This window comes from Leptosomus discolor, chromosome 4 (assembly GCF_034619465.1).
Source record: "Leptosomus discolor isolate bLepDis1 chromosome 4, bLepDis1.hap2, whole genome shotgun sequence".
NCBI classification, from domain to species: domain Eukaryota; kingdom Metazoa; phylum Chordata; class Aves; order Leptosomiformes; family Leptosomidae; genus Leptosomus; species Leptosomus discolor.
Genome location: NC_141394.1, coordinates 49,681,610 through 49,752,550, shown reverse-complemented (window position 1 = coordinate 49,752,550; position 70,941 = coordinate 49,681,610). Strand labels below are relative to the sequence as shown.

The 70,941-nt window shown below is 39.2% G+C and overlaps 2 protein-coding genes across 6 annotated transcripts; one reads left to right on the top strand and one right to left on the bottom strand.

The window, feature by feature from the left end:
- Positions 1-12,437: 12,437 nt before the first annotated feature.
- Positions 12,438-54,541, top strand: PCM1 (pericentriolar material 1). Of its 4 annotated transcripts, XM_086464512.1 has the most exons (39): positions 12,438-12,533; positions 13,128-13,373; positions 14,494-14,766; positions 15,311-15,481; positions 15,657-15,773; positions 19,498-19,675; positions 22,013-22,122; positions 22,540-22,756; positions 23,971-24,169; positions 24,468-24,644; positions 25,408-25,565; positions 25,766-25,977; positions 27,631-27,785; positions 27,867-27,996; positions 28,699-28,833; positions 30,266-30,456; positions 31,000-31,197; positions 32,101-32,323; positions 32,484-32,629; positions 33,893-34,083; positions 34,504-34,690; positions 35,363-35,718; positions 38,560-38,718; positions 39,508-39,564; positions 40,723-40,895; positions 40,980-41,108; positions 41,659-41,779; positions 42,085-42,222; positions 42,460-42,593; positions 43,709-43,843; positions 44,388-44,585; positions 46,890-46,949; positions 49,148-49,286; positions 50,024-50,172; positions 51,119-51,194; positions 52,186-52,436; positions 52,655-52,747; positions 52,866-52,989; positions 54,211-54,541. In XM_086464512.1, the coding sequence occupies exons 1-39, from the start codon at positions 12,438-12,440 to the stop codon at positions 54,234-54,236; spliced, it is 6,228 nt and encodes a 2,075-aa protein (XP_086320638.1). In that variant the 3' UTR covers positions 54,237-54,541. The 4 variants fall into 4 exon arrangements, with proteins under 4 accessions (XP_086320638.1, XP_086320639.1, XP_086320640.1 ...); XM_086464513.1 differs by lacking the exon at positions 15,657-15,773; XM_086464514.1 differs by lacking the exon at positions 15,657-15,773 and having other exon boundaries at positions 52,186-52,440; positions 52,659-52,747.
- Positions 54,542-57,050: 2,509 nt separating this feature from the next.
- LOC104347303 (general transcription factor IIE subunit 1) lies at positions 57,051-60,526 on the bottom strand. Of its 2 annotated transcripts, none has more exons than XM_009952287.1 (4): positions 60,079-60,526; positions 58,550-58,751; positions 57,826-58,052; positions 57,051-57,433 (listed from the first exon to the last, which is right to left on the bottom strand). In XM_009952287.1, the coding sequence occupies exons 1-4, from the start codon at positions 60,524-60,526 to the stop codon at positions 57,051-57,053; spliced, it is 1,260 nt and encodes a 419-aa protein (XP_009950589.1). The 2 variants fall into 2 exon arrangements, with proteins under 2 accessions (XP_009950589.1, XP_086320579.1); XM_086464453.1 differs by having other exon boundaries at positions 57,051-57,430.
- Between the last annotated feature and the right edge of the window lie 10,415 nt (positions 60,527-70,941).

Sequence of the window (70,941 nt, the reverse complement as noted above, 5' to 3'; positions counted from 1 at the left end):
TTTACCAATTACATTACATCAACTACTTAAGTTCCTATTCAGAATGTCAAATATTTAATCGCAATAAATTTCTCATGAGTAGCCTACACTAAGAATCATTCAAAAAAATCAGAATCATTCAGCAACTCATTTTTACTGGGAATCTTACCATGGCTAATGACTTTTGCAAGGAGATACCTGTTCATAATGGAGATACCTGTTCATAGCGTGACTCTTAACCTACCTTTACTCAGTGGGTGGGCTCTGAATTTAGAAAATGGAAAAAAGGCATGGCATTTTAAACTCAGATTTATTAACCATTTAAACAACACTTATTGAGGGCTACATGTAGACTCTCCATCACTTGAAGTCTTTAAACAAAGACGAGATGGCTAAAATGTATGGCTGTGGTTCAGTTAAACAAGAATTATATACAGCGTCAAGTCACAGATTTGAATTGTTCAAGAAGTCTATAGGCTACCCATCATCAGAATGACTTTGCAAGAACAAACACACTAAATAGAAGACTCTCAAACAGTGTACAAATGGAAGTCATATAAGCACAAAAGGAAGGGAGAAAGGTCTTAGACTTGTTGGGTACATCCAATACTGAAAACTGGCAAATATCGTAGACCTTAATATGGCCAATAAAGATCTGGCTGTTCACACAAGCCTTATTTAGATTTGCTGCTCTTGGGAGAGTTTTGCACAGAACTGAAGCAAAATACGTTCAAGGATCATTGATTACTCTTTTCTCAGTTTTTTGGCAAAAGTATGTATAAAGGATAAAATGCTATTCCTCACTCCACTAAATCAAGATGTTTATTACTTCCTATAAGCAAGGTAAAAACAGTCAGTTGTATTCATCCATCTTATATCTTTTGCGTATGTTTAAAAGAAATAGCTAGCACAAGAAATCAGTGGTCTTTGTTCACACTATATTAACACTTTCAGCTGAGTACCTCCCCAGGTATTTTACCTGACAGAAGTTTAACAGCTTTGAGAAATCCCAGACATGGATACAGGCTGGGCAATGAGTGGATTGAGAGCAGAGCTGCAGAGAAAGACCTGGTGGATGAAAAACTAAATACAAGGCAGCAATGTGCGCTCGCAGCCCAGTAAAGCAATTGTATCCTGGGCCATAAAGGAGTGAAACCAGCAGGTCAAGGGAGGTGATTCTCCACCTCTACTCCACTCTCGTGAGACCCCACTTGGAGTACTGTGAGCAGCTCTGGGGCCCCAAGCATAAAAAAGACATGGACCTGCTTGAGTGTGTCCAGAGGAGGGCCCTGAAGATGGAGCACCTTCCTCACAAGGACAGGGTGAGAGAGTTGGGGTTGTTCAGTCTGGAGAAGAGAAGGCTCCAGGGAGACCCTCGAGCAGCCTTCCAGTACTTCAAGGGGGCCTACAGGAAAGGTGGGGAGGGACTCTTTACCAAGGAGTGTAGTGATAGGACAAGGGGTAATGGTTTCAAAATGAAAGAGGGTAGATTTAGACTAGATATTAGGATGAAATTCTTCACTGTGAGGGTGGTGAGACACTGGAACAGGTTGCCCAGAGCAGCTGTGGCTGCCCCCTCCCTGGCAGTGTTCAAGGCCAGGTTGGATGGGGCTCTGAGCAACCTGGTGTAGTGGAAGGTGTCCCTGCCCATGGCAGGGGGGTTGGAACTAGGTGGTCTTTAAGTTCCCTTCCAACCCAAACTGTTCTATGATTCTAAAACCAGCAAACACAAGAGAATGTGTTCATAATATCATCTGTTCATCACACAGAATCAAAAGAAGTTGCAAGCACACAAGAAGCTTTCATAATACAAGGAAACACCATTTTTTTTCCTGCTAAGCACCATTTATAAAATATAAAGCTTTATTTTTTCACATGTATATGATTTTTATCCAGGAAAAGTGTCAGGTAGAAATATGGAAGGGTCAAAGATTGTACAACGTAATTCTGTGTTTGTCAAAATGTACTTTCATTGTATCAGTTGCAAATTAATTTGTTTACACTCTTCTCTGCATTGTTTCAGTTTGTGTAACGCTAAGGATAAAGTTGAAAATACGTAATGGACACCATCCTAGGATTGGCTAAAATCATGTTTGAAAATGCACATTCAGCATTGCATATCCAACAAGATGACAATTAAATGATCTTTCACATATGGTAAACAGTAACAATAATAAATTGAAAATACTTTTAAATGGAATAATTCACTGCTTGGTTTTGTAACTTAGACATGAGGCTTTTTTCTGAGGAGGGAAAAAAACCAACCAAAAAATCACCCTAAAACCCAGCCTAACTAACTCCATCAAAATTATGATGTCTGAGTAAATTTAACTTTGGTGGGTTTTATTGTTTAACATGTAAATTAGTAGCAATGTATTATTTCCATAATAATATTTTGTTACTGAAACAGAACAGAGTTGAAATCAAAGATAAGCCAAACTCAGCTTTATGACTAAAAATGTCTGTATGTCCACGTTTTTAATGGTAGCCTCCTTTCCAACAGTACGTGTATATTGTTTACAGACTGACTTAAGAATTCATGGTATGTTTACAAGAAAATCTAATTAAGTAGTTATTGTAACTGACAATGTGCCAGTTACCAGAATACTGTTATACCTTCCCATTGTAAGTGTATTTTACAAATAAAAGCATTGCATAAGATCTTCACACACACAATGCGTGGGTGCTTGCATAGCTGACATGTTAAATGGCTCCCAGCATTCCAGAGCAGCCTACTGATGAAAGCAAGTACAACTCTATGTGCTTGAGTGGAGTTACTTTAGATCATTCAACAGTTCACTTCATATTTACATAAGAAGCGGACCACATATTCAAGAGAATAAAATGATCAAAAAGTTACACTGAATTTAGTCAACAGTTTGTACTGCTGTAAAAAATTGTATTATTTGCTTATGCGTGACAGTTGGCCATCTCTCTCATACAATTTATTAGTAATATTTTACTTTTCCAATGTCAGATGAGTTCGAGTACTATAAGCCAATACTTTGCTCACTTTTGGACAAATAAGAAACTTCAGAATATTTTAAAGCTCTTGATTCTTTTAACATGCTGTCTTCAAAATGCTCGCTACAATCCTAACAAAAGCAGTGGTAGAAATAAATCACACCAAAAATACAGAAGTCCATCTATAAACTTATGAAGATTTCACCTACTATATAAATGCATTGCACAGAGCGACCAGGGCCTGTGACTGCAACTGAAGTGTATGAATAACAGATCTCTAAAACTTGCATAATCGCATGATGAATTTGAAATGTTAGTGCAATAAGTGTAATTCCCTGATGAGGTCAAGAGATAAGCAGGGAAGAACTTCTTATATATTCTGAAATGACAGAATGAATGCACCTTATTTTTTGGTGTATGGATATAATATGCAACAATAAAATCCAGTTTTTAAATAATCCACCTCATTTTTGTGTATTCTAAGAAACAGGTGCATAATTTAGTCACTTCAGTCATTTCATAATCTGTCATTTCAGATATATGACACAGGAATCAGCAACACACCTTCATTATCATGGATAAGATCAGCCAGTTCAATATATTTAGACATAATTTTATGACATTCTAAATATGGCAAAACCATCACAATTCTTACTAGAAATATCAAATGAGCAGTGCCTCCCATCTTTTTCAATAGACTGTAGCAAAGACAGTATTACTAGCAGAATTGGAACACATCACGGAAGTTAAAGATATACAAAAACTATCCAAAATATTATGAATTAAAGGTCATTCCTACTCACTTTCCTGAGGAATCTGCAGACGTGCCTGTTTAAGTCCAACCTGTCATTTCAGAACAACTGAATTGTTTCTTGGATTGTTTTTGTTAGCCAAGGAATAAACTGAAGATGTTACTGGACTGGAAATAGAAAAAAATTAAACAGATGAGACTACTGTAATAAAGAGTACAGGATATCAAATATAATGTTGAACTGAACAACAAACAAAGAGTGACATCCAGATTAAGCACCGTGTTTGTAGGCTGGTTGTGAAAATGGATCTTAATTCCTCAAGACTGAAACAGTACTTACGACCTTGCTTAATGGAGCCTGACTTCAAAGGGGACAATGAGAAAAATGTAGTCCTAAGGCTTCTAGGCAGGGCAACAGTGGTGCTCCTGATGTGTTTTGGTTGTGTGAAATAAGCATGCTCAATAAAAGAAAACTGGTTATGCCTCATGGCTCCATCCCATCACTTTTTAGCACTATGATATCAGTCACTAATACTTTACTAGAACGTAACACCTCAAGTGCGTATAGCAGCAAATACTACAGACTGGTGAGATAACAGCAATATCAAGAGGGTTACTTTCCCCACCTCTGTGGATGTGGGGAAGGTTTACAACAGGAATCCTGTCCATTCTTCAGCTGAGATTCAGGTGCTTTTCTGGGGTCTGACCAGGCTAGCTAATACCTATCTCCCAATTACTACTCTTTTCGTTATTGCTTCTGACGGCTATTATGCTTGAGTGGGTCATCCAAAATTTCTTTATTCTTCACTGGTAGTGAATTGGCTAATCCTTGACCAGCCTAATATCTGGCTTTGGGGCCTTAAATGCCTGTGCCTCTGCCTTGCACCTGCCTAATTTATTATCAGATCCCACAGGGATAAGTGTACACCTTATCTTCCAACTCAAAACTCTTTGTTAATGCCTTAAAAGATCTTTCCAATCTAATGTTATGCAAAGAAAACAAACCTACCATTAGTATAGTAGCTTAACAGTCACTGCGTAGCCATATTATGGTAGACTAATAATTTTTGGCTAGTTTCATTTTTGCAGCAAAAACCTTGTTGTCACAAAATCAGCAAAAAAGTGGACAATTACTATTTGAACCAAATGCCCTATTAATTAATGCCTTTGTTTCAGGGCCTTGAAAAATCTCTCTCCCCAACTACTCCTCGGATCTCCTCTGTCTCAGCAAAACTTCACTTCTTCTTGTCTCTAGTCCTCACATGCCTGTATTTTGTTTGCTTTCTTTCCTTTCACTCTGGAATAATAAAGTAAAATTAACAAGATATAGTCAGCAGATGTACAAGGAAAAAATCATCACATCTCTGACATACCTTTCAATCCTAATTAAATTGAGCTATCTCAAAGATAATCCGTTCAGTTTCTGTGAGGGCACATTCATTAGCATGTCTGCTGATGGAAGCACTTACAACAGAGGTCTTTGTAGGAGGAATTAGTTACTGTCAATCTAGAGGCTCATTAGCATTGATATCGGACTTCCCCCAAAAGACATTTTTATGGTTTTTGTTTTGTTTTGTTTTGTTTTAATTAAGACATTCTTTTAGCCATATTAGTTTGGTTCACAGTCATTCTCAAATACCGAGATGTTATTTTACAACAGTAGTGGAGAACCACCTACTGGAAATAATGCTTCTTGCAGTGCAATCCATGATTTCTTAATGCTTATTTTATCTTTTTTCAGTCCTTGTTCCTGGTGAAAAATGGCTCTGAGGAGCTGGTACTGTTGTATTTCTTTGCAGCACTTTTTGAAAAAAACAAAAACCAAAAACCCAAACAAGTTTGCAGACAATTCTAAAAGAGGGATAGAAAATCAGAAGAGAAAAATCATCTTGCAAATGTCAATCAGAAATCAGGGTAATGATGCTGTATGCTCCTATGAGAGACATACTACCAATATATGACATCCTGTGCTAAGGAAAATATGCAGTTATGACATATATGACATATAGGGGACTACAGTAAAGCCATTGTTGCTAAAACATATTAAAATCTACTCAATGTATTGTTTTTCCTTAACAATGTATTATATTTTTACGTAAGATTTTTTTTTTTTCCTGCAGGAAACAATGGGAATGAGTGAGCTGTATTTTAAGAATAAACCACAGCAACAAAAAGGATGATAGTCAATGCACTAAGGCACTCTTTTCTCTCAGATTCTGCCTCCACCTGCCGGGCAGTGGGAAGTATGCCACTGTGACAGTTCAGTGTCTTGCCAAACAGCAACATCGCCAATATTGCGCTGAGCATCCAGACATGGTACCTGAGGCCAGGATAAAAGGATATTAGTTAAAAGTATAATGAAAAAAGAGATGATAAATTAACTTCTTTATTAGCTGCAGAATTGTAATACGGATTAATAATATATATTCACTACATAGAGAGCTTCCATCCAGTTTTCGCAGATTCTTTTAAAGCGATTTCAGTTATGGATACACATGTAGCCCATGGCAGAAATGGGAGAAAAATGCTGCTATAACAGGCGGTCGTATGCTCACCTCTTTCACGCCCTACGTTTTGTCCAGAACTATTCCTTTGATTAGGGGCATCTGATGCAGAAAACAATGGTATTTTTATCGAAATGTTTTTATTTCACAGGTTTTCCAATCATTTATTTCCTTTTCTAAATAACAGATCGATGAATGTGTCATTGAAAAGGATTCATGTGCAATTTTTTTTTTGGAGGAGCAAAATACATAGATATAAGTACTAATACGGGAGAGACAGGGGGTTAACTACGTTTCCATGTAGTTACAGTAGAATGTTTCTTGCCCAAGGTGAATTGTGAGGCTTATGTAGATATTTAATGCATCTACTTTAGAAACTCAGTGTCATGGAAATGCAGAAAACGGTAACTCTTTTTCCCATTCTGGTAAAGAGGGACAATCCCCTCAAATTAAACAAATATAAATGGCATCTGCTTTACTGAAACAGAAATCAAAAATCCTGAGTGTATTATGGAAGTCCAGTCCTCTGAGGACTAACAAGAACTTCTGCTAAATACTGAGTTTATTTGCCTGGAACAACCGGGTGATAAGAGTGCAACAGTAAAGCACAGCACGACTATTACCCACAACTATTTTCTTAACTGCCAAATCCTCTTTTTTTCTTTTCCTTTTTCTTTTCTCCAAAGTAAAGTTTAAAGAACTATCCTGTTTTGGCTGTGATAGAATTATAGGCCAGCCATGCTGGGCAGGCTCAAGCCAGCCAGGGCAGCTGACCTGAGTTAGCTACAGGTGTAGCCCATCCAATAATGTCATGGTCATTATAAAGGGGGAAGGTTTACTAAGGAAGGGGAGCTCCTGTGAGCTTTCTTCTGTTTCCCTCTCTGGTTTCTCTACTGTTTAGGCCTACACCATTGGCTCCGTTATGCCAGCATCGGAGCAGCCAGGTAACAAGCAACTCTCCCTCGTGCCGGCCATAATCCTTGCAGATATCTTTCATTTTGCCCAAAGATAGGGAATGTGTTGTCATGAGCTACTGGAGAGCAGTTCTCATGAGAAGCCAGAGAGGGAGAGATATCTGCAAGGGTTATGGCCGGCACGAGGGAGAGTTGCTTGTTACCTGGCTGCTCCGATGCTGGCATAACGGAGCCAATGGTGTAGGCCTGAGTGGTAGAGAAGAAGCCACATCTGTAAACTGCGAGCCCTAAAGCAAGTAACAAACCACAAATAATGGCATTGCAGAAAAAGGGGAAAAGGTACAGCGTACTGCAATGGCTTCCACTTTCTCACTGCTGCGTTTTTAGCTGTGACTTCTCACGGAAGGCGAAATGCAGACAGGAATGGCCTCTGTAACTTGATACTGCTCCGAATGAGGACAGGATCTGACCCTCGTCCGCGCTTAGGTCTTTTACGTGATTTTACTAGCCTTCCAGTAAGGCAAAGTCATTTATAGAGTTCATCGTCGGCTTTGGTATTTCATTTTACGAGCAAAGAGAGCCCATGACCCCGCCGCCCTCCTCAGGCCGCCGCTGGACGAGCGCTGTGCCTGCTACGGGGCGGGGCGGCGCCCTCACTGGAAAACTACCAGTCCCAGGAGGCACGGTGCTCCGCTCGGGCCGGTGCGAACCCGCCCCCCGCGCAGTGCACGCTGGGATTTGGAGTCCGATCGGCGCCGACTGCCGCGGCGGTGCGGAGGGCTGCTCTGCTAGCGCGCGCCTCGCAGCGCGGGAAGGGCTGCCCGCGCCGCCCTGTGGCTCGGGGCGGGCGGCGCTTGCGCAGCGCGGAAGGGCAGCTCTGGGCGGAGGTTACTAGGTAACGGTGCGCATCCGCCTGCTGAGGGCCGCCTCCCGCACCTCTCGCGGAGCGGCGGCTAAAATGGCGGCGGTGGCTGTCGAGGCAGGGTTGTGAGTCTCTGTCCGGCGGCGCTGTTCCGCGGCGTTGAGCGAAGCGAGGCCGCTGTTCATCGCTGCCGGAAGGCGAAAGCTCGCCCGGGCAGCCCGGGCCCTGCGGGTAGTGGACGGCGGTGGAGGAGAAGCCAGGCCTGGGTGACCTGCCCTCCGTCACGGGGTGAGCCGCCCTCTCCTCCTCCTTGCGCGGCGGGCTGCCCCGTCCCTCGCTGGCAGCGGAGCGCGGGGAGAGGCGGCGGCCGCCGCTGGTGGGGTGGGGCCTCCCGGCCCGGCCTTTGCGCCCCTGCGGGCCCTCGTGGGTGGGCACCCGGCTGGCGAGGAGAGGGGATTCGGCTCGCCGCCCGGCGCGGAGGGGAGGAGGGGTCTGGAGCGACGGGGGAGCCGGGCCCGGCAGGCCCAGGGGAGCCTCCCCATGCTGGCAGGCTGGGCAAGTCGCTCCCCTCTGCCGCGGGTAAGGGTGCGTTACTCGGCTCTCCAAGGAGACGCCGGCGGGGCCGTGGCAACGGCCGCTTTTTTGCCTGAGGCGCTTTGAGCAGAGCCCGCCTACCCCCACTCCTCCTCCCCCCGATGGTGCCCCGGGTTTTGGCGCCGTGAAGGAGCGGGCTTTTCGCGCGCCTCCCGCCGCGGGCAGCGCCTCGCCTGCCTCACGCAGCAGCAGCTCGGCCGGCGGAGCCTCACTCGAGCTGCCGGCCCCGTTGGCGGCGACGAGACCCGCCGGGCCTGGGCTCGGTGCTTCGCCGGGAAGTGGACCAGGTGGGGACGGCAGCCGACGGGGCGCCGGGAAGGGCCGAGGTCCGCGGCTCGGCCCGGACTCTGCAAGGTGGTAGTGCCGAGCTATAGACCTCTGTTGGTCCGGGTATGTGAGTTTGCAGTTCTCCGGATGCGTTGCTCGTATGAGGGCAGTCCGGTGCTCCCTTGTTTGCACTTATTTTATGATAATGTATGGGTGACAATACTCTGTTGGCATTTAATGAGTTAATGCTAAATTAATGCTCAGTGAGGGGTGCGTGTCCTAAAAAGCTAAACTTAAAAGAAATGTTTTATCCCATTTTCAGTCTTGGTGGCTCTATGATGGCTTTTTGTAACTTTGTTTTCCATTTAATTTTTAATTTACGAAAGTCGTGCAGGATTAAGTACTCTTCAGAGCTCTTGCAGTTCATCTGAATACTATAGGAAAAATATGTCAAAAAACAACTCGGCTGTAGAAAAAAGTCTTTAAAAATGTGTCTTTGGTTTGTTAACATGTTTTGTAGTGATACTTTTGAGCAATTTCCATATTGCTGTTAAATGTACAAAATATGTTTTGACTACAGTCTTACGTATTATCTTGTTATTTCTGTAGAAAGTAATTTTGAAAGTCTTTTTTTTCTAAGTCCCTAGTAAATGTTGTAAGGCAGTATGCACACGCTCAAATAGAGCTTTTATACAGATTCTATAATGTGCAAGAAGCTGAGACTGGTAATGGGTTGCTAAATGCAGAAATAGTCTAATGGGAGGATACCAAAGCTTTTATAAGAGGATTTCTTCGGGAAATAGCTGGTAAAATGAAAAGTAGGAAAAAAAATACAAGTTAGTGAAGTGTTGTGTGGAGGTGAAAAACAGGGCTTCATAAAGGAAAGTTTCATCTCTAAGAAAAAAGGTGGCTGAACCTCTTTGTGTTTTTTAACTGGGTTGAAGCAATAAATATCAGCATAACTGTGTGATGTTAAGCTCACTTGAACATAACTTATTTGGAAATATCAAAGGCTATAATATGAATATTTAGAAGCTTGCTGTGGGAAGGGCACAGTTCTGTTAGGACACTTGAAAATCCACTTGCTAGAAGTAATCAGGATATTGTTACTTTTGAGCTGTATTTATTAGGGTGTATTGGTGTATGCCTAGTGACCTTGTTTGAGAATATTATTCTGAATAGTCTGTCTGTGACAGTGAATTTACTTCAGAAGTAATCAGAGACTCTACAGCAAAGATACTTGAAGATAGCTTTTTTGAAAGTTTTAAATGGAATAAATGTGAGTGGTTACTTGTGTTATGTAAGTAAAGATGAATGCTGCCACTTCTTGCTTTTACAGTGAAAGGTAGGGAAAAACTTATTTTGGTACAGTTTTAGTAGAATTATATAACATGATGATGAGGAAACGGCTTACTGAGTTGAACTGTAAACCCAGATGGCCTCTAATCTTGTCAAGACTAACTTATTATGCTTACTGGCATAGGTCAGGATAGAGTGCCAGTTGAAATGTTGGGTCGGGCACAACTGCAAAGCTGAACAGTTTATCTGTAACTGAAGAAAGTTCTTACAAAACATACCTGTTTATTAAAATAAGCTGAACTGATAACTATGCATTTGTTCTGAATGCTTGTCAAATTTACCTTGAGTTGGCAGGAGATCTTCCCTATCAACTTTCCACAGGATGCTTGTGCTTCTACATGAAAACAAAGAAAATGTGAAAGGGCATTGTGTTCCTACTTTCTAAATAAATCTGACAGTTCACCTGGATGAAAGTTGCACAGAAGGTGTGATTATACAGCTGATCTGTCTGGGTTTCCCTCCTCCTGATGACAGGGCTTTTATTTGCCTGCCTTGAGCCTACAGATAGTTCTTACATAGTCATAAGGTTAGCCAGCTCAGGGAGCTTATCCAGTTGAGAACTCATCTGGGTTTTTTTAAATTTCAGTTTTGTTTGTTGGCTGGCTGGTTTATAGATGGTACCTCTTAATTGCATGGCCTAGTGGACACTTCTGTTGGGATGAAGAAGGGGGTATGAATGAATATGCAAGGACAGTAGGGCACAGATCTGCCAGTTCCCAAAGTAGCAGGCACTTAATTATACCTGTGTTGCGATTCTGATTGTGAGATGCAGAAGCTGAATTACTCCTGTGTTAGTGTGACTTAGGTTGATATGCTGCTGAGTGGAGATGTGGCTGCGGTATAACGAGCTGACTGGCTAGATCCCATTTCCTTAATGGTGCGGTAATAGGCTGTGTTTGCATGAAAACACTGCTTTGTGCAAGTGCACCTACTGAGGGCTGTACTGTGCGATTTTGATTGAATACTATGCCTAAGCTAGATAGGTGTACTAGTGCAGTTTTTTAAACTTAGTTCAGGATTAATAGTTTTTTGTCTGGAACTGGTTATAAAAAAACCCCACAACTTCTTAGATACGTATTAATTATGATTTTTAGGTGATTTCTTCACCTGCACTGTGTGAAATCTTGGTGTAAAAATTAATAGTAGATGGGTTGCGCTAGTTTGGAAATAAATGAGGGTTGGTTTGGTTTTTTTTTTTTTTTTCAGTTAAAGCTGGGGTCATGTCCTAACATAGCAGTTAAAACTAGCTGGAAAAAGTCATTCTCTGCAAGGCTGTTTTGCTTCTACATCTGTAATGGAACTTCATAGCTGTTATAAAGAAAAAGCTTGTAGCTTTGTGCAGTGGCACAGCGCTAGCAGCGCTTAGGCTACAGTTGTTATTGCAGCCTGACAGTATATAGTTGTGTATTCTTTGCCTTTTTGAACTGGCTATCTAATTTTACTGCTATAAAGGAAAACTTTGTTTCTGATCTTTCAGCTTTAACAACTTTTTATTACTCATATCAAAACTACAAGTGAAAATGAAAACATTTAACATATAGACTGCTTTATACTGCGCAGGATGACACTATGAGAGAGCAGCAAAGCTCTAGGAAACCCAGATTATTTTGTTTCTTTTTGCTAGAAACTATAGTGTGAGTGTCACGGTGTTCACTGCTTAAATTAACCTGTCGTAAAGAAAGTAAAAATCCTTTTCTTGATGTCTATTTTCCATGTATTGTATCAAGTTTCCCCTTCAGTGCTCTGTTGCCAATGTCTTAATATTGAAATAAATGCAGAAGTTTGACGTACTAGATCTCTAAAGTCACTTATTGTGTCGAATCGATATCACCCTGGACCTGAGAGTGCAGGCTCTATGAATCACAAAGCACTCTTTCCAAGCACTGTATAGTGTGTGTTAAAGTGAGGAAAATTGAGAGACTCAAAACAAACAAAAAATTCTTTTGAAGAGCAGAGATTTTTTTTTTTAAAATAAGGTAAAAAAAAAAAACCCAAACCCACAACTACTTCTTGTTTAATTTTTAATGCCAGTATCTGTGTTCTTGTCACTGTTACATTTTTAGTAACATGGTTTAGTAAACATGGGTTTTAGTTTCTTAAGCCAGCCTTGTGTTTGTATTTTATAATAATATGTGTATGTCATTTTAGGTTATGAGTCTTTAAAATATTCTACAATAACTGATTTTAATACAGCACACTTCTTTCAGCTATTTCTTTTAGATTCTTTTTATTGATTGCTTGTCATGGCAACAGGAGGTGGTCCCTTTGAAGAAAGCATGAATGATCAGGACTTGCCTGGCTGGAGCAATGAGAGCCTTGATGACCGGCTGAACAATACGGTATAGTTAATATTATCTTTCAGTTGCTGTTTTATGCTGTACGTTGAAATTACCAGGTAGATTCTGTTCATGGCAGGTGACAATGCAAAACCCGAAGCCTTGTCAGTACAGGTAGGTATCTGCAAAACCAATAAAAATAATTGAGGTAGATGTAAGCAAGCAGTGAGTGTAATGCTGAGGTTGTGAAGTCTGTAGATGTATTTATGGGAAGTGTTTCGGGTCAGTGAAGTAGCTAGATACAAAAGCGTTGTAGGTGTCATGAAAGTGAACACTCTAATTTTAAAAGTTCTAAACTGCTGAAGAGTCTTCATCAAAGAAGAAAAATACAATTTTAGATTCATTTGAAATTAATTTAATGTATTGTAGGATGAAATAGGTTTAAAATTTGCTGACAAGCTATTTTTAATTTATGCAGTGGAGAAAATTATATTTTGTAATGTGGTGTTTGTTCTGGAAAACTTAGTGCCTATTTTGATATCGCTTTTTATTTTTACTTCGAAAATGGAAATAAACTCTTTCACTGAGTTAAAACATTTAATTTTTGTCTACGTGGATAACACACACAACTTTTTTGTTTCTTTCCTCCCACTTAAGGACTGGGGAAGTCAACAGAAGAAAGCAAACAGATCTTCAGAAAAAAACAAGAAAAAGCTTGGTGGGGAAGGTGAAACGAGGCTTACTAACGACATATCTCCAGAATCCTCACCTGGAATGGGACGACGGAAGACCAGAACTCCTCATAGTTTTCCTCATGCTCGATACATGACCCAGATGTCTGTTCCAGAGCAGGCTGAACTAGAAAGGCTTAAACAAAGAATCAACTTCAGTGATCTGGATCAGGTTTGTGAGAATGCTAGCTCCCACTGTAAATGTGACTACAAAATTTATTCAGCTATTTCTTGATATTTGACAGATGAATAAAGAAAGCTTTCATAAGTGATTAAGGTAAAAAAAAAAAAGCTTGTACGCACAATGAGAGCCAAATCAAAATTCTGGTTTTGAACTTGAGGAAATTATGTAAAGTTCAGGACTGTGCCTTTTCTATGCTTGAGAGTATGCTAGCTGTCTTCACTTCCTTCCTCTCAACTGTTAACAAATTACTGTGTCCTTAAATCAGTATCTCTTATCATACTTGTCTGCCACTCAAAAATGTCTATTACCTTATTTTGGATGTCTGTTCTTGAAGTGCCAGTTTTTGATTCTGAACATTGTTATCCTTATGCATTAAGCGGAAGAGCAGCATTAAAAAGTGCTTCTCAGCAGAGTGTAGAGAAATATCTGGCTTGAGTTCTTGAGCCATAACTGCTTCTTGGGGAATATGGCATACGCAATCCAAACCAATTAAAAGTATGAGGGATTAATTCTTTGCTAACAAGGCATAAATTTGTGTTAACAGTTTCAGAATAGAGGCTCGTTAACCTTTACAACGTTTGTTGTTACCTTGTTTGGGTTGTGTGGATTCTTTCAAGTGCAATTCATTGCTTTGATTTAGAATGTAAAGACTGGGCATAACTTCCTCCCCGCATGTTCGTTACAGCAACAAGTTACTATTCAGAAGGTTCTAAAGAAAAGCTGGAGTGATGAGGTGATATATGCTACAAGTGAATATATTTTATTATTGTTATTCTCTCAAGCGTACCTGGAGAAGTAGGATGCCTTTCACTATAGTAAAGGTGGAGGCCACAGCAAGGATGAGGAGCTAAGCTCTGAGGAACTGCAGAACGCTTTTGCTTCTCAGCTATTTTGAGAGGGTGGGCTTGCTTTCTGAAAACTATATGGCAAAAATCACTGGCACTGTCTTGAACTAACTTTTGACTAGTCAGTGACTAATATGATAACTCTAAAATCAGTCTAGTAATACTGGAGAACTGGTAATCCAAGCAATGAAACTAATTAAAGTTGAGAATACATTGGAGGAAAAAAATAAAGCAATTCTGTTTGTTTGTTTGTTTGTTTATAGAGAAGCATTGGAAGTGATTCTCAAGGCAGGGCAACGGCTGCTAACAACAAACGTCAACTTAATGAAAACAAAAAACCATTCAACTTCCTGTCACTGCAGATAAACACTAACAAAAGCAAAGATCCTGCCTCAGGTTCCCAAAAAAAGGAGAGTGGGGTATCAGTACAATGTAAAGAGTTGTTTGGAGCTGCTCTAAGCAAGGATTTCTTGCAGAATTGTCAAGTCTCTGCTCAAGAAGATGGAGGGGGAGAACCAGCTATGGATAGTAGCCAGGTATTTACAGAGCCTATAAAGTGTACAGAATATTGACTCTTAGAAAGGTTTTAATTACCTTGTTACTTTTCAGTGCATCTTTCTAAATTTCCAGAAGTATAACTGTTAAGTCTTATTGGAAATATTTACCTTCCCGCTGTTATAAAAGATGACTTGAGGAAAATGTGAAACCAAACTTAATCATGTATTGTTCTTTAGAAATCTGCACAAGCAGTGTTCATTTTCATCTTAGAGGCTGGTTCTCTTATGCATTTCAACAAAATACTCTCAGTTTAATATTTTCTTATGTTAATGAGCTCAGTTCTGTTTTAGCCCGTGTTGACAAGAAGCCCCATGCTTCAGCCTTGCAACTTCGTGTGTGCATAGAGCTGTCCTTAGAAAAGCTGATGACTTTTAACCACTTGCAGAAGTATGCTTATAAGATTGAAAGAACTAGTATGTCACCTCTTTAATTACTACTTTGCTGTTGCTATCACCATGTCTTGTGCATTAAATACATTAAAGCTGTAGCTGAATGCATTCAGTAACTTCAGTGTCTTTACAGATTGTGAGCAGACTAGTTCAAATTCGCCACTATATTGCTAAGGCCAGCTCCCTCCGGGATGATCTTGTAGAGAAAAATGAAAGATCGGCCAATGTTGAGCGTTTATCACACCTTATAGATCATCTTAAAGAGCAGGAGAAATCCTGTCTGAAATTTTTGCAAGAGATGCTTGTAAGTTTGAGAACATAATGTATTTGTTTCTGCACTGTAAGCTTTTTTTAGGAGTTGACCATTGATGTTTTGATGGTGCTACTGGGGGTGTTGGTTTTGATATGTAGTACCTTCCATAATTCATTTTTACTGCCCCCTTATATAGCTTTTGATTTATGCCAATGGAATATTTCAGGCTAGAGAAAATGAGGAGGATGATGTTCGGACTATAGATTCAGCTGTGGGATCTGGTTCTCTAGGTGAGAGCACATCGCTAAACATTGATGTGCAGTCTGAGGCTTCAGATACCATGGTAAGCTGCCTTTCCGTAATTAAGGTGCTAGAAATGAAGACTTTTGTTTTGGTTTTGTCGTGATTGTTATGATAGTGTCATAATCTACAGTTCAATTAAAAAATAGTAAATCCCCAAACACTCTGTTAAAGAGGTGTTCCTGCATGTTTTTTATATGGGGAAAAAAATGAGTGATTCTGTCACAACTATGTCTTGATTAGTTTTTTTAAAATCTTTAGTCTTCAGTGTAGGATGAAGGGTTCAATGTTTACTTTGGCAGAGCATGCACTGGGTTGACGTTTTCCATAGAATTTTTCGTGTTTCCTATTACATAGGAATAGTTTTCTATAGGATTTTTCATCTGTAAATTTGTTGCTGTTAGTGAGGAAAACTTGCTGGTGTTGGGTGATGAGAGGGTTAGAAATGAGTCATTAGGGGGCTATTGTCCAAGGATCTTTCTAGTGATAGAATTATTGACCTAACACAGAAGTTTCTCTCCTTTTTTGGAGAGATGAGCACCTTCTAGAAGATGTGTTCTGAATTTAGTTCTGAGGTACACAGACAGTCTTCTTTCTATTTATAAAAGCTTTTCTGTTAATGTAGTAAACAATTCTCATAATAGATACAAAGCTAAAAATAATTAGAAAAACTTCTTAATGTTTTAACTGCTGTGTTACTTCCAAGCACGTAAATTCTCCTCGTCTGTAGAACTTTCAGTGTACTAACCAGCTTTCTAGTACTTTTCCTCAGTATAGTAGTATTGGAATACGTAAACTGTAAGTTTAGTATTGGAATACGTAAACTGTAAGTTTAGTATTGGAATACGTAAACTGTAAGTTTAGTATTGGAATACGTAAACTGTAAGTTTAGTATTGGAATACGTAAACTGTAAGTTATTTAAATGCTTTTGTAAGAACTTTTTATATCCCTATAAAGAAATAAAATGATAGACATAGAAGATGTACTTTTAACTTAAAAAAAATACTGAAAAATGCAGAAAAAGACTAGTACAGTTTTTAAGAGGTACATGTGTAAACTTGGGTTGTTCTTAATTTCTTTAGTTTTATGTTTGGCTCTTCATTTTGCGTCTAATTTCTCTTTACACACAGCTTGAAATATTACATGCAGAATGAATAGTTCTGGTCTTAGAAGCTTGATTGCTATATGGAGCTTTATTATGAAAATTCCAAGAATGACTAACAATGTGTTTGCTCTTTAGTAGACTTTATTTAATACTAGTTTTTGACAAGATACAAGTGGGTAGGTTTGTAACTTAAAAATGCATTGTAAGTTGGAGCACATGTTCAAAATCTAACTAAACTATTTAATAAAGGAGGTATCTTTTAGTTTGAGCGATCGGCCCCGCATTGAGGACAAACTAGGGAATTCAGCTTCACAAGAACAGGTTACAGACATTGAAGTTACAGCAAGCCTTAAAGGGAAAAGTGACAGAGCTGCTCTGAATCACAGGGCAATCTGGCCTTGTAGGATTAATAGCCAAGAACATGGATTGCCTTCAAAGGTACACTTCAAAATATTAAAATATTATTTTAGCCTCAAATAGGGTTTATATATGCTGATTTTTTTTTTCCCTCATTAACTGCTTCAAATGTATCCTTAGAGATGTTTGACAACTTTCTTTTCTGAAGTGTCATCATTGACAGAGAAAGTACTGCATGTAACTTTGTACAGCAGGTGTTCAGATTTTATGTGGATGATCCTTCCAATTTTGCTGTTCTTTTTGGGAAAACATTGTAAATGTGACTTTCAGACACTTGTCATGTTTACACCAATAGTCTGCCAATGCAAATTTAAGCTAATACCATATAGAGAAAATAGGTTGGAGAATAGCAGCCTTAACTTGTTCCAAAGATGTTTTTGTATAGCTGTTTATATAAATACTTGGTTGGAAGTGGGAAGACTAAAGGGCTTGAAGTCTAAAACTTCTTTTCTTATGTTACCTTTTCTATGGCTTTGTCTCTTACTCTGATTTTAAAAAAAAAAATAAGTCTAAGTTAGATTTTTTTTTTCCATAAAATAAAAGGCCTACATGTTTTGTCAAGCTTATTAGTCCAAATGTAGAATTAAGTTTGAAAAATTTATTACGTGGTTTTAATAAACTAAAGTAGATCTGGTACTTTAGATAAAGCTTGGATTATTTAATAGGTGAGTGAAACTGAGACACATCCCCTTTTTCCCTTTCCTCCCCTCATTCCTTTCTGTGTTGATTTCATTGTGTACTCTTATTTTGCCTCTACTCTGCCTTTTATGTGTAAGATCAAAGTTTAACAGGAAAAGAGAAGGCTCTGGAGAGACCTCATAGGGACCTTCCAGTACCTGAAGGGGGCCTACAAGAAGGCTGGGGAGGGACTTTTTACAAGGGCTTGTAGTACTAGGACGAGGGGTAGTGGTTGGAAGCTGGGAGAGGGCAGATTTAGACAAGATGTTAGGAAAAAATTCTTCACCCTGAGGGTGGTGAGACACTGGAACAGGTTGCCTGAGGAAGTTGTGGATGCTCCATCCCTGGCAGTGTTCAAGACCAGGTTGGATGGGGCTTTGAGCAACCTGGTCTAGTGGGAGGTGTCCCTGCCATGGCAGGGGGGCTGGAACCAGATGATCTTTGAGATCTCTTCCAACCCAAACCATTCTGTGATTCTGTGAATGATCAGTGCAAGTTGCAGTGCATGTTTTAGTGACACTTGGAGAAGTTTAGAATTCTGGATGTGTTCCTCCTTTCTCTACTGGAAAGTTGAGCATTCCCTGGTACCCAGAACTAGTTAATAAGATGCCTGCTTCTATTCTGACATTTGGTGCAGAATTTTTGGACTGAGAGAATTTTGTACTTCAGGAACTCAGCACTATGTGGAGAGATGATGATGCTTTTAAGTTAGTAATGTTCTTTTTAAATACTTGTCAACTCCTAGCAAAAAGGGGGCAAATTTTTCCATGGTTTCATCTGCATAATATGATAATCCAATTTCAAACAGGATCAGGATCTTAACTGTGAATGTCTCATTAAAATACTTAATTTGCTGACAATCCTTGAATAAAAGCTTTCAGGCAAGTCTCCAGCTTTTAATTAGGATAGGATGGGGAAGATAACTTAGTTTTAATAGATTTGAACGGCTCGACATGCTTTCATTACTTCAGATCTATTTCCATGTATTCGAAAATACAGTATAGAGGGGATTCTGTGTCTGGTTTTGTTTTGAAATTCGTTTACCTAAATCTGGTCTATTCTAGTATCTGTGGCATGAATACAGCATATAAAACTATAAATGCACTATAGGTTAGAGAAGAGTAACTGCCCAAAACATTCTGCTGAAAATCTAGAGATTTTAGGCTGGTAAATCAATCTAGATCTTGTGTTCTATGTAGCTCCATGATACTAAGCTTTATCTTAGCTTTACCAGTCTTACAGCTTAATGTCCTCTTTTATGATTCAAGAGAGGGATGCTTGGGTTAGTCTTTGGGACACATTAGGGTGACTGACTGGATTTCTAGAGAAAACTTAACCCCCAGGAGTGATAAGCATCTCTTGGTGGTACAGGCTTATCTCTATTGGGTGTCTAAAATTTTTAGACTGAAAAGGTCCACCAGAAAGGTGAAGCTGTTTCATGTTCACCTTTTTACACTAACCAGGCTGTTTGATTCTATTAAAGTCCTGCTTGTTCTGACACTTCTGTCACTAGTACTCAGCAAATAAATTGTAATGATTATGGTAATGTTCTTCCATATCTTGCAGGCCAGAGATCCTCAACAGGAAGCTAAAGAGGAGTTGGAGAACTTGAAGAAGCAGCATGATTTATTGAAAAGGATGCTACAACAGCAGGAGCAATTGAAGGCTCTCCAAGGAAGACAGGCAGCTCTTCTTGCTTTGCAGCATAAAGCAGAGCAAGCAATTGCTGTCATGGATGATTCTGGTACGTGGAATATGGTGTCTTTCATAGCATGTTAGCGTGCTGATTGAATTATTAAAGCTGCAATTGTGGAACACACATTTAAAAGTCTTTTTTCTTTTTTTAATGATGCACTTTTAAAGAATTTTACTACAAGACTTCTATTTCTGAAAATAGTTGACAGTGTAATGTTGTAAAATGGTGTGTCAGTTAAAAACCACACAGCTGATTTAATTTACTTGTAAAATTCTAAAAGTGTCGTTTTTTCTCCCAAGAATCGGTCTGCTGTGTCAGGTTAGGAGTCTGCCTCTCATCTCCATCATTGAGATTCTCCAAAGAATCCTTCGAAGCGAGGCATACAGTGTGTTCTTTCACTTCCTGCATCCTTCTGGCTATAGGCAGTTGATGGTTTCAAGTTTTGGTTTGCCTTTTTCATGGGATTGTTGTTTTTTTTTTGGTGGCTGGTTGCTTGGTGGTTAATAGCCATTGATAGACTAATGGTTTATCTAATAAAAGAAAGAAGTTGCTAAAGCGGTTATGTCAGTAAATATGGAACTAGAACTCTGAAATTCTATGGCATGTAAGTTGGGCATATGGTTCTGGTAATAGAGCACCACCATTATGTTATAAACTTCAGTGTAAAAGCGTTCTTCAAATTTGTTTTCATATATTCCCAACTTTACAAAAATTACCTTTCGGACAGAGGTGTCTCTTTGATATCTGCTTAAAGGTTGTCAGCAGAGTAGTTTTCCCAAGAGTTCTGTCTTAAGAGGGAGACAGTTGTCCTTGATTGGTGCACTGTTGACATGTGAATTATCTTTTGTTTGTTGGAAACTCGTCCTGCCCACCACCCCTCCCTAAATCCTGTTCAGTTTCCTTTGGAAATGGAGTACAGTTATGCTTGCAGTTCTAGGGGACAACACTTTTTCACTGAGCAAGTTCAGATTTGGTCTGGGTTACTATTCTATGACTCTTCCCCATAAGAGTTGCCACTAGGCTTGATTAGAAGTTGTGTGGGATAGCAGTTCTTACTACAGTTAGTTTTTGTATTTAAAACAGTTTCATTTTAGAAATAGAAGTATTGGTTTTTACCCTTTGCAAAAAGTCTCTTTAAAGTTCCTTGCTGTGTTGAGCTTCTTTTTCTGCTTTTTCTCCTGTCTTTGATTTGATAGACTATAGGAAAAAAAGGTGGAACTGGTTAAGAAAACACCAAGTTTTAGTGTAGGAAGAGAAACAGAGAAGTTGGTAGGTAGAGAGCTTTTAGAAAACTACCACTGGAGTAAGAGAAGCAAGTGCCTTGAAAAGGTGTTTCCTCGTTCCTTAAGTGGTTTTCAGTAATTGCTTTTCTCCTGTCTGCTCTGCAGCAGTAGACCTGTGATAGAATCTGCTTTTTCTTCTTTCCTCAAACATACAAAACTCTTGATGAGGAGTAAGTAGATGAAGTGAGTAGAAAATAGGATTACTTACGATAAATTAGAATGTCTCGCTTTTTTTTTTTAATTCTTTGGTGGTGTTTTTATTTGCGTCACATTTCCGCTTATGTCACTCTTAATGACAGTTTCTTACTGCTGTTTGTGCTGACTGACTTAAAGATGTGGTATGTGCCAGAACTGTAAAGTAGGAAATGTAAAGATTCAATTTCAACATAGGACAAAATAATGTTTGTAAATTTGAGTATAGTTAAACTTTATTGTGCAGGTAATGAAGTTGTGATCTATGGGGAAATTAATATTTGTGCTTGATTTTTCTTATGAAGTGTTGATTCGTATTTGGGGAAAGAGTTATCTGGATGTCTCAACTGCCAGTTCTGTATCTTAGTACTGTTTGAATCTGAGCTTTCAGGGAGGGGAAGAAAGCTTGCTTTTTAATGTATTCCTCTCATAAAGCTTTTTGAAGGACAAACCTCCAAGACTCTGTTTGCAGCTGAGAAGATTACAGCTTATACCAAAATGAAAGTTTGGTGTCCTGTTAATTTGTTATTTTGAGGAAGTAAAATTACGTGCACTGTTCTTAGTTTGTAGTAACAATTTTGTTTCTTACCAGCAAAATGTTTCCATGAACCCTAGAGCAGGTGGTTTTCATTTTGCTCTGACCTTGTTAGTGAAACACAGAACAGACTTCTGAAGTCCTTTTATGTGGTTCTTCATGAAGGAGCTGAGTTGGCTCGTTAGTATTTTTGTAATGGAAGTAATCTTTCAAGAGTAAAGCTGGTGGGAAGGATACAACATTAAAAATAATTGCTGTGTTTTAAGAGGTGCAGTATATTGAATGTCCTTGTTAAACCAAACATTTTCATCAAAGAGCCTTTATTTCATCGCTGTGGAAAAGTATTTACATTTTTTCCTCCTTCTGTATGCCCAGTTATAACAGAAACTACGGGTAGCGTTTCAGGAGTAAGCCTTACATCAGAACTAAATGAAGAGTTGAATGACTTAATTCAGCGCTTTCACAACCAACTTCATGATTCTCAGGTCAGTCCTTGGATTGCGCTGTGTAGGTTTTGCCATTGTCCATTTTTTCTCATTCTTTTGAACAGTGCAGTTAAGTCTTTGTCTTGCTTGTTTGCTTGTGTTTGCAAGTGGAGTAGTTAAGGTTCCCCCAAACTTGAAAGCTCAGCATCTTTGTGTTCTTAAGAGTTACTGACTGACCTATGCTTTCTGTCTCGCAGTTTTCCATGAAAGTCCAAAGAAGTAGTTTCTAAATTGCAGTATAATTATATAGTTACTCAATATATAATTAGGATATTATGAGAGTGGTTTTGGTATCAGTTTCCCTTTATAATGTTCTTTGTTCTGATGTTGAGCCTACAAGCCTATAAGAGGGCTTTTTGTTTCTTACGTTTTGTTTGTCGTTTTTCACTGTGAATAAAATGAAATTACTCTTTTTAGACACAATCTGTGCCAGACAATAGAAGGCAAGCAGAAAGTCTTTCACTTACCAGAGAGATTTCACAAAGCAGAAACTCTTCAGTGTCTGAACACCTGTCAGATGAGAAGGCGCAGCTGTTTAACAAGATGCGAATGTTGCAGGGTAAAAAGCAAAAAATGGATAAACTATTAGGAGAACTTCATACGCTTCGTGACCAACATCTAAATAACTCCTCCTGTAAGTAACTATGGGCAGAATTGTATCTTTTCAAGAATACAGCTTTTTTAATGTGCATGTTTGTAACATGATCTTTCAACTTGCAACTGGTTAATGAAATGCAGTTGATAAAGCTGTGCTGGGGCACTATTGTGTAAATGTTTTTTAATGCTGTGTAAGTTTTTGGCTTAATGGAGAACTCTACAAGTAATGATGATGAGTGTCTTTGCTAGTAGTACTTTGGTTTATAACATTATCAAAGTTGACTAATGTGAGGATATGATTGGCTTGTCTGTGATGCCTGACTTATGGAGTGTATCGTATGAACCTGAACTTTCTGTGTTCTTATCATAGTACGCCTCTCTTTACGTGGTCAGCACTTCAGATGTTAGTAGCTCTATGGCATTATGGGGTTTGCTTACCCACTGTCAGAAGACTGTCTGATGCACTAGTTGCAGGGACTTGAGTCATAAGCCATACCAGAGGAACTTAACTGTCTGAATGGCCTAGAGTTTTGGCCGGTTCCTTAGGTGGCTTTTCTTTCTTAAAGTCTTGATGTGGGCCTACTCACTGCTCTTGCTTTCTGTTTCTAGAAATACATTCATACTAGTGAGGTTTGTCCTGCAGCTGGAAACTTCTGAGTGGTGATCACACTGTATTCTGCTTAACATTAAGAAATGAGACACTTGAAGATACTCCTGGAGAAGGGCAGACTGATTTTTATAGTTACTTGAGTATGCCTCTGTCTTTCTACATGTAGTTAATGTGTATAGTATGAACATACTTGGATATGATTTCATGTAGCTGGAAAAAGCAAACATCAAATCTATGTTCTACAGCATATGGACAAAAGAGTTTAGCAGAGGAAAAAAATTGATGGGATTTTTCTTTTTGTCACATTGAAATGTTAAATTTTAAAAAAAGGTAAGTCAGCCCTAAATAGGCCCTTAAAAGAATTCTTTGGGCAGTTTCACAGCATGAAAGCTTCTGCTTCTGAAGTTCGATAAAGCTAAAAGGAACTGACTGAAGTCTTGTTTACAAAAGCTACTTACTACTCTCTGCCTATTGGCATTGCACGCCATGCAACTTAAGACAAAAGCTTTTGTTCTTCGAAGAAGTTATTAACTGCTGTTTTGTACGTTGGTAATACTTTCTGTAGTTACAATTTAATATAATTCAGTTAAGTGGGTTCCTTTTTGCAAGTTGTTCTTATGAGCTATATTTCTTTTCTGTAGTTTTTCCTGCTTCAGGTTCTCCTCAAAGGAGTGTTGATCAAAGAAGTACAACTTCAACTGCTTCTGGTCCTGTAGGTGTAGTAACTGTTGTCAATGGCGAACCAAATAGCCTGGCACCTGCTCCCTACCCTCCTGATGCCCTGGTTTCTCAGAATGAGAGTGAAGAGGATGACAATCTAAATCCAACAGAAAAGCTTCAGTAAAAGTTCTATTTTTTTTCATAATGTGCTTTAGTGATTTTGAGTGTTACTTTTTTTAATAAGGTCTGTGTTAAGAAACCACTTTATATTTTAATCTACTTAATTTAGTATTATAGACCATTTAGTAAATGGTCCAAGACAGTTAAATGAGTGCAGAGCTTCAAGCAGAAGGTTTTTACAGCTAGTAAAATGGCAGTAAACCTTTAAGAACTATAAATCGTGTGTATATACTTTTCAACTCTACGTAGATTTGATTCATATGACAAAATATAGAGCATAATTTTTTTTTCTTCTCAGGAAGCTAAATGAAGTTCGTAAGAGGCTGAATGAGTTACGGGAGTTGGTTCACTACTATGAGCAAACATCTGATATGATGACAGATGCTGTGAACGAAAACACTAAGGAAGAGGAGGAAACAGAAGAATCGGAAAGTGATTCTGAACATGAGGATCCACAGCCTGTAACAAATATTAGGTAGTCATATTTTTTGTAATCCTAAATCTGTGTAGCTAAGTTGTTGCAAGTATCCTGAAGCAATACATTGTTTCAGTCAACCAGAAGAAACTTAAATCTGTGATTACGTTACCTTTCCAAATTTTTAAGTTGAAGTAGCTTTCTTAAACGATTAATAATAATCTTGTCCTTAGTAACTTATTTCTGTAGCAAATGTAAATGAGATTGGACATTCAGAAAATCACCATAAGAGACTTGAAAACTGTAATTCCTTTGGGTTTAAGCACTGAATTGTGTGTATGGAATCCGTTGAAATCTTAACAGACCTAAACTGAGGAATTGGAATAAAAACAAACTTCCGTTTAGAGAGGCATTTAGAGCTATAGTCTTAACAGAGCAACTGTGTGCATCAAGGATCTTCGCTGTGCAGAAGGGAATACTAATTTAGTTATTAATCATAAAAAGGTTTTATATTACAGACATATATCTTGAAAGCCTCTGGTATTGTTGTAGATCTAGCAGGGGATAATTCATGGCTGCTTCTGATTACTTAAAAAAATAAAATAAATATATTGGAGAGATGGATATTGAGAAAATCCAAATGTCTGGACTGATTTTTATATGTGGTTGGTTTTGTTGGGGTTTTTTTGTGTGTGTGTTTTGTTTTTTTTTTTTTAAGGGTCAGGACACATCCCTATAAAAGCCAGTTAATAAAATGGCTGAAGTAAGATTCCATCAATATCAGTTCTTAAAAAGTTAACATGAGTAATGTATTTTACCCTAGGAACCCTCAAGGAATCAGTAGTTGGAGTGAAATAAATAGCAACTCAAATGTGCAGTGTGGAACTAATAACAGAGATGGAAGGCATCTTAATACAGACTGTGAAATAAATAACCGATCTGCTGCTAATATGAGGACTCTAAAAATGTCTTCTACTCTAGGTATGTTCTAAAATCTTCTCATATTTTTAACTTATTGCAAATAATCTTGATAGCTGCACACATTGTTGGAGAACCTTGTTTGATGAGCAAAATGTTTGAGAATCTAATCATTAAGCTGATATTTTTCTAATGTCCAGTAATTACAGTTGACTTCAGAAGTTCATTAATACTGTTTTGTTTCCTCCTCTCCCCACCTCCAGACTGTCATAACAGGGAGGATGACAAAGACATTGACCTACCCCAAGAAGATGATGAAGTGGAAGAAGATAGAGTTAGTGAAGATTCTGTATCTAGTCACAGAAGCAGCTTGGGTGATGCTGCTGGAGATGCTGAGTTTGAGCAGAAAATCAATAGGCTTATAGCTGCAAAACAGAAACTTAGACAGCTACAAAACCTTGCTGCTATGGTGCAGGTAATTTATAAATATAAATCTGTGCACAAAAATGTGGCATTCATTATTTCATGTAATGTATAACTTTTAATAGGGAAAAACACTGTGTAGTGTAACATTTAAAATGATCATTTTTAGGCTGGGAAAGAGACACAGATTTTTTCTGAAGTCAGTGGTGATACTTATGAAGTGCAAATCTGGAATTTTCTTGGGGTATGCTAAAGTAACAGAAGAATGGCCTTAATATTTAACTTTAGCACTGGGTTTACAAAATAGGAACCATGTAGTCTAATATTTTCTTTTTTAAATATTGATCTAAATTGTTAAGCTTATAATGAATATTCATCAGTTTTAGTTTTGAATCCTAGGTTTTGCAACATGGCTCAATCAATGAGGGGAAAAAAAAGAAAAATATTAAAATCTTTGGATGTTGCAACACCTTCAAGTTAGGGTATTTGGGTTTAGGGATGGTGTTTCTTGGTTTTTTGTGGTTGATTTTGTTGTGATTTTTGGTTGTTTGGGTTTTTTTAGAATCTTGAGGGCCAGCTATGAATTGAAAGTGTTTTTAATTTGGAATATCATGCTGATTTAGTGTTGTTTATTAAAAGCACATTTTCATATATCTAGTGTTCCTACAGAATACTCCCATGTAGGCGCCATCTGATGTAATGTCTGCATACTGAATACACGTAGGTGCATCAGAAATGTAGTCCTTATGTGAGAACTCTAAAATCAATCTTAGTTAGGACGTATGTTTTACAGTAGCAACAGTATAAACATTGTATTGTTATTTCAAGATTATACTGTTAGCAGGAATTTCTCAGCATCTGAAGTTGTAGGTTTTATCACTGTAGAGACGTTAACTGTACAGTGGTGTAAATCAGAATTAGAGACGATACAGCAGCTTCCTTAATTATTAACCTAATTAATGGTGTGTCTTCAATCTCTCCTTCATGTTTACAAGGCTTTTATCTGTATATACTCAGTAATGGTACTGTAGGTCTGCCTAGGTGTGTCCCACTTGGTCACTGATGATGATCTTTCATGTTCAGCAAGTTCAGTATTAAGAACGATCAAGTTGGAAAACAAAAGAAGCAGTGGCTACAGCTTCAATATTTTCAATTTAAATTGAGAACTGAAAATACAAGAATTACGAAGACAAGAAAAGTGGACTAAAGAATTATGTAGAAGACTTTAAAATATTTTAGGTTTAACTTTTAAGAGTAGTTTTGTTTTTATTTGAAGCTGTTAATAGTAATATTTAGTTTAATGACTACAATAATTAAGCAGTCTTGTTCACCTCAGTCTCCTTCTGTTCCTCTTTTCACCTCCCCCTTTGTTTCTTGACGTGCTTGTACAGTGTTTCTGTCCACTCAGTCGTGGGAATAAAATACAATCCAAGTGCTTTATGCTTCTAGAATGACACAAATTGTCTTCAGTTTATAATGTAAGTTTCAATAGCATGAGCTTTATAACTGCAAATTATCTCATTAACTTAACTTATCGTGAAGTTTTGATGCCACGAAGATGATCACTTCTCAGTTTATGATCTGAACTGAAGACAAACCTATTCAGACTGTTTAGTTTTGAAAAATTAGTTTGACAAAATAAATCTGTTACCTTTTGTGAATCAACTTGAAAATAGTCTGACTGCCTTTCTGACATCCTTTTCAGGATGATGATCCAGAACCTCAAGCAGCAATTGCAAGCGCATCTAATGTTGGTTACTTGTTTTTGGGTGAGATGGAAGAGACAAAGCAACAACCAAACAATGTCCGAGCTAGTACCAACAAGTTACAAAAAGATGTAGGACTCAATGAAAAAGCAAGGTATGCCTTTGTCAAAGGATAGTAGAATTGTGCTTTAGGCAACTTCTTGCCAAGTAATGTGCGGATAACTTATTTACACAGAGAGAAGTTCTATGAAGCTAAACTTCAGCAGCAGCAACAGGAGCTTAAGCAATTAGAAGAAGAAAGAAGAAAAGTGATTGAAATTCAAGAGAAAATTCAAGTGTTACAGAAAGCTTGTCCTGACCTTCAAGTAGGTAGAATGTATTGCTTGGCTTTCTTAAGCTGTTGAGCAACATAAAATATCTTTCACACCATTTTTTCCACTATAAAAATTGGAAACAACTCAATGTTGGTAATATGTGTATACTATAAGCAGCTAGACTTCTAAGCCTAGAGCAGAGCTCTGGTTATCTCATTCCACTGTAGGTTCTTGCTTAGTGATTGCTGTATTGAGCTCTAATTTCACTGTGGTTTGTCCTCAAAAGCCTTGATTTAAACTCTTCAAAGATAGAGAATCTTCTGTGTTATTTTTAGCCTGAAATTTATCTGTCCGTACCTGCTGGTCACTGCATCTTCACTCTTCTTTGTAGTCATTTGCAGGGTCTGGTATTTTGAAACAGTATTGTGTCTTGTAAGCATGCTCAACACTTTGTTCTATTTAGACTTAACTGCACAGTGCTCTCCTGTTTCTCATACTCTTTGAAGATGAACTTCTGTGAAGTGAGCAGTAAATTATCAATACTATGCATCTACAGCATTATATTATACTATACTACATAAAAATAAGTTTGGTTGATTCTTGGTGAAGCTCTGAAATGGGGATTTAGCCTTGATTCAAAAACCCTGTTTCACTGGATACGTTCTGTCTCATAAAGCCTGAACTGTGTTGGGTTTTAACAGCAGTTTTAGAAAGCTATTATACTCTATTTTGCCATTTTGCTTTCTCTTTCAGTTGTCAGCTGGCCTGGGTAACTGCCCAGCAAATAGGCAGACTTCACCAGCAACCTCAACTCCAGCCGTGAATGAGTGTAACACAGCTGGCAAGCCTTTACTTGAATTTGATGAATCTGTACCAGTAGGCAATGAGGTATTTCATAATTGAAATTCTGTGACTTAGAAAGACGTTAGGAAGGAAAAAAGTTCTAGGTAGCTTGGATACATTTTTAAGTACTTGGCATGGGGAGTGCAGTAGTAGCCATTTTAACAAAGTGTGTATAACAACTGTGTTTCATTTCTGGGAAGAAGTAATTATTGACCTGAATTAGCAAGAGATTTTTCCCCAAATATTGCACTTGTTGCCAAATATTGATGTGGAAGTTGAGTGGATTTTGAATTTGTACTGTGACTGTTTGATAGCGTATACCACAGGCAAGTTATCCATGAAGAAAATGATGGCAGCGTCTGAAACATAGTTAATCTTCTATGCATCTTCCTTCCCCTTTTCTCCCAAAATTCATGTCTTAAATAATGATCTGAATATTACTGTCTTTCTGAAAATTGTGCTAGCATTTGTAGGGGTGGAGGTGTATATGATGAAAAGTATTTCCTGGCTAGACTAGACATCAGAAACAAGTATCTGAAAAGTACCTTTGTTAAAAGACTTTCTCTGTGGGTTGCATTAGCATTCTTTTAAATTTCCCTTTAATAGTTTAGGTGAGGCTGGGTAGTTTGGCTTGTGTCATTAAAAGCCAAATTTTCTTTCAAGGTCTTAGTTCTTTCTGCTAAAAAGAAACTGTTTCTAAAGTGAATGTGCCAATTTTTTTCAATGTGCAATTGCTGACACGCCACAAACAGGTTGGGTTATTAATTATCAAAATATGTAGGGATTTTTGTTGGAAAATGTGTTAGCTCCAGCTCTACCAACTAGTTCAGTTGCTTTCAGGCTTGAGTACATTGTCGCTTGCCTATATCTCTTAAGTCTCTGTTTTCCAGTTTAGTTCACTTACACAATTGTTTTTGTGTGTTATGACATTGTTATGCTCCTAACATGTTTGTAGAAGTATCTTGCCATTTATGCTTTCACTGTATCTAATTTAAGGTAGATAAAGGCTTCCTTCTACCTGTCCATTTCCCTTTATGTGCTCTTCTTTGTAAATCATGGTTTCCTTAAATGTTATTCAAACATGCACTGCAACTTGAAGCTTCTGCAGGTTACAGAAAATCTTTTTGTTGTATCCTCTACTTTGTTATCAAAGTATTTGGCACAGTTTTCATACTTCTCCAGAAGGTAGTATTCTGTCACGCTACTCAAAGAGCTAACTAATAATGCATAAATTATGTGATAAAATCAGTGTTGAGTGAAACGTGCACTGTTTTTCTTTAAACATTCTGTCCTATAATGGTTGTTTACCTTCTTAGATTTTACAGTATATGTGATAAATAGCAGCTTTCTGTGGTGTGGATTCAGTTAAGTATACGACCAATGTCTGAACAAACAGGTATCAGTATAGTATCAAATACTGAAATTTTAACATGCTTTAGTTTAGATTTTCTAATGTCTTGCATTTTACTGCAAACAGTTATGGTCTGAGATGAGAAGACATGAGATTTTAAGAGAAGAATTGCGACAGAGAAGAAAGCAACTTGAAGCTTTAATGGCTGAACATCAGAGGAGGAGAGAGCTCGCAGAAACAATATCTACTGTTGCTGCATCTGTTAAAAGCGAAGGATCAGAAGCTCAGCATACTCCGCAGCAGAGCAGGATGGAAAAGTAGGAACAGGAGTTGCACTCTGTTAGTCAGTGGACGCTGCTGTTGTTTAGTGAGATGTTGGACTTGGGGCAGTTTCCTGTTTTCATCTGAGCACTGACTATGATGTTAGAGCAGTAAATTAATTTCTTGACTTCTAAAGTGACTGCTAGTTGGCAACTTTCCAGTTTTATGGGTCTTCCCAGCATATTTAGTCTCCCCACTCCATAAATGGTGAAAAAAATCATCTAGGGAGAGGAGAATGTGTGGAAAATGCCAAATGCTCAGAGTAATTTTCCTTCATCCCTACACCATTTATAACAAAGTAATAATTTTCCAAAACAGGAAGTAATTTTAGTTAACTGTCCCAGTATCAGAATAATACTAGTTTCATTTTGCATTGGTGAGATAATGTTTAAATTAATTTTGGTGTGGCTTGATTAACTGAAGATACAGACTTGTAATTGTCAACAGATTGTTTTAATAATTTGTCATAAACTAAAAAAAAAGTACTCCCACCTTCCCAAACATGACCCCCCTTTTTTTTTTCCTCCAATGTTCACTAGGACAATGGCCACCTGGGGAGGTTCTACCCAGTGTGCACTACAGGAAGAGAATGCAGATGAAGATGGTTATCTCTTTGATGGAGCTGGTCAGGCAGAAGAAGAGGAAGAAGATGTGTCGAGTTTGAATGACAGTTTCTCTGTTTATCCCAATAACAACATACCAGAAAACACATATTTTGTTAAAGAAAATAAGGATAGGTTAGTGACATTGGGTGCTTATCTGATGTTTGGAAGGGGTAGAAGCAGCATTGCATTAACTATAAGGCATCCTTTTACAGCAATGTGAAATCTTTTTCTGCTTGCTAGGGAGCTGCAGTGTGTAACTAATTTGACTTTCTTCTGTTTTCATTTGTATTAAATGTTTGCTGTTGAGCTCTCTAGTTGTGTTGCGGTAGCTCCTTATGTTCCTTTGGTTTTTTAATTAGCTTAAAAGATAACCTGTATGAAATTTTTGCTGTGATACTTCTGAGTCTCTTAAAAAAAAAAAAAAAAAAGTAATTCAGAGTTCAACTGAATCTGAAATTTTTGCTTTTGAATTGTTGGCTTTTGCAGCTTTGAAAACTATTTCTTACTAGATTTTTTTAATTATGAGTATTTTTAACTCTTGCTACCTGATTGATTTCCTTAAAGTTTGTGTGACTAAATGAAAATACTCTGTTAAAAGTAGTATGTATCTCTTCAATTGATTTCTTCTGGTTTTGATACCAAAATAATTTTAGCAAGTAGTGGCCAGGGCTGGGCCTCTTTAACTCTTAGTGTATTTTGTTGGTGGCTTCTGTTTTCATCTGAGTATATATTATATATCAGTAATGGACAATACTAGATCCAAGATAATAGAAAAGATCCAGAAACATCCTTAGTGTTTCTTTTTGACAGTAGTTGTCAGTTGGGTGGCTGTTATTTCCTGTTTGTTTAGGGTAATGTTGGATTCACAAAACTGGATGGGTGATTAGCTGGAGTGCTGAAATGGCCTGTGCCAAGTGAGTTGTTGATCTACTGCAACTGAAAAATAATTTGAATAATGGAAGTATCATTAGAAGAAGTTGTTTGAAATGAATGCTTTTATCTTCATTCTCCCTTTTTTTTTTTCCCCCCACCTAGGTGGAAAAATTGCCGTCCTCTTTCAGCAGATGGGAATTATCGTCCATTGTCCAAAGCCAAGCAGCAGCAAAACATAAGTATGCGACGTCAGGAAAACCTTCAGTGGTTGTCTGAACTTTCATATGTGGAAGAAAAGGAACAATGGCAAGAGCAGATCAATCAGCTGAAGAAACAGCATGAATTTAGTGTCAGCATTTGTCAAACTTTGATGCAGGATCAGCAGGTAGATGTGAAAAGCAGTTATTTTGCTGGTTTTATTTTGTCTTTGCAACACGTGTGTGTCCTGTCCCGTTCCGCGCCCCCCCCCCCCCCCCCCCCAATCTTTCCAGCAATAACTTCTGGTTTTGGTAATTTGGTCACTGTTGTGTATTTTCTTTCCACAGACCCTCTCTTGTCTTCTACAGACTTTGCTGACAGGCCCTTATAGTATGATGCCAAATAATGTTGCATCTTCACAAGTACATCTTATTATGCATCAGTTAAACCAGTGTTACACTCAACTGACTTGGCAGCAGAACAATGTCCAAAGGTATGTTGACTGTATTGGTGTTTGACTGTGGAATTTGAAATGTTTCAGTAACAGAGACCATGGTTATGTGAATAAAAGATTACAGATAATAGTTAAATAGGAGACTGTTGAACTTCTGAGTTGATTACAAGCTTTTGAAATTGTATACAGCATTTTTGGTTGTTTTTTGCACTACTGCTTTAATGCCTTTGAGGTGGTTCGTCTTGAATAATCTTGGCATCTTTTCCAAAAATCTGTTGCGATAGCTTTATTTGGCTTTTTTGGTTTAAGCTTGCTTTCCTTGAGTATGCTTTTATGTCTGTGGTCTTTGCTAGACTACATGGCAAGATTCTGTATTCTAATGGTTACGGAAAGATGGTGGAAAAGCTTTTTGTCCTTTCTTAGTGTTGTCAGTCGGAATTTATGCTTGCTTTCACTCTGTTCGGAGGTACTACTTCTGAACAATGATGTTATTTTTTTTAAAAAAAAGGATGTAATAGTAATTTTAATTCATTGCATGAAGGATTAAGCACTTCATCTCTGTTTTGTGTTTGGCAAGTGGTATATAGTTACTGGCCTCTTACATAATATTTCAAGGTTATAAATACCTAAAGGGTGGGTGTCAAGAGGGTGGGGCCGGGCTCTTTTCAGTGGTGCTCCATGACAGGACAAGGGGCAACGGGCACAAAGTGGAGCGCAGAAAGTTCTACTTGAACATGAGGAAAAACTTCTTTACTCTAGAGGGCAGCAGAGCCCTGGGACAGGCTGCCCAGGGAGGTTGTGGAGTCTTCTTCCCTGGAGATATGCAAAACCCACCTGGATGCAGTCCTGTACAACCTGCTGTAGGTGAACCTGCTTTAGCAGGGGGGTTGGACTAGTTGATCTCCAGAGGTCCCTTCCAACCCCTACCATTCTGTGATTCTGTGAAGGTAGTTTCAATGCCACTTCTGCAAATATTTTGTATCTTTGTTTCTATTGAAGTTTTTTTTTCACTCTGCTTATTTTTTTACCATCTAGTCAATTCTGTTGTTGTTATTTAACTTCTGTAAACATGACCACTAGTACAGAGTGGTTGGTTTTAAAACTGTTCCTGTCTAGAACAGAGTTAAATACAAGCTGTTGTTTTTCTTGAGTTTTTCTTTTTACTAACTAAACGCAGCAGTTCTTTATATGGAGCAGGTGAAATAATATGAATCTCAAATCACTTCAGTATAATTTTACAGCTTTCCCTTGGCATTCTTTTTTTTTTTCCCCTCTAAGTGTTTATTTTTCCTTGTTTTTAAGGTTGAAACAAATGTTAAATGATCTTATGCAACAGCAAGAACAACAGTGTCAAGAGAAGCCATCAAGAAAGGAGAGAGGCAACAGTGCACCACCACCCCCATCACCCATTTTCTGTCCGTTCAGCTTTCCTCCACAACCTGTGAACCTGTTTAATGTACCAGGATTTACTAATTTTTCTTCCTTTGCTCCAGGTGAGTATTACAAGTAATAGGAATTTCAAAAATATCTGTTTTCAGTTAAATGAGGAATCTTCATGTGGGCTTGCTGAAACTCTGTGACTTCCTTTATATTGAAATGGTCTTAAACAGTACCTTCATGAGTCCATATTATCCTAGCAGTTTGTTAGTGTTTATTGATGAACAGTTGTATATTTTGACTTCAGTATAAAAAGCAAGGCTTTCTTAATAAGAAGTTGGTTACAGTCAAAAATATCCACTCCATAAAGTTAACGTTTGAAATGTTCTTCATGCAACTTATGAAAAGCAATGTTTGAAGTTTTTGCATATCTTCAGCAATCATAATTTTATGTTGTCGCACAATGGGTCTCAAATTTGACTGTATCACATAGATAAATGAGATAGTATATTCTGACTTTCTTGTTTGTTTTGTAGGTATTAACTATAATCCAGTGTTCCCTTCTGGTTTTGGAGATTTTGCACACAACATTTCCCCACACAGCAGTGAGCAGCAGCAGCAACAACAACATTCTGTAGATCATAATGCTTCTGGGAAAACTGAGTATATGGCATTCCCCAAACCCTTTGAAAGCAGTTCCTCTAATGGAGCAGAAAAACAAAGGTATTTAATGTCACAGTGCAGCTCTGCTTTAATAATTTTTCCTCTCTCTCTTCTTACTTTTCTGGGGCTTGTGGGAATTCATCATTCTTTTAGGGAATTTATTGTAGTGGAATCAGAAGATGAGCTTTACTTCTCTGGTTTCCAGTTCAATTTTTTTACTTTTTTTCAGTAAAGTGTTCTGCTTTTCTGTATATTAATTAATGTATCATTTCATTAATATTTTAAGATCAAATACAGTGTTGGAGTGGTTTTGTGATACTTTTTTTAAATGGAGATGATTTCATATCCATGTTTTTTGAAACCGAGATGTTTGAATAACTAGAGAATATAATTTCAGTGAATGCTTATTTTTTTTTGTGCTACATTAGATTGTAGTGAATGTTGTTTTAAGAAATGTTTTGTCCTATAGTACCATTTGAACACAGGAATAGCTGCCTAAGTATATTCAGGTTGAAATCGGTGTTAAACATGAGTTCTTCAGGTGTCTTCCATCTTCCATTTGGCAGGATTCTTGCTAGATCTTTCTTAAATGTTCAGCAGATGACTAAGTAACTAGGGCAGATAACTTGCATTGTGGATAAAGCTGTTTGCCTGGTAATACATGCTGTTTCTATCTGAGAGAATAGGTTATGATATGTTGTGGTCTGTCTGTCTTTTCTTTCTTTCTAACAGAAGGAGTCATAGACAAGCTGAAGAGGAAATGGAAAAAAGATCAACTTGGCGTAGTGATAACCAGGAAATGAAAAAAGATGATCAGTCTCAGCTGAAAGCAGGTTTTTCAGTTTCAGTACAAAACATTGCTTCCAGTCATAAAAATCAGTCTGATATGAGCAGGAGAAGAGAGTTTGATGAAGAGTCTTTGGAGAGTTTTAGTAGCATGCCCGATCCGGTAGACCCAACTACTGTGACAAAGACTTTTAAATCTAGAAAGGCATCAGCGCAAGCAAGCTTGGCATCAAAAGATAAAACACCCAAATCAAAGAATAAGAGGAAGAGTTCTCAGCTAAAAGGCAGAATTAAAAATACTGGTAGGTTGTAAAGTAATCTGAGATTTGGCAAACTGAAGTTGGATTATAATCAGAATAGTTTGGGTTGGAAGGGACCTTTAAAGGTCATCTAGTTCCAAACCCCCTGCAATGAGCAGGGACATCTTCGACTAGATCAGGTTGCTCAGAGCCCCATCCAACCTGACCTTGAATGTTTCCAGGGATGGGGCTTCTACCACTTCTCTGGTCAGCCTGTTCCAGTGTTTCACCACCCTTGTAAAAAATTTCTTTCTTATATTCAGTCTAAATCTGCCCGCTTTCAGTTTAAAACCATTCCTCCTTGTCCTGTCACAACAGGCCATGCTAAAAAGATTGCCCCCATCTTTCTTATAGGCCCCCTTTAAGTACTGAAAGGCCACAATAAGGTCTCCCTGGAATCTTCTCTTCAGGCTGAAAAATGAAGAACTGGAAGTTTGCTTTCCCAAAATTCAGAAGTCTGACTTTACTCTGACTGACCCACGTCCCTCAGGACTGTGAACTCCACCAATGTGTGATCACTGCAGCCCTGGCTGCCTCCAGTCTTGACATCACCAATTAGCTCACTTGCATTGGTGACCATCAGATCCAGTATCACATCCCCTCTGGTAGGGCTGTCTATTACCTGGCTTAAGAAGTTTTCCTCAGTGCACTCTAGGAGTCTCCTGGATTGTCTACAGCTTGCTGTGCTACTTTTCTAGCACATGTCAGGGTAGTTGAAGTCCCCCAGCAGGACGAGAGCCTGTGAGCGCAGAGCCTCCAGCAACAGCTGGAGTAAGAAGACTGTCCGTGGGTGGCCTGTAGTAGACACCAACCACAAGGTCCCTTTTGTTGCCTTGGTCTCTAATTCTTACCCTTAAGCTTTCAACCTGCTCGTGGCTATACTTCAGAGACAGCTCTTCACACTCGATCCATTTCTTGATGTAGAGGGCAGTGCCTCCACCCATCCTTCCTCACCTGTCCCTTCTGACCAGCTTGTAGCCACTGATAGCTGCACTCCAGTCATGGGATTCTTCCCATCGAGTTTTGGTAATGGCAACCAGGTTGTAGCTTTCTAGCAGCATGGTGGCTTCCAGCTTCTGTTTGTTGCCCATGCTGCGTGCATTGGTTGCCCAGGCTGCTGGCTGTGTCATCTTCTTAGAGGGACACCCCTTAATTCCTTTGAGGGATTTCTCTGGTGTTTCTCCGTTAGCTCCTATTACCTCAGGAGCCCCTGGCTCATCTCTGTAAGACTGCAGGTGTGCTGCAGTGTACCCAGCACACCTCAGAGGGACAGACTGAGGACCTTCACTAGTACTCCGTCCTTCTAACCATGGCGTGTCACCCCACAGCTTGTCATAGGCAGCACTGATATTTCACCGTGTGGGTGACAGAGCCCTGGAACAGGCTGCCCAGAGAGGTTGTGGAGTCTCCTTCTCTGGAGACACTCAAAACCCGCTTGGACGCGTTCCTGTGTGACCTACTGTAGGTGGTTCTGCTCTGTCACGGGGGTTGGACTAGATGATCTTTCGAGGTCCCTTCCAACCCCTAACATTCTGTGATCCCCTCCCCCTTCCAGTCTAGTTTGAAACTCTGTCAATAAGCCCCACAAGCTCCTGTGCAAAGACCCTCTTCCCCCTTAGGGAACAGTGGATCCCATCTGATGCCAACAAGCTGGGTGCCATGTAGGCCATCGCATTATCAAAAAACTCAAAATTGTGGCGGTGGCACCAGCTCGAGAGCCATGTATTAATAGACTGGGTCTGTCTGTTTCTTCTGATGTCGCTGGCCGCAACTGGAAGGAGAGTGGAAATAATAACCTGTGCTCTGGATTCCCTCATCAACCATCCCAAGGCCCTGAATTCTCTTTTGACTGCTCTTGGGCTACACATTGCGGCTTCATCGCCACCCACATGGAAGAGCAGTAGTGAGTGACAGTCTGAGGGCTGCACCAAGCTAGGGAGTTTCCTAGTGGTGCCCTTAATGCGGGCCCCAGGGAGGCCACAGACTTCCCTAAGAGGGGGCTCTATTCTGCATGTTGGACCCTCTGTTCTCCTCAGAAGGGAGTCTCCTACAACTATAACCTGTCTTTTCTTCCTCACGGAGGTGGTCCTGATATGGGGAGGGTAGGCCTTTCTGACCTTGGCAACACTTCTAGTGTAAATGGACTGTCCTCCATATCATCCATTGTCTGGCCTCCCACATCCAGAGGCTCGTACGTGTTGGTAGAGAGGCACCTGGGGGAAGCAAGATGGGCAAGGAGGGAGTTTGCCTGCCACCCTGAGCATGGATTTGTCTCCGTTCGCCCCTTCCTGTTAAGCTGCTGCCTTCAGCCTGGTAGGGGGAGGATACAGGATCCCCTTGATCTTGATAATCATTACATTCTAGGGAATTTACTATCCATAAGTGGTACCTATAATAATGAAAACAAGTTCTTGAAATATGAATTAATTTTACATAATGTAACTACATAAAGTTTTTTTTAGTATTTCAGTAAATAAAAAGCATAAGTGACGAGGACATCATGATTTGAATGGATAGTGGTTGCAGATACACTTAAGATCTGGAATGAGCCAACAGCGGAGTCTTCCTCTTCAGTGTGTCTTCATGTTCGAACTGGATGACTAGCTGAAAGATGTGATTCAGTAAAATACTGAATGAGAAGAGAGGGACAGTACTAGCATGTATAATACTGTTCCAGTCACTGAGGATTTAGTGCTACTGTATGGCTTCAGCGTACAGATTTTTTTGGCTAGGAAACTTCTTCGGTGTGTTGCATCTTTGAGATTGCCCTCAAACAAATTTTTAGATGTATTAAAACATTTTATAGACTATTTTTTTTATTTCTTTTCATTCCCTCCCATTTAGGTTATGAAAGTGCAAGCGCTTCTAGTGTGTGTGACCCCTGTAAGAGCAGTAAAAGCAGGCACTCCGAAGAGGTTGTTCATGCAAAGGTGTTCAGCAAAAGGAATCGGGAACAATTGGAAAAAATCATTAAATATAGTAGATCTACAGAAATGTCTTCAGGTATTCTTTTCTGAATGTCAGTAGTTATTTTCTGAACTTCTTCGAGTAAAGGACCTCCATATGTAGTTGCTAGTGTATTATTTAAAAGCAGTGTATTATGACAAGAAGGCAACACTATACTTAGCATATGGGTTTTGCTTTTCAATTTCTAAGGATGCTGTAAACAGAAGTGTATAAAAAGTTGGGTATTGATTGCTTTTGGGTGTTTTCTGCAGATTAGGTACTTCATTAAAATAGTTTAGATACAAACCTGTAACTGTAAAACAAGCAAAAACCTATCCAACTAGAAACCTTGCCCATTTGTTGGTGTTTTTATGGGAAGATAACTGCACTTTGATAAGCATCTAAACTACATCCTGTACTGCGTACGTGATTTCTTTCTATCCATGCTTAAAGGAGCTCTATCAAATATCATTCAAATTCAATCTATAACATCACACAAACCCTTACATTTTTGCCATCTGCACTGCTTTTCTTGTGTCTAGATCATAAAAATACTCTTGTTCTATGTCTTTTTAGGTTCTGCCAGTATCTCTTTGTTTTGTTTGAAAGATGCAGGAATTTTAGTTATTGTAGCATGACATACAGCTTTGTCAGTGTAGCTGTGTCCACACTAAGAGCTGTTTATTGATCTATGTAATAAACTTACCAGTCAAGTTCTCACAATAAGCAGCTTTGATGTGGTTTGGAGGACTAAGCAGTCTTCCTCCTGCTGTTTTGTATAGACCCTATCTTTATTTCTGGTGCGCATTTTTGTGTTTATCACTGTCTATCCCCACTTTCCTACAGCGCATGCTAGGAGAATTCTGCAGCAGTCTAACAGAAATGCATGCATTGAAGCGCCAGGTAATGCATTCACTGCTTAGCTTCAACAATGTCCTGTTACTTTTTTTTTTTCTCTTGGCTTTGGTCCTATAACTCAGACTGTTTAGCAGATGTGCAAAGTTAGTACTATTGCAGCACATTTTCTATAAACAAGGCAAGAGAAGTTACTTGTAATTTGCATAAACGGCAATGATACAAACTACTTTGAATTATAATTGTGGAGAATGTCTTTATCATCTCCTAGTAGAGCCACAATTAGAAATAGAAAACACACAGGTAGATACTAGACCAAAAACTTAATTTCAGTAGGCATTTTTAGCATGTTTAAAAGCTACTGTTACATTTTATTAATGAGTGAGGGAAGCAATTTCTGGTGGCTTATTAAAGGTTGAAAAAGCTTGCCTCTCTGCTTAAAAATACTGATAAACTCTTTGCAGATAATCAGATTGCACAGTAACATTTGCTGTATTGCTAATAACTTCATTATCTTGAATACTAACAAATATGCATCTGTTAAACTAAGCTGAGTTTTCCAAATGTAACTTTTTTCCATTCAACACTTGCCAAAATACGTATATAATAATTTAACTGTTGTGGTCCAAGGATAGTCCTTAATTTTCAAAGGAATGGGAGACTTATTAGGGAACACATTGTCTTCTCATACATATATAATAGGGCTTAAGGGTAAGAGGTTCTATCTGAGCCTCAGAAGTGATATTACACATGTATGAGAATGTAGGATTTATGCTTATGTGGGAGGTGTGGGAAGGAATGGCTTTCTTGAATTCCGTCTAGAGCTTTCTTAATGTTGTTGCTTGTGTTGTAAAAGTGTGGACTAATTGTATAATATAAACTTGAGACCTTTGGCTGTCTTGTTTGAAATCTTAGAACTCCATTTTCAGTGTTGAACACCTGTGCAAAATACTTTTTAAAGGTACTGTTCAGAATTGTGAAGAACGTTATTCCTGTGAACACTTGTCTCAGAAGAAGTATTGTCTCAGAATGTTTAAATTTTTGTTGCCCTCCAGCAAATGAGTAAACTTTAAGAAAGCAGCTGTATAATGGAATCTACAATGGTTGAGCTGTGATTTGTCTACCTGTAACTTGCGTATGTTAATAGGTAGTTGTCTTTCAACTGGATACATGTCAAGGACTTAACAAGTTCCTTTTTTTCTACAGAAACTGGTAGTGATCTTTCTATGTTTGAAGCTTTGCGAGACACCATTTACTCTGAAGTGGCAACTCTTATTTCTCAAAATGAGTCTCGTCCCCACTTCCTTATTGAACTTTTCCATGAGCTTCAGCTGCTAAATACAGATTACCTGAGGCAAAGGGCTCTATATGCTTTACAGGTATGCCCAAAACTTTCCATCTTGTGTATGAATCAAACAAATCTTAGAACCTTTGTTACAGTATAGATTTACTATCTTTTCCAGGATATAGTGACCAGACATTTATCTGAGAACAATGAAAAAGGGAAGTGCACAAAGTCACTGAATTCTGCAACATGGATGGCGTCAAATTCTGAACTCACTCCCAGTGAAAGCCTTGCTTCTACAGATGATGTAAGTTTTCAAGTTCAGAAGCTAGTTTACTGTCAGCTTTTCCTGTCTTTTCCATTTACATGCATGCTTGTGTACTGAAATATTCATTTTAGCAATAGATTTTTTTCTAAAGTTAGTATCAACTTACACAGACTTCTCTGAACAAAGAAATGCAAAAGAATTTTAATGCAAAGTTATTAAATATGGTAGGATTCTTGAAGCTGGAAATGAGTGATGTGTTAGGGAGGAATAGAACATGGAGAGGGGCATAAATCAGAAACTGATACTCAAAAAGAGCCAAAATCCTATTGTGAGTAAGGTCAGGGCAGGTACTGATCACAAGATTCCCCACAAATTTTTTTGCTTTTTTGTATTTAAGGAATCACTGATATCTCTGTACATTTTCTTATATGTTTTATAGTTAAAATAGCGAAGTTGTTCCCCAGTCGGGCACTCTGGTGACAAGCCCTGATACCACAGCACATGGCTGAAAAGAATTGCTGGCTTGTTGACACATCTGTGAGAGGATGGTACATTCCTGCTTTGTAGTCAGTTGTTTGGTGTTTTTTAGGAAACTTTTGGCAAGAACTTTTCTACAGAAGCATGTCAAGACTGTGAACAAAATGATGCAGACAATGGGAGTACTATGTCTACATCTTCAAATTTTGAACCCTTTGCCACGGATGACCTTGGTAAGAATAATATGATTTACAATGCAGCATTAATCCCTCCGTCCTAAAATGCCTGCAATTGTCTATGCTTAAGTGGTATACTATTCTTTGGGGTTTTTTTAGTGTGTAATCACATGTTTTGCAAAACAACACTTAGAGAAATTAGCCACTTGTGAAACAATTTGATCAAAGTGTGTAATAAAATAACAATACTGTTATATATAGATTTCAAAACTTGTGGCTTTGAATTAATTTTTATCATTGTTTACTTGTCTATCAATTGAAAACTTTATTTAGATTAAAAGGTGTTTTTATTCTAAATATAGGCAACACAGTGATTCACTTAGATCAAGCTTTGGCTAGGATGAGGGAACATGAGCGTATGAGAATTGAAGCTGAAAGTACCCTTGACACTGAGGGCTGCTCTAGTAATGTTCAGGGTGCTTCTGCTGCTAAATTAGAAGGTATGCATATATATATGTATTTTGCTTAGATTTAGAAAATAATTAACTATCAAGAATCATTTAATTGGCCGAATTGCTTTCCTTTGAATTTATATTGAAAACTTAGCAAAGTTTCAAAGTATACTTAAATGTGATTTATTTAAAAAAAAAAAGGAAAATACATGTTTCTTCAGTTGAATTTCTTTAATAGTAATGTTGAATGACTTAAATGTGCATTATTTTTTTTTTTTTAACAAGGTCCAAGTACCAATGAATGTCCTCCGTTGCCACAGTCGAGTGAAGTTTCTGCTGTTCCTTGTCCTCGTATAGATACTCACCAGCTTGACCGGCAGATTAAAGCAATTATGAAAGAGGTCATTCCTTTTCTGAAGGTAAGAACTCTTTTGAGTAATGTGTGAAGTAAAAGAATAGGAAAAGGTCCTGCATAATTGCATAGAAGAACATTATTTAACATCAGTAACTTACATCTTAGCAGCAGCTGCCAATAAATGTGTTAAGTTGCGGACCTTGCTGAGGATGCAGAAAGAATTAAATACTCCCAACAGAAAGATTCTGTGGAGTTTTTAATAGGAGAAGGAAATGGTAAGGTGTCTAGATCGCATAAGGCTAGTGGACTTGACGCAAAGAATAGTTGAGATTTCACTGTTTGGAGCCTACCAAATAGAAATGTTTGAGAACGTACTTCTGAAATATTTGCTACCTTTTAGCAAAGAGAACTGAGATGATTTTAATTAAAACTGTTACATACAATGTAACTTGAGATATTTTTGAGGAATAGCTTTGTGAGTTGGTAACTTTTAGCATTTTCTCCTGTTTACAAATATCTTTAAAGTTGTTGAGAGCTTGTAAACTTCTGTGAACTAAAGTTCTGTGAACGCAAAGGAGAAACGTACTTCTCTAAAGGAGAAATAGGCACAGTTCATTCTTTGCAAGGTTAAAGAGCAGAGAAGATTGAGTTGTAGGATGCTTAAGTCGTCTCACTGTTCCCTTTTATAGTATGTGCAGTATATAAGCTTAGATTTGTTTAATTAAGGTACTTGGTTGCTATTAGGTTTAAAAACTGTGTATTTTGTCGACGTGCCACAGTCTTGGTGCCTGAAGACTTCTGTTTTGTGTGCAATTTTAAGGAAGCTTACAACAGTAGATACCTTAACATACACTTTCACACCCCTGAGTACACAACTGCAATGTATGAAGAATCTTAGTTCATCCAAATGTTGGAAGATGGCGCATAGTAATGTATGGGCAAAGAGAGATAAGGCTTTGTGTGTCGTGGCCCGTCAGTCATTAATGAAGTATGGTATCTGCTCTAACTGTGCTCCGGTTAGTTTGTTTTGGCGAGATGGGTTAGGACCTGTTCATGGAGTGCTGTTCCTTCAGTGCACAGGTGATTTTTTTTTTTTAATATAAAAGGATTTCAGTATTTGAGTTGACGGCTAAATTTTTTTTTTAATGGAACTAAGCTCATTCTGTGATACTTGTTTAGGAACACATGGATGAAGTATGCTCTTCTCAGTTATTGACATCAGTAAGACGTATGGTCTTGACTCTTACACAACAAAATGATGAAAGCAAAGAATTTGTGAAGTTCTTTCATAAGCAGCTTGGCAGTATACTTCAGGTTAGTAGTTTTTCAGTGTTTTGCAGCACTGTTGCAACTTGGATAATGAGCAATGATAAATCAGCTTCCCTGAAGTTAGATTTTTACAGCTTCAACAGCGTAGCTGCTGTTCTCCTTCAGCTTTGATACAGCAATGAGGTATTACCTTGTTTCCTAAAATTAAAGCCTTATCATGCACAGAACTTCTTTTCCATCACTGGCAGACAATGAGAGGTGTGTCTCATGCCTGTGGCTGCCTTCAAGGAGAGCTCTGGTGTTGCTCTTTGTGGACATTTTGTGTAAATTCCTGAAAATCAATAGGCTACTCTTTTTTCTTTTTTTTTTTTCTACAAGCATAGAGTTTAAATCAGTAACTTGATAAATTCTGTGTTATGTGACTAGAGATTCTGCTTAAAATCTGTTTAAGACACTAAACCATGTTTTTTTTAAAAGTATGAGCTATTATATATCTAACTAATTTTGAGTTATTAGGAATATGACAAATACTTAGTCTTTGGAGATTGAAACCCTTTTTAAAAAACTGAAGAATTATTTCTCTTCACAGGATTCACTGGCGAAATTTGCTGGTAGAAAATTAAAAGACTGTGGGGAGGATCTTCTTGTGGAGATCTCTGAAGTGTTATTTAATGAATTAGCCTTTTTTAAACTCATGCAAGACTTGGACAACAACAGTATTTCTGTAAAGCAGAGATGTAAAAGAAAAATAGAAACTACTGAAGCGATACAGTCGTATGCTAAAGAGGTTTGTTTTATTATATTTTTGAAAAATGTAGTGTTTCTGAGTTTCCTAAATATCTGTATTTCTTAAACTACTTCGATTACCTTAGTTCATATGTTGTATATTTGGGGTGTTTTTACAAATTAGTGCTGTGTAGTCACAGTATTGCTTGTGTACAAGCATGAAGTCAGTAAGGGAGATGTCCTGTATTACAAATGAGTGTCTGTAACAGATATCTAATTAGGTAGACTTTGTTGTTGGTAATTCAGAGGAAATGGGGCTTATTGGTTATGTGCACATAGGAAGGAATAGTCAAGTGTTGAAATAGTATTAACATCTGGGGCCACTGAGCAGTTGTTGTGGTTTAACCCCGGTAGGCAACTAAACCCCACACAGCTGCCTGCTCACTCCCTCTGGTGGGGTGGGGGAGAGAGTTGGAAGGGTAAAAGTAAGAAAACTCATGGGCTGAGATAAAGACAGTTGAATAGGTAAAGCAAAAGCTGCGTGTGCAAGTGAACAAGGAATTCCTTCACCACTTCCCATCAGCAGGCAGGTGTTCAGCCATCTCCTGGAAAGCAGGGCTCCATCACCCGTCATGGTTACCCGGGAAGACAAGTGCTGTGACTCTGAATGTCCGCCCCTTCCTTCTCCTTCCCCCAGCTTTTGTTTCTGAGTACAACGTCATGTGATCTGGAGTACCCCTTTGGTCAGTTGGGGTCAGCTGTCCCAGCTGTGTCCCCTCCCAGCTTCTTGTGCACCCCCAGCCGACTCACTGGTGGAGTGGGGTGAGGAGCAGAAAAGGCCTTGGCTCTGTGTAAGCGCTGCTCAGCAATAATGAAAACATCCCTGTGTTACCAACCCTGTTTCCAGCACAGATCCAAAACAGCCCCATATCAGTTAGTATGAAGAAAATTAACCCTATCCCAGTTAAATATTTTAACATATGGGAGTCCCAGTTCGTCTCTCCAGTTACACCTACAACTTTCCTTGCAGTGGCTTAGTTAGGCACTATCTTTACCTAGCTTGAATAAGTCCTATGAAGTCATCAAATAGTGGACTTGTTGGCATATGTAGAAAGTGGAGAGTAAAATATATATAAATTTTTCAGAAATATTTGAGACTGTAGTACATATTCTGCTCTAACAAAGCAAGTTTTGCTGTGTTTTTGCACCATTTACGTTATTAAAGATGTTGCATCACCTTTTTTAATTTTAGTGTTGCAGTTTTTAGGAACATAGCTCTTTTTTTTTTTTTTTTTTTAGTTATATGACTGTTTACAAAACAAACACTAAACTGGATCATGTTCATTTACTTAAATTGGTCCAGGATGTACTTCAATATTTTTTCTTGTATAGTATAGTTATGACTGCAGTGTCCTTTCAGCTTTCTTTTAGAAACACAAACACCAAAGCAAACCCTTAACTCATTCTTATTTTAAAATGTAAATGGAAGATATTTTATGAATCTGTCATAACCTGTGAAGTCCTGTCAATAGTTTTAAATGTATCATCAGCTGTATTTCAAGATAGTTCAACTTAGATATACCAGTAATATGGCTAGTATGAGAGAGACTGCAGAGTGCCTTGTAAAGAGGCCAGAGAAACACTCTGAATCCAGAAGGATTTGGACATGACTTCCTATTTTATCTGAAGTTGCTCATTGGGCCTTTGTTACTTAAAGGATTGGTTTACACACTGTCATGAGAATGCATGGAGCCAACTTGGATCTGACATTTCTTCTTCTCTGCTGGAAGACAGAGATTTAGGGTTCAGGTCAATGTTTGCCTTGTTGCTGTGGCAGCAGTTCAGATTCAACAGGGCCAGAGATGAGCCAGAATTGGTAGGTCCTGGTTACTTTGTACAGACCTGCACAATTATCTCTATATAGTCTTCTCTCAGCTTTCAACTCGGAGATCCTGATGCAGACACATCTGATCTTGCTCGATTTTGTGGTTGAGTCCAGTAAGCTAACTAGTTTTAGATTCCACACTGAAAAACACAGATCTCTGTCTTGACCAGAGCTCGTATATCTAATTCTATATGTTAAATATGATTCAACCACCGACTGGAGAAGTAGCCTGTGTAAATGTAATTGCTTAAATAAAAAGGGCTGGCACAGTTTTTTGTCATGTTTTGCAACTGTACAATTTTGAAGACATCTGTGTAAACGTATCTTGTAGTGTAGAAGCCCCTCTGGCTTACTGCTGTTTTGATATAGCAGTTCTTGGTAAATTTGGCATTTCGGCCAGGCTTTCATGAAGCCCAAGTTTGGTTCAGTATTTCAAAGTTATTTCAGTTCAGAATTGAAGGCAGTTTGTGTTTCTTCTAGGCAAAAAAATGTCTCCAGGTGGATGTTTGTTCATCTGCTGAAGATGTCGATGAGGACAAAGTATGTTTATGCTTCTCAACTGTCTTTACTCCTCACATAATTTCACATATCACTTAGTCTTGCTGTTTTCTGTCATACGAATCCAGTATCTGTAAGCAGCCCTAATACTTATAAATTTATTAAACATCATGGGTTTTATCTCCTTTCTGTTATTTTTAATGATTTACTTTATCAGAGTATCATAGAATCACAGAATGGTTTAGGTTGGAAGGGACCTTAAAGACTATCTAGTTACAACCCCCCTGCAATGGCCAGGGACACCTTCCACTACACCAGGTTGCTCAAAGCCCCATCCAACCTGGCCTTGAATGCTGCCAGGTAGGGGGCAGCCACAGCTTCTCTGGGCAACCTGTGCCAGTGTCTCACCACCCTCAGGGTGAAGAATTTCTTCCTAATCTAAATCTACCCCTTTTCAGTTTGAAACTGTTACCCCTCGTCCTGTCACTACCCTCCCTGATCAAGAGTCCCTCCCCACTTTTCCTGTAGGCCCCCTTGAAGTACTGGAAGGCCGCTAGAAGTTCTCCCTGGAGCCTTCTCTTCCCCAGGCTGAACAACCCCAACTCTCTCAGCCTGTCCTCATAGGGGAGCTGCTCCAGCCCCCTAAAGTAACTAAGTAAATTATAATTTCCCTTATTTAATTTGAGTTGGTGATCTGGAAAATGACTACCAAAAAATCTGCTGTCATTAATAAGTCTTTGTTGTTATATGCATTCAGTAAACCTGGCTTGGATATCAGTTCCTTGGTTGCTCTTGTTTTTATTCCTGTTTCTACTGCAGAGCCATTTAAGACTACTTGATGCGTTTCTTGTAAAGCATTGTCTTGTTACCTTTCAAGAAGCGCGTTCAGATCAACAAAGATAGTATTAAAGATACTTTTCTATTAATTGTTAGTGACCTTTATGTAGAATGAGCTTTGCTTCAGGACCGACAATTTAAAAGTTTAAAAAGAGCGAAGTTGATGTTGAATGATATGCAACTGAAATGGAATAATTAGTGATATTTGCTGAGCAGCTTTAGGGTAGGATCTTGCTTTTCCTTTTAGTATTCATTTTCTGCATTTTAAAGAAAAAAAAAAAAAGACCTGTTCTGAAGGTCTGGGGTTGATGCCTCTATTCACAGCTCAGAGCATTGAGAATGTAGTCATTTGTTGAAGAAATAAAAAACAAGGAGGGCTTTACTATTTTTAGGAATTAACTTTTTTTTTTGAATGGTATGGAATAAGTTGTTTCACTTTTCATCTTAAGGAGAAGGCAGATGTTTGATTTGGGACCCATGGTATTTGAGGTCGTCAGAGTCAAAGGCCATGTGTGCTCTGAGTATTAAATGTTAGTGCCCAAAATTTCTTGGTTTTCTCCTTCTCTCTTTGTTTTGAAAACCACTAAAATCATTGTGTTTGGGCAGAGGGGTTGTATATGAAGTTCTGTATCCTGCTAGAATGTTCAGCTTTTTCCAACCAAGGGAGGAAAATACAGGGTAATGTACGAAGTTAGAATGTTGAATGCTTCCCTAAATGGGCATAGGCATCTGTGTGGGCATGTATGGGCAAGAAGTGCTTTCTTCGTGGGCTTAGAGCTTCTGTCACACTGCTTTGGAAGTAAAAGTGGGGAGCTATATATCACTTGTTATGGTTGCTGTAGTGTAGAAGAGTCCTTTCAATATTTCGAGCCAAACTCAGCCTTACTTGGGGTTCATACGGGCTGAGCAGAATTTTCTCACTCAAATCATTCAGCAGAGAAACTGCTGCGTAGCTTTTGCTAAAGAAATGAGAAGCTGCAGTTAGGAACATTCCTAATTTTTACTAGAGATCATTTAGGACAAGCAGGGAAGTCACTAGAAGGTAATAATGCAGGTGTGTCTGTCTTCCTTTTGATAATGATAAATCTAACTTAAAGAATTACTGTTTTTAAGCTAGCATGCTGATCGATATGAACCCTTTCAGATAATATTCAGTTGATATGTCCTTGATAACTACTTCAGAACAGTGCATGCTCTCTTTATAACAGGTTTTCATGCTCTGTTTCAGGAATAGCTTTGCAGTATTCATTTCAAGGCCTTAAGGACTACTTAAACATTAATTTTTAGTCTGTAGAATTTTTTTTCTTTTTGAGAAACAAAGGTGACTCCTTGATGCAGAAACCATAACTTAATCTTTAGGTAAACAAACATGAAAATGCACAGTATTTTCCTTGTTTTCCTAGGACAAGGATGAGACTGAAACTGTTAAACAAGTCCAGGACTCAGAAATGTACGACGGTAATGGAGTTCCTGAAAGTATTCGATCAGATGCTTCTGATCAAGAGGAAGACGAGGAAAGTGAAAGCGGTCCAGTGGCAATAAGTAAGTGATTTTTATTTAGCTCATTTTTCAGTGCTTTCACTGTAGTTTCGACCAACTAATTTTACAACAGGATTTGCATGAAGTACTGCTGTGTAACACCTTCTCTCGCAGATTTTCTAGTCAAGTCTTTTCCAGTGAAAATTTTCCAGTACTGTATTTACTAGTATTTGGTCAGTGGTTTAACATTCCAATTAGAGGAGTTTTTCTCTTTATAGTTGGTAGATCTGTAAAAACACATGCTAGAATCAGATTTGTTGTTTAAGTTACATATCCTGTCTCGGCTAAATTTGAGGTTTTTCAGCCTTGAATCTGAATGATGGGAAAGCTGCTGAAATTTTATGCAATTTTTCATTTAAATTATGATTTTTTTTAATATGCTTCTACTTAAGCTTGCATATTTTTTAATAATTCTTTTGTCCTGTTCGTCATCTTACACCAACTACTCAGGGCTTTGTTTCCCCTATACTACGTTCTTCACACCAACTTTTTTAATAATTTAGATATTTCACACAGCAGTATTTGTTTGTAGTGTAGCTTATGTGGAGCATATGGATCTTTGAACATTAAGTCATCGCTGTATCTAAATTTCAAAGAATGTTTTGAAGTAAGAGTTATAACTGATCATTGCAGTAAAGTCCTAAAAGGGATTTAGATTTTGCAGCCTGACTTTTACTCTGTCAGGCTCTGTCAATATGTAAATCCAACATGAAGATGGTTTTACATTGATTTGCCTTCAGGTTTATCAAAAGCAGAAACCCAAGCTCTGACTAACTATGGCAGTGGAGAAGATGAGAATGAAGATGAAGAAATAGAATTTGAGGAAGGACCTGTTGATGTGCAGACATCACTACAAGCTAGCAGTGAAGCAACAACTGAAAATGAACAGGTATCACCAAAGTTGTAAATGCAGAACAAACCTAAGCCAGTGCACGACTTTGCAGTACATATTTGTATGTACCTCCGTTCTTGTTGCACTGTTTTCATACTAACAAAAGTAGAACGATACAAGAAATTACGTGAAAGCAGTAGCTGCTACATACAAAAGGTAGCATTTCCCACCTGAATTTATTATTGGTATAGCTGATGCCAAAAGACAGATGGACACAGACAAAACTAATGTTTAAACCTGCTATTAGGGAGAGAAAATGTTAAGCTGCAGCAGAAAAGATGAACTTTCAAAAAGCATCATGTTTTAAACTATTAACTGGTTCTTTCTGTTTGTTGACACCAAGTTCTAATTAGGCTTTCCTTTTCAGAAGCCATTGACTCTTGTATTCTAGCATGTCTTTGATTTGTCTTTCCTCTTTATCATATATAATTTTTTCTAGAAAAACACTGAAATGTTATTGGCTGCTATTATCATTTCACTGTTAGTTTCCTTAAACATATGGATGACCCAGTTCTGGAGGCTTGTTGAGTCTTTACATTTCAGTAAATAAGATTGACTTCTGACTTCTGTATCTTCTGAAACTTCAGTTTACTCAACAGCTGTTAACCTTAGTTAAGGATGTAACTGGAACATTTTACTTTCAAGTCTAAAACAATAGATCTTTTCAGTGGAATCAAAGAGTTTACCTGGGAACTGCTATAGTGAACAGAAAATGAAATGTTCAGATAAAACACACATATCAGTGTTAGTTTCTTACAGTGTTGTTGATTAGCTGATGAATAGAGAGTAGAGCTTGCTGTCTTTATTTCAAACTAGTAAAAAGACAAAAACATGAAGCAAAGGTACAGTGTGTTCTTAGATAGCAAGGAAGTGTAAATGAGCCAATAAGCTATCAAGCTGATTAGTAGAATTTGTTCTAACCTGTTTTCACCTTCCCCAATAGACTTCACACCAAGACTTGAGTAAGACAAAAAGCAGTGAGATTTTGTCACCAGAACAAGAATCTGTTAATGTTAAAGGTAAGCCCTGCACGCAGTCACGGAGAGATGAACACTTCTGCATGAAGTTGCATACTGTGGGAACTATCCAGGCAGTGCCTGTGGTGTAGGTAATTAAGAGGAAGATGACCAAATTTGCAAGAATTAATTGGGCTGTTTTTTTCATGGAACCATATCAGTTGACTGATACCAGTGTTGATACAGGCACAGAAAACCTTTTAAAGAGGAAACTTGGAATAATCTTACTTAAGTAGATGTGGTTTTGTGGCTTGACAATAGCATGAATCTCAGTTGATTGTTGCAGCCCTTAGCACACCACTGTAGCGGAGTTACATTGTCTATTACAGTATTTTGACCTTTAGATTTGTCTAGTACTTGCTTTTTCTGCTACTACCATTTACTAGCAATTGAAACCACTTTATATGTTAAAGATTTATTTCTGTGAGCAAAGCTGTGTTATAACTGATTAAGAACTGAGAACTCATTTTCTGTCAAAAGACAGAAACACTCACTACTGGGTGGTACGAATGTTACTTCTGATCTGTTATCACCTTTTCGTGTGTTTTTTTTGTTCTTTGTCTTTTTTTCTTAGAGTGAAGGCAGTACTTGAGTAGCTCCTACGTTGCCACAAGAATGTGGCAAAATGTTAAGGAATTTATTGTTCTGTATTATATCTCCTTACACCTAAAATGCATATTTTATCATATGCCGTATAGTTCTGGAAGTTGGTTTTTTGGTTTTGGTTTTAAAAAAAGCTGTATCAAGTTAGAAGTTTTTAAGTCACATACTGTCTTGTGATAATTGCTGATACTTAAGTGTGTGAGAATACAAAAACCTGATGTTTCAGTTCAATCAGCTTTGTGTTGATCTGAGACACTATAATTCACTTTCATTGCTCATTATAGCTTTGGATCATAATTTGCAAAATGATGATGATAATAATCTGGGATTTTTGTATGCTCAGAATCTTTTACTGTCTCTACCTAGTTAAAATGTAGTTTTGTGGTTTTAGGTGACCAAGATACGGCGACAGTTTTGCCTCATTACCTCAATGTCATGGAGAATACACCAGCTTTAACAGTCAGTACCCCAGAATCCTTTATAACAGCCAGTATGAGAACAGAAGAATCAAGCTCGTCTTTGCCAGTAAATGAAACTCAAACACTAGATACAATATGTGTAGGAAACAAATCTGCTGCAAGTTCTGAAAGCTCCATGGCTGGCAGCCCTGATACGGAGTCACCTGTGTTAGTGAATGAATATGTGCGTATATTTCAGTTCAGATACATCCAAGAGAAATGAGCAGCTTTTTTCTGTTTCAGTGTTATTTCTAGTTTCCATCTTCTTTGGTTTTCATCTGTAAATTTGATATGGGCATTGTTTTTTGATGTACTTTATTAAAATAGTCTAAGATCTACTTTTGGAATGAAAATAAAACAAAGTAGCGCTATTCTCTTAAATGTCTCTATTTTTGTTAACAGGAAGCTGGTTCTGGAAATGTAAGCCAAAAATCTGATGAAGATGACTTTGTGAAAGTTGAAGACTTGCCCCTTAAACTTGCAGTATATTCAGAGGTATTTGGCTGTTGTTTGTGGGGTGGTTGTTCAGAAGTGCACACCCCAAGTGTCTTCGTTATCTAGACAGCAGTAAGAATTATCCAGAATTTTGAGTTTTGCTTTATCTGTTACAAAGGCAGATTTAATGAAGAAAATGGCAACGGAGGCCCAGACAAACAGTTTGTCTGATGAATTACTGGATGGAGGTGGAGCTCAAGATCAAGAATTAGTAGGAGATGCCCAAACTTTGAAAGAACCTGGTAAAGATGATATTTTAAATCCTCTACACCTATTGGGAAAACGCTCTAGAATGGTCTAGAATTTACATATCTTGTTATCACTGATTGAAGTGAGCAGTTACCATGGTGCTGAAAGAATATCCTTTTTTGTTATCATGCATTTGAAAATGATGTATTTGGTATGAAGGGATTTTGCCTTCCATGTCCCACTATATACTTCTCTTTAGATTCTGTGGCTAATAGTCACAAATTAACATATGTAAAATGCATGTTATAACGTAATGGTTTTGAATCTTATGGGAATAGTATTTTTGTTTCTTGTTAACACAAGCTTGGGTTTAATAATATTGTAAATCCTAATTGCTATTATCTGATTTAATGCTCAGTATAATTTGTTGACAGATTGCTCTGTGTTTTTGTGAAATGTTCAAAAGACTTTTCAGAATAGTAAAATATCTCCTCGGGGAAAAGAAAATTATTTTTCATATGAAGCATACCATGGGGTAGAAAAAACTTTCAGTGTGTATGACAGTGATAAAAACTTGTCACTTCCATGAAACAGTACTTATGCAGCTACAAAAACTTAACGGTAATGCAGGTCAAAAACTTTAATTAATATAGTGTTGATTTTGTGACACAAGTTATGATATTAGAGGCTTCTGTACTATTGTTAGGCTTGTGCTTCTCCAGTGGAGGGTATAGCAATGGCATATATAAATGCGTGAACTGGGTGTTCTGGTGGTAATAGTTTTCCTGCTAGCGCAGCTGGTTCCAGTTCTTCAAACAGTGTAAGCTGATGAAAATGTGGTGCTTTTTTTTAATGCAGTTGCAGTGACAGCATAGGATTTTTGAGAATAGAATGTGAAGGAAGGTGCATCTTTCCTTCCATTTCATTCACTTCCCCCTCACTGTTCTGCTTGTCACAGCTATGCCAGCAGAAGTCTGTCGTGTCAGTTTGGTGAATACCGATGTGTATGCTGGGTGTGGGAACAGTCTGGCTAAGAATGCCATTCCACACCAAATTGGTAGCTTGCAACTAAGCCATTCTTCATCTGTGTGGGGGGGGTTGCTGTGTCTGTTTGAGTAAGCCGTGGCTCAAAATGCTTGTGGAAAAAAAGGTGAGGATGAAATATTTCATCAAGGTCCTTTAACAGATGCTTACACGGAGTTGATATATGGTCAAGAGCTGTGTTTAATGCCTTGTAGCTGTTAGACAGTAATGAGTATACTCTTCTTTTACAGAAACTTTTGGAGCTCAAAGTGCATGAGAATAACCTGAAGATATCTGCATTTATAAACTCCATGTATACAAATGCATATGGAAGATCAGCACTAATTTCCCAGAATTCTGGAAGTGTATAAAAAATGTAAAATTTTTGACACACTGCCTCTTAGGATAGGTATGCTATCTTCTGCCTATGGCAGTTTCAACAGCTGGAACTGAATCCTCTTCTGTTCAGTTTTGCTGCACTGTTCTTTTTCTGTCTTTTTTTATTTTTTATTGTGATTTGTTTAGTAACTTTAAAATCATTTAAAATGGTAGTTTTAAATAAAGTTTGGATTTGTCTGTAAATTTGTCTTTCAAAAAATTTTCCTCTGGCTTACAAAATGGCATGCAGAGTTTGTTGTTGGAAGTTAACTGACTTTTAAGTGTTGGCGTGCTTGTAGCCATTTGTTACTTCTCTCAGAGAAACACTGGTAATTTTCCCAAGACAAGAGTTTCTTGTCTTACTAAGTTTATCAGTCTTCTACAACTATGAGGTATAGACATACCTACATGCCTTTATAACCTAGAGTATAGCTGGTCTGTTAGAAAAATAAAGTTCCTGTTGATGGGTTTCATTTCTTCCAGCACATTTATCTGAGGTGAAATAAATACCCTGGGTTTGTAGTTAACTGGAGAACCCATCTCCAGTTTCTGTTTTGCACTTTCAATGTTCAAAGGGATAAACCTGTCTGAAAATTTTAGCATCCTTTCACAGGTAACACCTGAAATTGCTGCAACTGAAAGCCTGTAGCTTAAAGTGTTTGACTTTGAAGAGTTTTCGTGTAGAAAGGAAGACATTTAGGAAATTACAACCAAAGTTAATGCTTAAAAAAAGTTCAAGTCAGCACAAAGGTGAAATTAGGATTATAGAAAAGTAGATTGGAAAGCTTGAACTAGAAAAAAAAAATTCTTCACTTCTTCAGATCAGAGTTGCTAGTAACAGTAAGTTGTAAAATTGAGCTAGAAATAGCTTATTTGGCATATCTGCTGCATTGTAGAGATCCTCTTTACCTTAAACACAAGGCTTCTCAAAGCAGTTAAAAAGCAATGATCATCTTTAATTCAGGATTGTCTTCCTTTTGAGGCTAGTGTAATAGTATGGCTACATGCTGTGGGAGACAGTCTAGTGACAGTGAAGCTAAATATGCCTGAAATTTTAATAAAAGAGTGTGATTCTTCTGTGATTTCTTTTTTTAGTTTGTTTGAGTGTCTGAGTTTTATGAGTGAATTTTGAAATGGCAGATTACAATCACATGCCTCTTGTCTCTAATGACAAAAGTATATCAAAAGGTTGGAAGACAGTTTAGTTACTGTGTGGGCTTTAAACTCAGTGTACAGAAACAGCTTTACGATTTTAAGGACAGGAACACTGGCACAAAATCAACCCTGTGAAAGTGAAACAAAATTGAAGTTTTTAATTACTAACCTAGCACAAGAATCATTCAGTAGACCTAAAAGAGGACACTTTCGTAAAGTATAACAGGAACGTTTGTGCATATATGAGACAAATCTAGTTTAGATGGTAAATCATTAAACTTCCAGCTCAAATGGCGGGAGCACACACCATGCCCTGGAATAGTGTGTATGAACAATGCACTGAAATGGTATTTCTTTGGTCATACTTTCTCTCTACCCTTTCTTCATAGAATGGTTAAGGTTGGCAGGGACCTCTGGAGGTCATCTTGTCCAACCCCCCTGCTAAGGCGGGGCCCCTCAGAGCTGGCTGCTCAGGAGGCTTTTGAATATCTCTAAGGTGGGAGACTCTACAACCTCTCTGGGCAACCTGTGCCAGTGCTTGGTCACCCTTATAGTAAAAAAAAAGTTTCCTAACATTCAGAGGGAATGGCCTGTGGTTCAGTTTGTGCCCTTCTAGTCTGCCTTCAGCCCGTCTAGTCTAGTCTGCCTTCAGCCCGTCTAGTCTAGTCTGCCTTCATTATCCATTCCTTGAGAAGTTAAGCTCTCTCTTATATTCTGATGCCAATCCTTCTACTCCTATGTAGTTCAGTTCAAGTAGAAGATGTTTTTCCAGTGGTAGTAGAGAAGATTTTACTTAAAAAGATCACAGGGGATAAAGATTACAGGAGATACCAGAAGCAGAGTCTTCTGCATGATACATTGTTAGTTTCCTTACCAATCTGGACCAAAATGTTCTGTTTTACTGTCCAGTATCCATTGCACAGTTTGTCAAGTCAGAGACAGTTCCGTGGAACAATCAATAGAAAGAATTCAGGTAATTATTTTGAAGATGAAAGTTAAGAGGCTAGAGCTAGTTCTCTTCCTCTATAGCTAACACAATTTAGTAACAGCTCTTCCCTTAGAGGGAGGTCTGTTACTGTTGTAGAGTGAAGGACCTGACAAAGCAGCAGAACACTGGCATGGCATGAAACCAAATCATGTTGGACTTTGACTCATGTTCAGTGCTGGAAGTATCTGCTACGCCTGGGAGGAAGGTGGAATAATGGATTTCTTACAATAGATTGCAACATTGCGTTTGAAACTTCATTTTAATCAGATCCCAGTGTATCCTGAAAAGATTCATGCTCCAAAACTAATTACAGCATTCACAAAGTCTAAGCATTAAGACAACAGAAAACCCCTAGTAACTTTGGGTTGCTTTTGCTGCAATACTAGTATTTTGAACTGCAGTTACCTACTACAGGATTACTATCTTGTGTAACAGCAAAGAGTTCAAACAGAACTTAACCCTTTAGTGGTAAATTTTGAAGAACAGAAGTTAAGCTATTAGACTAACTGTCTTATTTCAAAAGAAACATTTACCCATTCTATACAAGTTTGCGTATTCATACAGTAGTATTTATTCAAAGACAGACTGGAACATTTCTTGCCCTACTTTTATATAAGCTTCTCTCTCTTCATTTGTCATAAGAGACACAAGCTCTGGATTTTCACTAACTTCACCATATGAACGAGGCTGACCAGCTACCATTAGAATAGGACCTTGTGTTTCCTGTTCCTCCTCTTGTTCGAAGTTACTGCCTGCTACTTTCGTTCCTGCTCTTCTTGAGTGCTTGGCATCTTCAGGCTCACTAGTATCGCTGCCTGATTCGGGTAGTTTGCTTTTGACGACAGGATCCTGGCCTGTGCTAGACAATGACTTGGATTCATGGATCAGAAGAGTCTTGATGATTTCATTATCAGCAGCAGTTTCTTTAACACTTTCTTCAGAAGCATTTACTCCTAACACACAATACTAAGTGTTAGAGGTATCAATAGTTCACAGTTACCACAGGCATCCTACATAAATGATTTTTTTTCTACTCTGGATCTTTTTTACCCATATTTTAGAATTCTCTTTAAAGTGCAGACATTTCCAAGAGATTTCACCTTTAAAGATTACCACTACTGTTACTGCACGATTAGAGCCAAAAAATTCAGGACATGGTACCTGACCTCTGGCTTTAGCAATACTACCTAAATCAGTCTAGTTTTTAGAAACTAGTCTGATAGCCACTAGTGCAGACTTGAAGCATTTTATTCTAAACCAAGCTCTGTACATTTTCAATGGGAAAGCTATATTTAAATGCAGTCAGGCTGTTGAATTTAAGTATTTGCTAATGCTTAAAACTTACCGGCACTGTTGTCGGTGGCTGTTGTTGCTCCTTCCACGGTGCTCTGTGACATCCAGATAGGTTGCTCTTTAGTTGTTTTTTCTTTTATTTTCTTCTTGGGCTCAGAGTGTTGGACATCAATAACTAAGTTTTGGGTGTACATATTACCAAAAGAGGAACTTCTGTTGGCCCATTTTCCAGGTCGGCTACAGGATTCCAGCACACTTGAACCCACCTTCTGATCAAAGCTGAAAGAAATATCACCCATTTTGAACAGGTTAAATTCAGGCAAGAACCCCCCCGTTCCCATTCAAAAAGAGACCAAAAAAGCATTAACTAGCTTTAACGCATGCTCTATATTAAAACAATTTGGATTCCTTATTACCTCATCTCAGAGGCAAGCGGTATTAAATCAGTGTTGATTTTTGCATGGTCTTTTCAGTAGTACCTCTCTGGGTGAAGCACATAGAAACGTTACTTTCTCACAGAAAGGGCTATGAACATTAGCTGAAGGAGAAGTCTGGAAAGGTATTTATTTAGAGAAGATAGCAAAAGTAAAACTAAATGCCTAAAAATTATTTAGAATGCCTTAGAAATTACAGACTTCTTTAAGCAGCTAAGAGTATTGAACAAAGGAGAAGGGAGTAGAAAGTAGGCTACAAGTATGGTATTTCAAAAGATTTTACAACTGCAAAGTTGTTGGGGGGGATTGTATTGACCAGAAGTTCTAAGGGGATGTTTATACCTTTCCGATAATTCTGCTATTTCTGTTGGCTGAGGCTCCAGCAAGTCATATGGCAGAACAACGTCTTCAGTCTCGCGCAGTAGCACAAAGATAGGCTCAATCTGCTCGTTGAATTTTGCTAGCAAGGTTCGAGCATCACGCTTAGGGAGGGCTGAGGCATCTTCCTCTACTTCGGTGTAGCAGTAAGTGCAGCGGAAAGTCTCTGCAACATTATCCAGATGGGAAATTCTTGTGTTCATAGGATGGAAGAGATCAGCAGTACCTTGTTAAGAAATCCACAGCCTGGACAATTACCAAAATATTCTGACTTTATCCATTTGCTCACATTAACTAGGGGGACTCAAGTTATAAAGGTAAGCTTTTTATTTTGTTGGAGAAGGGCTGATATTCACACACTTGCTATGCAAGAGAGAAATGTCTATATTAGGGGAAAAAGTTCAGATGGCTAGACATGGAGCATCATCAAATAGGGTTTTTTCTCCTCTGATCTCTTTTTCTTAGTTCATGATGCAAGAAAAAAAAAAAAAAAAGACGTTTGCAAGCATAAACAACATCTGGGTTTAGTTAGAGTTCTAAAGTTCAAAAAGACTCATTTAGAGTCAAAGCATGTGCTAAAAACCTCTATTTATATCTTAAGCAAAGAAAAAAATTGAAGCATATTCTATTAAAATGTATCACCAGCCTCAGTGTTTGCATTTCAGTAACTTGACAGAGTCCCTCCATTTAGAACAAAGGGACGATTTTGCTAACTGACAGTTCGCTCATTTCGCCTTTGACATTTCAAGTTAGTCATACAAAGTTTGTTCTCCCTGGCTCTTGCGTCCTTTCCAGACACCATGACCCAGATGTTAACACAGTAGCTGCACTTGGAGTAATGTGTTGCGATATGATGCCATTTTGTTACCTCATTTTGAAAGAGTACTCTCTGTTTAGTTATTTTGATTTCAGAGAAGAGAAATCTGCAAGCTCTGATGGCGCTTCTGCTGTGGGTGTGTTGTGTTGCCCCGAGAGGAACCTGAACTTCCCGGTTTCCAGCACAGGAGTGATGACGCCTCTCCTCTGCTACCCAGCCGCAACACGCTTGTTACAGTAGGTGGCTGCCAACAGTTTTATCCATCTTGTCCAACTCTTCTACCAGGAGAGCTGGACACTCAAAGGGATTAACTAACACGTTCAAAATGGAGTGAAGCGAGTACTGCATTCTCATTCCATATGAGGAAGTGGGACTCCCAAGACTTGGATGAGTAATCTGAAACCAGGTTAAGTGTCTTGTTCACAGCAAAGCTGATGCCTGAAATCTGATTCCCAACCCCATTCAAGGTAATTCTTCCTCTTATTTGGCCTGTTCTAGGGAGACAGCTTTTTCTTTTACCCTCACCTCCCAGCTTCTCCTGTCCCAGACCCTTGTCCACCAGCAGACAAGAAGTATGTCCTAGCAAACATGCTTTTATTGCAATAGGAGCCAATTGTGTGCTATCATCAGAGTTATTCTTTAAGATAAGAGCAAATAAGCAATATAAGCAACATACCTGTAAATACATCAAAGAGCTGATTGACTTCCAAGTCCGTGTAAGTGCTGGAGCAAGATGGACATTTAAAAGAGGACCTGGTAGTTGAATCCCGCTCATCCGCTTCTATTTTCCGGCGGACATGGTCCAGTTTGTATTTTACCACATCCACCAGCACCTTGTAATTGATGTAATAGTAATTGTGCCTCGTGCTCTTCCCATTAGGCCCAGTCTCAACTCGCATACGCAGCTTCACAAACTTGTCTGCCTTCAGCGTGTTGAGGATAGCGCGCAGTTGTTTACGTTCGTACTTGAGCAACTGTAGCAAGTCATCCTCTTTCACACAGGGGTAGCGGATCAGTATATCCAGGGCCAGGGAGTACTCCACTCCATAGAAACCACGCACTATGTATTTGGCCAGGCGCTTTAGGGCTGCCGGGACCTCTGTGATAACGTTTTGCTGTTCCATCAGGAGCTGAGCCACTGTCAGAAAGAGAAGGGCTGTACAACACATAGAGGGGAGGTGAGCTGTAGTGAACCTTTCCTAGCACTCACAGGCAGGTAAAAAGCAGGTTATTTGTTTCCCTGCGCTTCTGCAAGAGTCTTCACGGAACAGATAAATGCAAAATCCTTAACCTGCACCCAGGGATGGGAAGGTGTCAACAGATATCAAAGATTACACCTGAACTATTCATGTCCTCGTGTAAAAACCCACAGAAGGTATCTCAGAAAAGGAGTTACAGAAAGTTCATGATAATCCTCTTTACAGAAAGCAGCACAGCTAACTTGCATGTCTAGGTCTGCCTGAAGTATCTGTTTTCATTCACAGCCAGCCAAGTAAGATCTGAAGGGAACACTATATGCCTTCAAAAGTAAAGCTCAGGACACAAGCTGGGCAAGAAACCTTTAGCTTAGTTCATAACAACATGCGAGACAGATGAGATTTTTATCTCCCTTTGTGGCAAAGCCACAAGAGGTATTTGGGCATGTTTTAGTTTGCTCTTTCTGATTTTTCTGCTGGCTGCTGTGGTCAAAGGCCTGGCAAAGCTGGAGCACAGGGTGCTCCATCTTGTCTGGCACTGCCCTTGCTCAGCACAGGGTGTTTGGGGCTGTGCTTGCTTGTTCCACCACACTAAATCACCAGGGAACATTGATAGCGGAACATTTTCCTCCTTAGTACTCTTCTCCCCTGTAGAAATAGGGCTTCTGACAATAACCAGTTCCTCTTCACATTAACTAGAATGCAGCTTATTTTCATCAGTCCAACTGTCCTGTTTCTTATTTGTAGGGAGTGCAAGGAGAAGAAAAAAACTGAGGCATGTTTCAATAAAGCCACATCCCATTTCCCTTCTTTGAGGCATGTTAAAATCCTCCAGCAGTATTTGATACCGCAGCCTGTAGCCAGATCGCTTTGCAGAGAACCAACCATGCCACACGCAGCCAAATAGCGCTGGTGTAGCCACTGGATCAGCACGTGGGTAGGTAGTAGGATGGCGCGTTACAGCATGGTGCATCGCCAGCACTGCCACCCACTGCGGCACCGAGGGGCACCTTGCTCAAGCCCAGGTAGCTGCATAGTGCTGCCCAGAGCTTCCAGGCTGACCTTCACCAGAAATCCCAGTTACATTAACAAAACCTGTTTGCAGTAGCCTAGTAGTGGAGCCGTAATTAAATTTGCATCTCACAGGGGAAGCACTACCTTTTGGAAAACCTAAACCAAATGTAAACCTGTTGGTCTGAGGCTGGAAACCCTGAAGGCCATAGCACCACGCTGACCTAAATTTCCCACAGGAAGAATGGAGGAACACTAGAATAGGCTGCCCAGGGAGGAGATCGAGTCTCTGTACTTCAACTGGACGCAAGCCTGCGCAGCCTGACCTTGAGGTTAGGTCTGCCGTGAGCAAGGGTTGGACCAGATGGCCTCCAGAGGTCCTGTCTAACCTAAATTCTTCTGCTCTGTTCCAGAAGAGTTAAGTTTAACCATAGTAAGGAGAGAAGCCTTGGGAATGTCCATCATTTCCTTGGTAGTCCTCCTCAGACTGTAAGAACATTTCTATGCTTTTTCACAAAAGCCTTGAGGAAGAAGGAATTTTTTTTATTGTTATAGTTTCACTCTCACTTCTCCTTTGCCCTCATCCTCAAAAGAGGCTTGACTACAGTGCACCTGACTGTCACATGTTCGCATGGCAGCGTAACTCATCGCACAACTAGACAAACAAGATTCCCATCCACAGGCAGGAAAGCACAGGACCTTCAGCCTGTGCTCAGCCGAGTCTCCCAGAAGCTAAACCCTGTTCTCGCTGCCAGTCAGTCCCTAGCGAGGGTATGACACGCTGTCTGTGTACACGCGTGCAGCTGTGTCTGCGGTGGGACAGGGACATACTCTAGTCAAGAGTCAGGACTGAACTTTTCATATGCTGAAAAGAGAATAGAAGTTTAATAAAATCTTTCTGATTGCAATCCCATCTCCACCTCCTTCCTTGATGGATGAGTTCCCTCAAGTTGCCAGTGCATTTTCTGCCAGATAAAACCATGCGCGGTCCTGTTGGATAACAAGTTAGTGAGCACAGTGTCTATCCTTGAGCCACTCAACCATGTTCGTGCCCCAGCTGCGCTCCGCAGGCAATTTTCCTCTCCCCATCTGCAGCAAGGGCTCTTTGCTCCAGAGCTGAGTAGGCTTTCCTTTGAAATTAGGATAAGGGTAAGCAGGGGAGATGATTATATACTGAGATTAGCCAAGAAGCTTCAGCCAGCAGAGAAGCTACCGATGTGGAGGACTGCTTAGATTTACTGCTCTTGTCCCAGGGCTATGGGCTGGATTCCCACATCTACTCTCCAATCTTTTAACCCCAGGGGCACTTGAGCATAAAAAATGAGATTTCTGGAGCGCAGACAAACATCAGACTTCTTCCACAGAAAAATATGCTAACTTATGCTAAAGTCTCCTCTTTATGGCCTCATAAATTTGGAATTTGTTTCTGTGCAGTGGCTTATACTTAGCAGGAAGGAAGGACGGACAGTGCCCTCAGTCAGCCCCAGAGATCAGGAGCATGGCTTTAAGTCTCCTCAGGCTCTGGAGAGCGCTGAGCCTTGTCCTGCGCTGTGGGCAAACAGCCCACCGAACGGAGGCACTGTAGCCTCCAGTACAGGCCCAAAGGAAAGCACCGTCATGTAACCTGGTCCAGCCCCACTGAGGAGCGCTGAGTGCAGCCCCAGCGTATTGGGTATGGTCCCAGTCACGTGCATTAGTCTGGGCTAGTATCTCAAAAAAGGACAGTGTGCCCTCTGTGGATTAGTTTTATATAAACACCAGTTGGGTTGTGGCACTTATGGGAAAAAAAAAAAAAAAAAAAAAAGGGGCAAACCCACTTCATCCAGTCCTTGGCTAATGGGGGCAGAACCTGACACTTAAAGGACTTGTATTAGAAGCAGGTCTCATGACTGTTTTTTCTTACCCTAAGTCAAATACAGAATGAAATAATTTCAAAGGGAGTGTGATAAGTAGATAACATCATCAAGGAAGAAGTAGGACCTGAACTGTAAGCTTGAGGTTTGCTGACTTACCAGTTCTCTGGGTGACTTCTTATCTGAGACTTATATTGCATACTTGCATCTCTAAAGCAAGCAGTTCTCTGAAGTGCTAGGAAGTCTGGACTGTGCCAAAGTGCTTACGAGCACCTTGATGTTAAAAGCTCTTCAGGGCCAGAGTCTTACAACTGTGTAAGGGAAAGAAAAAAACCCGCACCACGCCCACACAACAGAACCCCCCCATACATAAACGCATAGCATAAATAGCATGAATGTATCCTGGGAAATGAGCAAAAAGCTTTTTTCAAGAACGAATCTATAGAACCTACTGTCCACTCGCAGTGGGAATATAGATACGCAAGCCTTTGGTTCAATGTAAAAGGAAATGGCTTTCTTTTACAAAAATGACTGAATTTGCCCTTAAGGAACATTCGTGGAAAACACAAACCCCTCAAGAAGTGTTCCTTGAAGCTACAAAATAACCCAAACTGTATGTATTTTATAGTAAAAACTGCATAAAATCAAAATGGGGGGAAGCTTTCTCTACAGTGCTTTGGTATATTTGGAGTTGTGTATCTCCAGTCCATTTTGAAAAACCTCTTCATCTTACAATTGCTAAATCTGAAGTCTTGCAATTCAGGAAAACTGCTGATCTTTAAAAGCTGTTGTGTAGTTTTCAGCTCACAGGCAGCAGTTCTCCTTTAAGAGGAGCTTGAGACCACCCTTACCAAGGAAAGAAGGAGGAAGAGACACAGCTCCCTGCAGAGAGAGAAGGGCTTCAAACAGGAATCTTCTCCATAGCTGAGCTACAGTCTGTGTTAAGGAGACAGGTATTTTGCTACTTATGTAGATTTTTTTATTTCCTAGCTGATACCCTGTATGGACAAGATATCTTACAAGTCACAGTCTAGCTTCTACCTTTAGCTGCTTTTAAAGCACTTATTTTTATGAGAGTGTGAGCTATCTTCTTATTACATTGCTTATTTTTAAGATTATTCAGTAACTTAGATGCCCGAGAGGTCCTTCTGCTTGTAGTTAATATGGAGCCATTATAAGCTTCATCAAGGAGAGAGGAATGCCATGCCTTGTTTTCCCCATAAGCAGGAACTACCTTTAGGATCCTGTTTTTGCTTTGGGAAACCTACATGGAGTTGCTTGTGCTGGCAGGCAACTATCAAAAGCAGAATTTCAAGTTAAGAGGCATCAGACAGAGCAAGTTCTGCAAGGCCTCTCAGAAGCCAGTTGCTTAATTAACATTTCACTTGAGAAGGCAAACTACCCATCTCACCTTTTAAAAGGCACTAAACTAGAAAGATTTATCGAAGTAGTCTCTTGTCAGACTTCAGACAACCAAATCATTTGCAAATAAGTTAAAAACATTATCTTTACCTCTCTTGTATAGGCAGAAAACACCAGGCTGATACTGTAGAAGAATTGCTCCTTTTCTAAAAGCTCAAAGTAACTGCAAAACAAGCTTAAGTATTTTCCCAGCCTTCTCCTAGACCTACCTGTGATAAGCTCCAATTATCACTCAGCTGGAGCAAGAGAGTCCCCAAATCACATTTCATTAGCAACTGAATGAATTCAGCCTTACATGCATTGCATCATGATAAAGTTATAAATCTTATTGCTTAATGAAATCCACCTACAACAGGCAAGGACTGAAAATGTACATGACTGCAATCTTTGATTAGTATTTTCATTAGCATGACTTTAGAATAGACTAAAAGTAACATAATAATTAAGTAGTTTTTTTTGTTGTTGCAACCCAAATATTTGGTATAGGCAATTTAAATAATTGGTGTTTAGAAGTTTTCATAACCAAACAAACTTGGAAACTTGAATATCTTGCAAAGAAAAAGCTAGAATTTATATGTTTACTAGTTTTTGCATTTTTACTTACTAATCTTTTTAGGTGGTTTATGTCTTCAGAAGAAAACAAAAAGCGATTTTTCACTGAATTTCTCTGGAAGATAGTTATGGATACTGTTGTTTCCTTTTATGGGTTACACAGCTGTGCTTAAAAACAATGTTGAAATAAGATTGCTAGATCAGAAACTGTACAGTCTAGGGTTAAAATGCTGAATTCTATTAGGATTGCAATCATCATCTTCCGTCTCCAATCTACGTGTCTTTCATATTTTTTTTTTTTAATATATGCACAGTGGAGGCTGTTCTGTAGCGATGCGAGTTAAGTCTTCTCGGTACGTGTTGCAGCATGTATTGTGCTTTTGCTACGGCTGTTTGGAACTCGGACTCTCCGACTTACCTGGCACGTGCATCCATGGAGCACCCCAAAGGTGCAGGTGCTTGTCTGCATAGGTGGGTTGTGGGATTGGCATCTGTGAACATCCCTACAGAAGGTAGTGCCTCTGGGAAACGGTCAGTACCAGAAAATAAACCTCATATTTTAGGAGCTATAGCGAGAATTTAGATTTGAAAATACTTCAGAGATTTGAGGCTGCAGTTTAGAAACTATATATAAAAAAAAAATAATCCCTGAGACTAGCTCTGCTCTTGCTTGTGATTTATAGTGGCAGGGATCAGTTTCGTGCCTTATGCTGGGAAAAACCCTGGTACTACTCTTTTTTTCTCTATTAAAAAAGAAACTATTTGGTGGCTACTCACAGCTGAGAAGTATAATTGGCATAAACCTTCAACTGCAAATTTAAAGTGTTCACACCGGTAAAATTAAGCAGATGCACCTCGTTCCACATCGTGGTTCCTGAGCGTGCTCCTTTGTTGTCATGTTACGCTAGAAAATGCAAAGGAGCACGACTACTTGCTGGTACCTGTTGGGTTTAGTCTGTGGGAAATGTTTACCATGACTAATACCTGTCGTTTTCCTCGCCGAGTGTTTTGAACAGAGCAAGCGTCGCGTAGCCTCAGTGCTGTTATTCATGAGTCAGTCCTCAGCCTGCACGTGGGGGTGTGGAACCAGATCACAAGCAAACACGGAACAGCTTTCTAAATTAGGGACAGTGATGGTCTGGCTGGTAACACCACTTTCACAAACAGGAAACTCAATCACTGTGCGAGCTGCGGCTGACAACACCGGGGTTGTTTGGCAAGGACAGTTAACCTCCACCTAGCAGAGGTAAATCTCCACGTAGCAAAGGTGCTGCTCAGCCAGGTGCCTGCCTGTTTGGCAGCTGGGAGGCAATTCTGGGTGGGCTCATGCTGTGCTGCCTTTGTGCTGCCTTTGTGCTCGGAGCAGGAGTGAAAATCGCAAGCCAAAACGAAAGACAACAAAAGTGTGGTTTGAGCAGGTATTTCTGACTGTGGGCAGCTCTGGCACCGAGGCCTGTGGGAAGGGTTCAAGCTGGTATGTTGTTGCGATGTTGCGTAACAGAGACGTTACTGAAAGCTGGAGCTCGAGCTGGGGCCAGGCGAAGTCGCCTGGCTTCGTTTCAAACCCATTTGGGCGGCTGGGGTGTTCGTCTCGAATGGTATGGGCGCGCACGGCTCTCACAGGCTACTTGATGGAAAGGAGGCAGATAATCAACTGAGCAGCCTCAGGTGGGAGAAATAAATACAGAGTCTGATCAGAGGCTGAGGGAGAAAATTAGTGGGTTGCTGCTTTGCGGGGCAAAGGTATGATCAAGGTCCTCACAGAGCAAATGCAGTACATTTTACCTGTTGGCAGGGCAGAGGTGGGTGCAGATGGCCTGGTGGGAGGTTGTGATGTGCACCTTGGGCAAGTGGGAGCTGTTATAGGTCGCTTTATTATAGACCTCTCCAGGCCTTTCCCCAGACAAGCATGTGGAAGCTATGTTCTGCTGTATCACATATTCTCCACACTGACCGATACGCAGCCCTTAGAGCAAAAAATAAAACCTCTAGCTGTCTAGCTTCTACATTCAAGTACTGCAAAACAAGAAAACACCAGGATTATAGTAATTTCCCATATAAACCTGCTGCCCTGTATGCCCAGGGCTCTTAATCACACAGCCACATCTCTCCTCTTTTTCCCCATGCTGGCCCTTCCACAAAGTCTCTGCCTCGGCCAACACGTGGGGTGTTAATGTTCAACACTCGGTGTGTGGCCCTGAGCCCTGCTTGTTTTGTGAACCATCCAAACCTTGCACTGAGATGATTCATTTTCTTATCAGTTTTTCTATGGTGCTCTCCCTTAATTCCACAATCCTTGAAGGCATGCTGGTATCAAACTAAATCCACTTTGTTTGAGGGCTTTAGACCTCTTTTTGGATTCGTTTATGTTGTAATCTTCCCAGAGGATATCATGCCTGTATTGCATATGGAGCTCTGTGGTACAGAGTTTGAAACCAAGATTACTGGATAATTTTGAGAGCCTGAACTGAGATGTAAAAAATTAGGACACATTTTACAGTACTTTATATGATTGCAGCATAGCTCCCTCTGTCTTGATTGCTGTAGTGATCAGTTCTTCCACAATACATCCACTGGTATCATAGACTGCGTACTGGCCAAACAACACAACCTACTGGGTTGCCTGTGCAGCAACTGGCAGAAATGGGGTGAGAATTTGGTTGTCCCAGCAGGTACTTAGACCTGCCTGGTCTGGAACACCATCCTTCCTCTCGCAAGGCATTATCTTATTTACTGTCTTGAAAGCTGGTACAAGGCCGAAGGCTTTCTCCTTTGTTGCACAATCCCCGTTCATCAGAAGAATGCAGCCTGTCCTGTGCATGAGTGAAACAAGGGATCATACAAAGAGACTCCATCACCTCCAAAAAGGAAGGGGAATGAGTGGCTGCTATACTTGTCGGCTTCTGAATACTTCATAGCCTTAGTATACTTTTAATGTAACTTATTTTTAAATCTAAAGAATGGTTGCTTGGGGGTAATACATATTTTTCATTTCAATATTCTTTTCTTAGAGAATCAGTTTAGATCTACTGTCTCCCGGCATAATTTGAAAAAATGTGGTAAGAGCAGCTACTAACGACAGGCTGCTGCAGGTGGGAAGGCACAGTTTGGTTGGGGCTTCAGATGACCGCAAAGGAAAGCTTCCTTTAGGGAGTAATGGGGTCAGTAGGGGAGTAATGCTACAGTTGCTGGATCTTCATAGCCTGCCGCTCTCGGCTGTCCTCCTGGTCTGTTTTACTTCTCTTTCCTCTGACATCTCCTGACACTCTGGCTCCTGCTCCTCTTTTTTTTTTTTTTTTTTTTTTTGTTTGGTTGGTTGTTTGTTTTTGTTTTGTTTTGTTTTGTGTTTTGTTTTTGTTTTGTGTTTTGTTTTTGTTTTTTTTCCTTTTTCACTTCCTCTATTTTCCCCTCTCCATCCAGTCGCTTCTACTTTTCCCCACCTGGTTCATGCAGAAGGCACGCTTTCTGCAGCTCGACGTGGCTATCTTAAGAGAACTGTTTCCAGCTCTAAGGGGATGGTACACGTCCACCTCTTGCAGGAATGCAGATGTTGCATTTTGGGAACCAAGCTGATGCAAATCATATGTAACTCTCAAAAGGTTTAAATGTTGGTGTAATTCAGATGGGGGGGTGTAGCCTGAGAAAAGGTTATGTCTAATCCAAACACCTCCAGGTACCTGAATTAAAGTTCTGTTTCAAAAACAAGATGGCACTTCAGCACTTTGCTACAACTCAGTGCTTGTGATTCTTTTTTTTTTTTAACTACAGACAAAAGGAAATATTTTTTTGTTTATCTTGCTTAGTGAGATGAACCATTTTCACTGAAATATAAAGGGGGAAAGGTCTAGGGATTATTTTTTTCTGCATTGGGTATCTGCCTAATAGAGAAAGCTTAGCAAGTTTAAAAGAAAGACAAGAGTAACAGTGGAAAACCTTAAGCAAGCCTTATGACTGGTGTTGTCTTAAATACAGAATATCAAATAGAAGCAGCCTCACAACTGGGATTCTTCTATTGCTGATGCGTAACCCTTGAGCTAGGAGAACAAACTTTGCAAAACAAATTAGACTGAGAGAGATTGTCCCGTATACAATTAATATAATTCGGAGCTGATTCACCATAGATCAGAAAATGTCCTGAGCACAGTGCTGCTCAGTATGTAAACGGACTGACTCCTTTATAATTACTGTCCTCTCTCCTAAGTAACAGAGTGTGGGAGTAGACCTAGCTACAATAGACCTTTAAAATCTTTGATACTTCAAGTTATGATGCTCTGAAAAACTGGTAGGCGCTTAGAGGGAACAACTGCGTGGCCTGCTAGCTTCTGGATCACAGCACTTGGCTGACTGGTGTGTTGTGTTTCCAGACTCTTCTAACAGTCAAAGGCGCCTTCTTATAAAAGGCACAAATATCTGGAGTTTTCTTCCCAAGGCAAATTAGTGGTTTCCGCCACTGCTTTGATTGAGCGTTACATTTTCTGGCTCATCTTGTTCTCCTGGTGGAAGGGATGAGAGGTTTTGCTGCTTAGAGAGCTTGGGTGCGCTGTTCTCACCAATACTTCTGTCCCTCCAAAAGCAGAAGAGAATCCCTCTGATGATCCGTGACATAAGCAGGTTGCTTGCCTGTGGTTGCCACTAGGGCGAAATCCCAGCTTTTGAGCTTTTTGTTCACATTTCTTTCTTTCTGCTTCCACCTATAGCCCAAAGAGCTGGCTGTGTGAAGGTGGGATGGGTGTTTGTGCTGGGAGGGAGGAGTATTTTGTTGGTGGTTGTGGTGCCTGCCTGAAGCTCTCAGCTGCTCCCTGTCAGTCCACTCTCCATCATGCCTGCTCGCTCCAGCTCAAGCCTTCCGTTTGTGCTCACTGCTTTCCTTCCAGACACTTTCCAGGACATCTGTGGGCGCTGCTCTGGAGTTTTGCTTCTGAGCAAAGGTTTAACTTGTAACTGACTCTAATGCAAACTCACTTGCACATGTGTCCCAAAACTGCTGCTTGATTTTGAGAGAATGAAACTCCTTTCCTGGATTCTCCTGCCCTCACTAGCTGACAATATTTTGCTTTTTGACACTGGAGATGCCATTCTTTCTACCTCTGAAATGGTACAGGCCTTCACGGCATGGGTTTGCTAAATTACAGAGGTGAAAAATTTTCCAGGCAAACTGACTTTTTTTTGCATTTAAATGCCAGTGCCCAAACAAATACTTTGTCTTTCCTGTAACACGTTATTTAATTATGTTCAGAATCAACTGGATTAACTCTTTGTATTTACATTAACAGTAAAAATCTGGAAGCTAAAATATTGAGGCTGTTCTTAGAACTAGACTATGCAGTAATAATAAAAAAGTATGTTTGTCTTGTTGCTTACATGTTGCGGTTTTTTTGCAACCATTTGATGATTTTTCACAACAGAACTAGGAAAGCTGTGTAAGTCTGCTATTTAAACTTAAATGAGAAAATACATATGGTTGCTTACTTGACCTGGGGAAAAAACGAACCTAGAATAAAAAAT

Excerpts from the sequence above, each read along its gene's own strand:
- PCM1 (XM_086464512.1), top strand. The coding sequence starts at position 12,438 with ATGGCAACAGGAGGTGGTCCCTTTGAAGAAAGCATGAATGATCAGGAC. Across the intron at positions 41,109-41,658 it reads GCCTTGCTTCTACAGATGAT|GAAACTTTTGGCAAGAACTT; the intron begins GTAAGTTTTCAA and ends GGTGTTTTTTAG. Across the intron at positions 42,594-43,708 it reads AGGTCATTCCTTTTCTGAAG|GAACACATGGATGAAGTATG; the intron begins GTAAGAACTCTT and ends ATACTTGTTTAG.
- LOC104347303 (XM_009952287.1), bottom strand. The coding sequence starts at position 60,526 with ATGGAACAGCAAAACGTTATCACAGAGGTCCCGGCAGCCCTAAAGCGC. Across the intron at positions 58,752-60,078 it reads GCTCTTTGATGTATTTACAG|AGACTTTCCGCTGCACTTAC; the intron begins GTATGTTGCTTA and ends ATAATGTTGCAG. Across the intron at positions 57,434-57,825 it reads AGCCACCGACAACAGTGCCG|GAGTAAATGCTTCTGAAGAA; the intron begins GTAAGTTTTAAG and ends ATTGTGTGTTAG.